Here is a 72089-nt window from a genome sequence, read left to right on the forward strand (position 1 = left end):
CTAATGAGTAGCTGGAGTCTCTGCGGGGCCGGGGGGGGGGGGGGGGGGGGGTGGGGATCCACCAATCCCGACACGTGATCCCATTTGCCCCTCCCATTTAACCGGCAGATGCCGCGCGTCTGTTCCCCGGGCCCCGCCTCCCGATGATGTAACAATCTCTCCCGCGCATGTTCACAGTCTCCCGGGTGGACGGTGTTATCCTCTCCGCTCAGAGCTGAAGTTGTTCGGCTGTGTGATCGGGAAAGATTTTCGTCTCTTCCGTCGGGATCCACTGTCTGCGGGCCGAAGATATCACTTTCCCATCGGTGAGTATTGAGACCGGTCCCGAGCGGGGAGATCCGATGTTGGTCGTGAGCACCGACTGAGGGCCAGTTAATCATTTATTTTCCAGTTATCTGGGCTCGTCAGAAATGTGTCGACTTCACTTAATCTGCATTGAACGATCCAAAACCAGGAGCCAAGGCTGTCTGTTTTCTGCAGAATTTAAATAGAAGTCCCGCCGACAGGTCACGTGAGGCTGTGTGTTGCAGATTCGCCCTGCCCTCCGCGTTGTGACACAAGATCACGTGGTGTGATTTTGGCCACTGAGTCCCATTAATTTCCCCGAACTCGTCTCGCTTCCAGAGGCTCCCTCGCTTTTGTCCTGGAGCTTTATGGCTGTTGTGTCTTCTCCCGGACTGGGGTGGGTGAGAAAGGAGAACGTCCCAGGTTGTGGAGAATCTTTTATTTCACTGCCTGCCTTTACCGAGGACTGATCTGGATCCAAAAGACTGTGCAGTTCCTCTCAGGTCACGTGGCGGACATTTACCATGCAAAGCGTGAAGTGTCCGGATGGGAAACTCTATAGTGTGTTTGATAAAAATTTGGTGAGGATCAAAGTAAATATGACAAAGTTCTTGTTGTTTCTTCTATCTTTGTCATTTTTGTATAATTTAATTCAGTAGCTGCGGTGTGTTCTGACGTCTCCGGACCGGCTTTTCCATGTTTACAACAGTAGAAATAGACCCGTGAGTCTGGTGTTCTCAAACTGTGTGAGGGGACCCCTCACTGTCACCAGTCTGTCACTCGGTGGAAATCAGGCAGAATCTCAAGTTGCACTAAAAACGAAATGTTTGAAGTCATTCTGACGAAAACGTCATTAACCTGAATTGTAAAGTTTGTTCCCCCTCCCCGCAGCTGTTCCTTACTGCTGAGTGTTTCTGGTAATTCCACTTTCTTTTTATTACATTTAACCTGGAAATGGAAATGACTCGATCTGTGTTAGTAGAACAGTAAAGAAAGCTCAGAACTTTTCCCTGTCAATTATCCTGGAACCAGTTTGTCTGTTATTGCTGGAAATGTGTTCAGTACAGTTGTTGCTAACGAGGTTCAGATGAATAATCTCAGGAGTGATAGAGATGGTTCTGGACCTGGAGTTCAGAGGGGACGGTGGGGGGTGGTGGAGGGATGTATGGTTAAGTAAACCTACCAAATGCTGAAAAGCCTGGATACAGTGGACATGGAGACGATGTTTCCATTAGACGGAGAGTCTGTGATCTGACAGCACAGTCTCAGAATAAAGAAGCTTCCAGTTAAAATTCAGTTGAGAATTTTTTTTTGCCATTAGGTGTCCGAAGTGTGGAATTTGTCTGCCAGAGAGGTTGGTTGAGGCTGCGATTTCGGTATATTTATGACAGAGATTAATATATTCATGATTGCTAAGTAGCTTCAGGGGTTACAGGATGAAGGCAGGAATATAGTGTGGGAATAAAAATCAGCCGTGTTTTGAGTGGTGGATCAGATCAGATGGATCAAATCACCTAATTCTGTTCCTTATGTCTTACCATAACTGAATGATGGCTCCTTCTTATCCCATATTCTTTTATGTCATGTGAGGGACAATAAAAGATTGTTCACTGAGATCATTATATCTGCCTTCAACGTTTAAATTTCAGTGAGTTTTGTTCCTGTTAACATTAAGCAGAAATGTTTGGTCTCCTCCTTTGTATTGTTAATGTGCTTCATTATCTTTCATGTTAAAGTTTGACCTGCAGTGAGAAGATTTATTGGACTGAAGACGAGGGAACAGCAACAAGTGAACCAGCCCGAGGACTGAGAGCATCAACTGGAGAGAAACCAATCTGGCTCGGAGATTCCGGTGATTCAGTCAGGAGAAAGTTTGGTGAGTCTCATTTACTCAAACACTGGTCCTTTAGACATTACATACCTGTACAAGGGAAGGTAGGAAACAGCTGGAGTGAGACTGAAGAACCAGTTATGCCTCTGTCAGACCCAGTTGCAATCACTCCAGGGTCTGGTACTGTTCTTCCAAGCAGGCCAGCCCTTTGAAACCAATCCCATTCTGTGGAAGTCAAATCTGGAGAGAGTCTCTCAGAGACTGTATTAGTACAAACTCTTTATTCCAAGTATCTGGGGCTTACTCAGTTAGTCACTCAAACAGGAACAGTCAATGACTGTACCCACACCAATCCACTAACTGACTAGCAATTCCCCTTCACCACAGATATATCCATCCAGATACTCCCCCACACTAGACAGGCTGGAACCAAATTTATTTACTACATGACAGGCTGGAGCCCTAAAGACAAATGACAAAATAGTCATAATGGCTTACACACACAGAACAGACTGAAACTGTCCTATCTCTTGCGCATGAACACACAAGGTGATGAGAGTCCTGAAACCCTAACTAGCTACCCTCAAGAAGAAATATGGCTCAGCATGGCTTAGTACATCTGTTTGATCATCAGCAGTTTCTTTCAGAAAAACAGGCTGCTATTTTTTAACGGTGTTAAACTGTACTTCATTATTCCCTCCTTTTTGATCATTACATGAGCAACAAAACAGTAATTTTTTACAGAGAAAGCAACCAAGTACAGCTTTGACTTCTCAGTGGGAAAAAACAGCATACATCAGTAATTATAACAATGATACGTACAACTATTAGGACATAATGCAATATCATGCTCAACATATTACAAACAGGCCTTCGAAGATCACTTTTTTCGACCCCTTCCGTGAACCCGTGTAAATCCTGCCCTACTCTCTGATGCTGTCAGTCTCCTAGGCAGTGTGCTCGGAGAGGGATGTAGTGTTATTAGACATATCAGGGATAAAGGTGCAGCATTCTGTATCAATAATAGCACAAGCTCCCCCTTCTCAGCTGGGATAAAATCTAAAGCCGTACGATTCTATACGACTGTTTGCCAGATTGCAATCATTTCAGTGGTGTTTCTGTTACTTGGAGCCTGTGTTTCTGTCAGGGCCCCCTGCAGTATTGTGGCCAGCTCCTCAAGTGCTGTAGCCAAATTAATTATCTCTTGTGAATTCCCGGCTACGCCATAGGAGAGAAAAAACTATCATCAAAGATCAGCTCAGTCCTCAGTTATTCCTCTCCGCTGCTGGGCACCTGCAGTTTATGGCCAGGAAGCATGTTTTCCCAGTGTAGGAAGTTCTGTTTGGTGGGGGCCTGAGATACATCTGTCAAAACACTGTGTCTGTCAGGGCCCCTAGTTCTACCCAATTTGGCATAAGTGTGACAGAGACAGGAAAATCTTAACTGGATGCTGGGGTGAGCCCCTCTCAAAGAACATAAACACAAACACCACTGTTACGCACCCGTAACGGTTTAAATGAACCAGCAGCTATAGACAACACCTGGATTCGAGTTTGATGTTAAAAGCGCTGTCTTTATTAGTATCTACTTGTTTAACAACTTAAGCAAAATAATCTAAAGTTAAAGGTGTTATGAGTACACATATGTGTAAATATAACTCCCAAACCACTGAGCTCAGGGAATACCAAGCTTAAAGTCTTGAGATGGTGAAGCATAAAAGTTCAGTTAAGCCATGGAGTAAATGACGAGAGAGATATTTTTAATCCAAGGTGAATGTCGAGAGAAGGCAACTACATTTGAATTCCACAAATTCCACGGTGGTAAAACAGGATAACAGTCGCGATAGGTCTTATCCATTGTTGTTCTAAATCCACATACGAAATATCACCAAAATTAGCTTATCACAGGGATAAGTCTTCAAAGGAGTATGACCACCCAAGCAAGGGTTAACGCACAGGTAGATTCCACAAGGTACTCCCAATCCAGATCCAACACACAAAGTATTACCGACAGTGATTTCCACAGAATATCCCTTCTCACAAGTGTTTACCACATAACACACCCGAATCCTGCTAAGGATTAAACAAAAGTGGAAGCAAGGAGATACTGCAAACAAATCCCCCATTTGGATTATACGAATTATCACCAACAGTGATTGATCACAGGGGTACTCTCTTCAAGTGAATTACCACAACCAGGCAAGGGCTAGCACAAAGGGGTCCTCACAGGATACTCCCAAACCAACAGATCCACTCCAATGGATCAAACAAAGTGACAATCCCACATTCGGTATACAATGGATGAATAATCCTTGCTTCAATGAAACAAACTGGGAAGTGTAAACACGCTGTGTGGTCAAATAGTTCCAGCGTGCGTTCGTGTTCTCTCTCTCCCCCCCCTCTCTCCCCCCCCTCTCTCCCCCCCCTCTCCCCCCCTCTCTCCCCCCCTCTCTCCCCCCCTCTCTCCCCCCCCTCTCTCCCCCCCTCTCTCCCCCCCTCCTCTTCCCCCCTCTCTCCCCCCTCTCTCCCCCCCTCTCTCCCCCCTCTCTCCCCCCCTCTCTCCCCCCCCTCTCTCCCCCCCCTCTCCCCCCCTCTCTCCCCCCCCTCTACACCCCCCCTCTCACCCCCCCCTCTCACCCCCCCCTCTCACCCCCCCTCTCTCACTCCCCCCCTCTCTCTCCCCCCCCTCTCTCTCCCCCCCTCTCTCTCCCCCCCCTCTCTCTCCCCCCCTCTCTCACCCCCCCTCTCTCTCCCCCCCCTCTCTCTCCCCCCCTCTCTCTCCCCCCCTCTCCCCCCCTCTCCCCCCTCTCTCCCCCCTCTCTCCCCCCTCTCTCCCCCCCTCTCTCTCCCCCCTCTCTCCCCCCTCTCTCCCCCCTCTCTCTCCCCCCTCTCTCCCCCCCTCTCTCTCACCCTCTCTCTCCCCTCTCTCCCCCCCTCTCTCCCCCTCTCTCCCCCCCTCTCTCCCCCCCCTCTCTCCCCCCCCCTCTCTCCCCCCCTCTCTCCCCCCCTCTCTCTCTCCCCCTCTCTCTCCCCCCCCCCTCTCCCCCCCTCTCTCCCCCCCCCTCTCTCCCTCCCCCTCTCTCCCCCCTCCCTCTCCCCCTCTCTCTCCCCCCCTCTCTCTCCCCCCCTCTCTCCTCCCCCCCTCTCTCTCCCCCCCTCTCTCTCCCCCCCTCTCTCTCCCCCCCCTCTCTCTTCCCCCCCTCTCTCTCCCCCCCCCCTCTCTCCCCCCTCTCTCTCTCCCCCCCCCCTCTCTCCCCACCCCTCTCCTCTCCCCCCCCTCTCTCTCCCCCCCTCTCTCTCCCCCCCCCTCTCTCTCCCCCCCTCTCTCTCCCCCCCTCTCTCTCCCCCCCTCTCTCTCTCCCCCCCCAGAAAGCTGCCGGCTGACGTCACTCAGGCACTATCTCTTAAAATGACAATCCACGGCAAAAAACCTAGGTGACAACCCCGCTTTCCCCTATGGGGTAACCCTCGTGGAATAGGGCTAACGGTAGGCCCTTCAACCAAGTGAGTCCAGCCTTCGCCGTTAGTTTGGCCAATTTACTCTTCAGAGTGTCATTGGCTCTTTCCACTCTGCCAGCGGCCCGTGGGTGGTGTACACAGTGGAATTGTTGCTTGATAGCTAGTTCGTTACATACCCCTTCGTTTACTTTCACCACAAAGTGTGGGCCATTGGTAATTCAATAAAATCAAATTGTAGACAGAAAAACGTCCACCTGTCAAGGGACTCGTACCCGGTGTGCATGGTGCAGGCTACCAACCATTCCCTCCTTTCCCAGGGGTGGTAAATCATGTATATAATCAGCCAATATTGGTAATAACTGTGTAGGAACACAAACCTGTCCCGCTGGGGTAATCCAAAAAGCTAGGTCAGGGTCTTTCTGGCATCCCATCTGTGACCACAGTTTGCGCTCTTCCTCAGAGGCGTCCCCCTGAAAATTATTTACCTCCCACATGTCTGGCAAACCCGTTCTGCTTTAGTCATGGAGGGTTGCTTGACGGGGAACCCGAGGAAGCTACAACTACTGAGGATAGTGCCGCACTTTTCACTGTCTGATCTGCTAGAGCATTGTGTTTAGTGACACAGTCGGACAAGCGAGTGTGGGCTGCACATTTCGTAACAGCCAAAACTCGAGGTAGCTGTACAGCGGTGTGTAAGTTGTTTACAAAGGTGGCATTACTAATGGGGTGGCCAGAGGAAGTCAGGAATCCCCATGTTCCCAGAGAGCCCTGTAGTCATGTACAATCCCAAATGCGTAACGGGAATCTGTGTAAACGTTCCCACTTTAGTCTGTTGCCCCAGCAACAGAGCACGAGTCAGAGCAAACAGCTCAGCCTTCTGGACGGAGTCAGATGCTTCAAAAGAAGCTTGCTGAACAATTTCACTGCCTGTCACTATTGCATAGCCAGAATATCGTTTCCCTGCTGGATCTACAAAAGAGTTTCCATCCTCATAAAATTGCTTCGGGCTAGAGGGGGTATTATGGAATGGATGGGAGAGTCTGTCCTTCTTTCACAGTGATCTGGACAGGGGGACAGTTGGTGCGACCGACTTCATGGCCTGAATTTGCTCAGAGATGGGGTACAGCATCTTGGGATCGGTCAATATTAAAATTGTGTCTTACCAGATGTCCCGCCTTCACCTCAGACTCCTTCCAGTATCGGAGTTGGACCACAGCCAAGTCTTGCCAGTCTCCCTCGGTGCTGGAGGCTTGTTTCAGCAAGGTGTAGGCAATGAACTCTGGGCTCTTTGGCTTGAATCCAGGGCAAACATTAACAGTGCTATGGGGAACCACCAGTTCTGTCTGTCGCCAAAGGAAATCTGGAAATTCGGCCAGTAATGCACTGCCCACTTTTCCTTTAACCTCTCCAATCACCATGACCGGGAACTTCTGTCCCTCGAGGGGTGCATAACATTGGCTTTCCTCAGCTGAGCACCCCGTAGGGTCAAAGCACAGAGTCACGTAGGGGTCGGCCTCTGGCAGAAGGGGTTCAAATGCAGTGGAGTCCAGATTAGGTGCCCACAACAAGGGGGGTCGGAAATTGGGGAAGCTGTCAGTTGTTCACCTGTCACAGGGTGACACCATTGCCTGTGCAGAGAATCTCAGCTTCCAACAGACAGAGCAAGTCTCACCCTGCTGGATTACACCCCCGACTGCGGGGTGCTGACTGTAAATGAAACCTCACAATGGTTCCCGTGGAATTCCACCTCCAGTGGCTGGTTATGTGAATACATACATTCCCTGCCTTCAAACCCAGACAGAGTGAATGTTGCATCTGAGAACTGCAATCCCTTTTCCAATACTATTTCCCGATTGAGAGTGGTTGTAGCTGCCCCCATATCGATCATAAACGGAACTGGAATAGCAGCAAATGTCAATATTACATTGGGCTCTTCCTGAGGGGTGGTACTCACGGTAGGAAGCATCCTTGCTTGTCAATTTCTAAATGGTTTGTTGTCCCCACCTGTCCCGTGGTAGGTGGTTGTTCCCATTTCTGTTCCGCAGATATAGCCTGCTCACATCCTTCTTCCCACTGAACATATTCACCTTTAATATTCTTTTCATATCTTTTTATTATTATTATTATTATTATTATTATTATTATTATTATTATTATTATTATTATTCAAAAATAGCACAAGAGCATTGAAGTAACAACACTTACAATGCCTCATAAAAGAGAAAATTATCTTAAGGATTGAAAATTTTGTAAATTAAAAGAATGAAAAGTGAGGGGAAAAAAAAGAAACCCATTGGAGGTACAACCCCGGAGCCGTGCGTCATACAAAAAGCTTCTAAAAATAAACATCAAACCGCCAAAAAGAAAGAAAAGATATATCAAAAAAATTTACATTTAGATCGTGGAGGAAATCTATCAGTTAACTGAAATGATAATAATGAACAGGTGAGCCCCATCTGTTCTCAAAATCAAATAAAAGTACAAAGGTTCGACTTCTAATTTTCTCCAAGACACAGCATCACCTGAGAGAGCCATTGTGACAAAGTAGGAGCTGATATATCCTTCCATTTCAACAAGGTGGCCCTCCTAGCTGTCAATGTAAGAAACACCATGGATATTTTGAGGAATTATTCCAAAAAGCATAGTCAATTTATTAGGTTGTAAGTTGATTCTGAGTGCTTTAGAAATTGTCGAAAAGACTGACTTCCAAAACTGTTTTAATATAGAACTTCACCAGAACACATGTGTCAGTGTGGCTATCTCATTTTTACATCTATCCCAATACTCGTCAACATTGGGAAATATTTTCGGAAGTCTCTCCTTCGTCAAATGGTAATAATGTACAATTTTAAATTGAATCAGTGAATGACTAGCACAGATCGAAGAAGAGTTAACCAGCTTCAGAATCCATGTCCAATTCTGCCATATAAAAGAGAAATTGAGTTCCTTCTCCCAGTCCAGTTTAATCTGAAGTAAACGACGCTTATCCCTTTGTAATAATAAATTATAAATTCTTCCAACAGAACCGTTCAACGAGGGGTTCATATTCATAATAGTATCTAACAAATCGGCCTCCAATATGTAAGGAAAATTATTTAAATATTTTTGTAAAAAATGTCGAACTTGAAAATATTGTAAAAAATGTGAATATAAGAGAGAATACTTACCGACAAATTGTTCAAAAGACATCAATCTGCCTTCTTTAAATAAATCCAAAAACGAATTAATACCTTTATTTTTCCAAAGTAAAAAAAAAATTGCAACACTCCAAGAAGGTTTAAAAAAGTAATTATGATAAATTATACTACAAAGTTTAACCTTTTTAAGATTAAAAAAATTGCGGAACTGGATCCAAATTTGTAAAGAGTGCTTAACCACAGGATATAGGTTTAAATTAGCAACGTTAGCTAATTGTATAGGTAACTCCTAATAACGAAGTTAAATAAAACTGTTTCACAGCGTTAGCAACGTTAGCTAATTGTATAGGTAACTCCGAATCACGAAGTTAAATAAAACTGTTTCACAGCTCTCAGTTCCTGGTCTACCCAGATTGTCTGTTCATTCCTATCAACCCAATGTAATCAGAAGGACATACACCGCGTTAACAGCCCAATAATACATTCATAGATTAGGCAAAGTGAGACCACCATTCTTTTTCAACTTTTGCAAATGACATTTACCAATTCTTGGTCTTTTATTATCCCAAATAAAAGATAGAATAATAGAACAAATCCGATCAAAAAAACTTCTTAGTAAACAAAAACAGGAATATTCTGAAATAAATATAAAAATTTTGTTGGGCGGAAGCAGACATTTTGCTTGCTTCTTCTGGAATAATCCCAAAAATTGCTGTAAGTGGATTAGGTTGAACATCCACATCTATAACTTTAGATAATATTCCAAACACATCCCTCCAAAAATTGTTTAACCTTGCACCTGACCAAAACATATGAGTTAGAGTAGCTACTTCTTCAGTACATCTGTCACAAATAGGGCTTATATTAGAAAAAATATGCACCAATTTATCTTTGGACATATGGGCCCTGTGTACTATCTTAAACTGAATTTAGATATGGCATGTGGAGATAGGTGAATTATTGACTAAATAATAAATTTTACTCCACTGATTATCTGAAAGTGAATGTTGAAGTTGTACTTCCCAGGTGCGTTGAACCCTATCATTAGGCGACATGCGAGCATTCATTAACTGTTTATAAAGGATTACTATTAATTGTTTTTGACAAGGTTTAAACTGAAAAATAGCATAAGCCAAATTTAAAGAGCAGGCCAAGGGGTAAATTGGTTAAAAAATCACGTAAAAATTCCCAACCTGTAAATATCTGAAAAATGTGTATTAGAGATATCATATTTGTCCATTAACTGTGAAAAAGACATTAAACAGTCTTGTAAAAACAAATCTAAAAAAGTCCACTAAAGGAGGAAAATTGGCTTTATAAAGATCCTGATATTTTTTAGTAATTATAACCCCTAAATATCTAAAAGAATCCATAACTTTAAAAGGAATATTATCATATATAGAGACAGATTCATTTATAGGAAGTAATTCACTTCTACTAAAATTTATTTTGTATCCTGAAAGGTCTCCGATTTAGTCATATAATTTTAGCAAAGCAGGAATAGATTATTCAGGCTTGGATATATATACCAATAAATCATCAGTGTAAAGAGAGATCTTGTGCATGGTCTCATTCACAAAAATCCCATGAATATTTTCAGCTTCACAAAGAGCAATAGCAAGGGGCTTGATTCTTAATTTACATAACAAAGGACTTAATGGACAAGCTTGGCTTGTCCCCTGTGATAGCTGAAAAAATGAGACCTACAGTTATTAGTGATAACAACAGCAATAGGAGCTTTATATATCATTTTTATCCAATTATTAAAATTAATACCAAAATCAATTTTTTCTAAAGTATTAAATAAATATTTCCATTCGATTCAATCAAATACTTTTTCAGCATCCAAAGATATAAGGCATTGTGGAGTTTTAGAAGAAGGTGAATGTATAATGTTAAATAATCTCCGAATATTTGAGAAAGAATAATGACCCTTTATAAAGCCTGTTTGATCTTTAAAAATGATTTTACCCAAAATACTCTCCAACAGATTGGCCATTATCTTTAAGTGAATATTAGTATCAACATTCAATAATGAAATAGGTCTGTATGAGGCACAATCAGAAGGATCTTTATTCTTTTTGAGAATTAAAGAAATAGAAGCTTCATAAAAAGTAGAGGGTAAATCACTTTTCACAAAAGATTCTTTAAACATCTCCAACATATACGGAGAAAGCAATTTTCCAAATTTTTTATAAAATTCTACAGGATAACCGGCAAGTCCCGGGGCCTTACCAAATTGCCTTGAGAAAATAGCTTTATGAATTCTGGATTCAGTAATTTAGGCATCCAGAGTTTTTTGATCCTCAATAGAAATTTTAGGGAAAGCAATCATTTGTAAAAAAAACACAACATTCATTTCAGAAGAGTCCACTGGACATTGAGATTTATAAAGTTCAGTATAAAAGTCTTGAAAAATCTTATTAATTTCTTCATAATCCCGAGCCAGGGTACCATCTTTTCTACGAATTTTCAAAATTTGCCTCTTGGCTCCAGCTGATTTTAATTGAGATGCAAGTAGTTTATTATTTTTATCTCCAAACATATAAAATTGGGTCTTTATCTTAAGTAGATCAACTTCAATTGAATGCGTTAATAATAGGTTATATTATGATTGAAGTTCCACCCTTTTTTTAAATGTCAATATTAGGGTGTCACATAGATATTATCTAAATCTTTAATTTGTTTTGAAATTTTATCTAATTTTGCTTTAGTCTGTTTTTTTAAGTTTAGTTGAATAAGAAATAATCTGACCACATAAAAATGCTTTGAATGTATCCAATATAATTAATTTAGACATACCACTTATATCATTAAAAAGTAAAACATTCTTTAATCTGGCTTTTGATAAAACTGATAATGTCAGAGCTTTGCAATAAAGTCTGACACATGTGCCATGGTGGACGGCCAAAAATGTCATCATCAAATTCAAAGGACAAACTCAAAGGCGCATGATCAGGTATAGCAATAGTGTCATATTCACAGTTTTTACCATTAGGCAAAAGACAGGGATCAACTATAATATAATGAATCCTTTAATATATTTTATAAACATGGAAAGAAAAACAATATTCTCTGTTATCAGGGTGTAAATGCCTCCATAATTCGATCAACACAAAATTGGTCAAAAAAGAGTTAATAACTGACGCAAAATGATTTGGAAGTCATTGATTAGTTGAGCTCTTATCAGTCATAGGATTTAAGCAACAGTTAAAATCCCCACCCACTAACAACATATACTCATTTAAATCTGGCAGTAAAGCAGATATTTTTTTTAAAAAGCAGGATCATCTAAATTAGGACCATACAAATTAACCAAAACAACCTTTCTATTACAAATCACTCCTTTAACAATTAAAAATCTACCATTAGAATCTGACCTAATGAGGACCATTATCCTCTTGAGTAAATATATTAGATTTAATAAAGATAGACGCACCCTTACTTTTGCTCTGAGAAGTTGCATGGAGTTGTTTTCCATTCCACCAGCGAAAAAATCTATTTTGATCTCCTGCTTTGTTATGCGTCTCCTGAGCAAAATTTATATCAGTTTGGAACCGATTAATAATTTTAAGTCTTTTTTGTTTAATAGGATAATTCCAACCACGTATATTCCAAATGATTACATGAATCCATTTAACTGCCATACTATAATTTTATTCTAATTTACTTTATACATGCGCAGAACACATACCAATACGGGATTATCAAAGATGGCAGTGATGAAGAATAAAGCCAGATAGAAAACACGCATGCTCTGGAACCACCCAATGGGGAAAAAAAAACTCCTATCTTTAAACCCACCCACCCTCCCAAAAGCCTGAAAAAAAGGCAAGTGAACTAAGATAGATGCAAAGACATGGGCCACTCTGTTGTTCTCATCTCTGCCTCCCCCCAGCCAGTACATAAAATAAATAAAATGACCTTGCAAGAAAGACAGTAAAGTCTCAACAAAGGAGAGTGTTTACATTCTATCATGTGTTAAACAGAAAAAGAACCAAAATAATATAATCTCTTATAGAGAAAAGCCAGCCCCATCTTAAGTTTAGCTTTAAATCCCTAAGAAAACTTTAAATTCAGTTATAGGGCGCTATAATAAAACAGATTAAAAAAAGTTAATAGTATACTTAACTGATCTAAATTGATGGAAATATTAATTAGTAAAATCATAGTAACTTAACCCTCCCAGATAAATATATAAAAAGAAACCCTGTTGGTAGAAAAAAAACTACCAGTTAGTAATTTAAGAAATAACAAAAAAAATCAAACCAAATATTAGATAAAAGGAACAAATCCTATTATCCTCTTTTCTCAGTCAAATATGTAATTAACCATTTAAACAGTCATACTTGATCCGTAAATGTTCTTTCCAAACAAAAATCCAATAGGATGTAATGATGAGCAGGTTTTCTTTTCTTCTTTTATTAATCTGTCAATGAAATATCCAAATAGCCTTCATATATCTTCTTTTCGTAGTGTGAGTAATATACAGATAATCAAACAGCTTTTCAGATAGTTCATTCAGTAGTAACGTCAGTGGTGGTGACAGGTATAGCCTGGACAAAATCCAGCTCGACTTTTGGGTCAAAGAAAGTACATGGGGAAGAATTAGGAGGAAAAACTTTCATTCTTGTTGGGTAACTCAAAGAGGGGAATCGTTTCTTATCATATGCTTGTTTCATTACCAAAGCAAATCTTGCTCTTTGTTCCATTACTTCTTTTGGATAATCTTCGTAACAACAGAGCTCAGACTCATTGAATCTGAAAACTCTGTTTTCTTGCCTGTCGCATTATTTGACCTTTTATTTTAAAGTGATGAAAACAAGCCAAAACAGATCTTGATCTGGTTGAGTCTTTAAATTTCGAAGTGGACAGCCTGTGTGCTCTTTCAATAGCAAGTAGCTGTGATGAAATAGTCAGAAATAGATCATGAAGGAGCTTACCAAAGTAAACCATTACGTCTCCATTTTCAGCTCCTTACTGCAATCCAATGATTCGTATGTTGTTTCTGCGAGTCTTAGTTTGCAAATCAATAATCTTATTAACGATATTTTTCCAAACAGGTTGTAGTTTCAGACAGTTTTTGCTGAGTTAACTTCAATTCCTCTTCATGATTAGTAACTTGAGTTTCCATATCTTTAAGTTTTCCCAGAAATAAGTTCATTTCATTATATTCTTTTCCAGTTGATCTTTAATTGCCTTATTCTGATCTTGAATTGATTTCAGTGTCCGAACAATATCTTCAGCCCATGATGGCATTTCAACAGATCTTTCCTTCGGTGTCTTTCCTTTTTCATTACCTTTGTCAGTTAGGTTTATACAGATTCTTCCCACTTCTCATAGGCATATGCATATCACTCCCCGTCAAGAATCAGCAATTAAAAATTTGTAATTCAAAATTTAAGCTGTGGGCGGGAGAGAAAACTAAGAGCAGCACAGAATTAGTGCTACTCCATCGACAGACAGAGGCAATCTCCATTCACCTGTAATATTAGTTCCCTTTGGGGTTGATTGGCATTCGAAAGGCCTGTCCAATGATATGTTAAAGCTCGTTGTATTCGATTTTGGTCATTGTCAGGCCAATCCATATTATTTGTTAATGATGTTGGCTAACTTAGTTGGTAAGCATTGGAGCAGTAAGGCATTAAATTGGGGGGACAGATTCCCATCATTAAAGGCTTGCTCTCCTAAGAAAGTGCTTTAGCAGGCCACAAAACTCATACAGTGTCGATATGCCAGACATGGGTTCGGGATTCCATGTTTCCCTATCAGTTGTAACTTTAGACTGACATTCCTGCCCTTCTCTCCTATGTAGACCGGCCTTGGTTTGCTTACGTTGTTTTTCCTGCTGTCGTTTTCGGCGCCCATCCATCCATCCATGCTCTGTTTGTAACGTCTCCCAAACTTTGGTGTTCCTTCTGCAGTACTTACCTCTATCCTAGTGGTCGCCAACCTGTTGATTGTGATCGACTAGTCTACTTTTGAGACTTTCCCAGTAGATCCTGGGAAAAAGGAAGAAAGAAAGAAACTGTTGAGAGATTGTTCCCAGGTTGTGGGGTTTTAGTTCCATTTTTTCTACATGCGTGTAACTGCCCCGCACTACACAGTGTACTTCAGTGGTCCCCAACCACTGGGCCGTGAGGAAACAACATGAGTCAGCTGCACCTTTCCTCATTCCCTGTCAGCCCACTGTTGAACTTGAGTGCACGCGAGGTCATCAGTCGCCTAACCGCAGTGACACCCTCATGCCAGAGATCACCAGTTGGCCTCGGGCGGCCGGTGGGAAGTGCCGTCACTACTGGCCTGGAGTGCTGCCTCTAAACCTGTTTAGCACACTGAATGTTCGTGGGGAATCTGGTGCTAAAATATTCGCCGTCGATCTAATTTGGGCTCAGCGTTTCATAGGTATCAGAGCAGCTACCGTGCTGTGATCTACTGAAACAAACTTTTGTCGGCTGATAGGTCCTACAAGGGGGGGCGGGCCCGTGCCCTGTCACACTCCTTGCTCGGTCGGTCACTCTCTCCAGACTGTGTCTACCACGGCCCCAGCACAGGGACCTCCGGCCCTGACATTGTCCTCTCACCCGACCCACGACCAACCAAACCAAGCCAAGGCATCTGGCGGAGGGCGGGCAGGAGGCTGTCCAATGAGGCAATGAAGCCCTCAAATCTGCTTCGGTACCCCGAGTCCAAGCACCCTGCACTTAAATGCAAACGCGTTGAGTTTTTTCAGCGGAGAAAACGTGAGCAGCGCGGGACAGAAGCTAAGTGCCGAGAGCTGCGAAAACTAAATTACAGAATAGACCGGACATAAGGAACCTGCTTCGAGTATCGCTGTATTCCTATCGTGGTTCACACCCCCACCCACCCCATCCCCCGTCAGCCGGTCCGCAAGAATATTGTCAATATTAAACTGGTCTGCAGTGCAAAAAAAGGTGGGTGCCCCAGTGTTTATACATTATTTCTACTTCCAGGTTGTGGGGTTTTACTTTTGGTCTTTTCTGCCCTCCTACGCATGCGTGTAACTAATTGATCTGGGTCGATCTTGCATTTTAGTAAGGCCAAGGTAGGGGATCTTGGGCTTAAAATGGTTGGTGACCACTACTCTGTCCCTTTATCACATGCATTATTCCTCCAACTTGCTGATAATATACTGTTCCACTTTAAAGGTATGTCACATATGGAATTTATTCCAGTTAGCCAAGGATTTCCTTCTACGCCACTGTGTGGTGTTAGGAAATCATGTACAAGGCAAGTTACAGCAGTAGTTTGCCATTGCCTTCTGCTGGGTGAGTTGTTTTGTTCACCAGCTCTAACCCAGCACAGATGAAACAGTGTAAGGGAGTCGGCTGGATTCAATCTCGGGACCTCTTGCCTCTAAGTCCAACGCTGAAGCCACTATGCCACCAGTGGCATAGCCAGCAAAGTTCTGCTTTACAACTGCCTTTTCCTTCCATTCCCTTTTCAACAATTTCCACTTCTTTCCTCAGTTCTTTATCCAAATCAAATTTACTGCTTGTTCTCATGAGGTAATAACCCAGGCTCCTGCACCCTCCCCCATCCGTGGCCACATTTTGTTCCCCAATTTCTTATTCAGCACTGCACTCAACATTCACAAATTTTTTTCCTTGTCTGAAGAACTCTCACACAAATTGTGTCGGGCTGCTGCTGGCCCACTTGTATCAATCGACTGCAATTGACCAGTGGTCTCCAAGTAATTTATTGGGCACAAAGCCTCCTGCTCAATAAACAATGAGATAAATGTACCCGGCTGGCACCTCCTGCTTAATGGATGAATTTACCTGGCATGTCTGCCTCCTGGCCACTTAGTAAAATTTTGCCTACCTTATACAAATCTCCCAACAAATTCTTTCCTGATCCTGTCAAGGTATGTGATCAGCCTTGAGTGAGGCACCGTACGTCCAAAGGAACTAACGGTGAGTGACAAATACCCATTGGGCTCCCTTTCGGTCTCCGCAGTCCCCAGAGTGGTCCAGCTGCTTACTCAGCCCGTCTGCTTGGCACTACCTATATTGGGATGCTGTTCATGATGCCAAATGTTAAAGTTGAATCTGAATAAAACTCAGGAGACCAGCTTCTTATCGACACTATGGTTTATTGTGCATTCAGATGCCTGCAGGAGTTTTGAGACCCAGTTGTCAAAGGGGAGCACTGCCACCTTCTGACAAGTCGAATGACTTGGGTTACAGCCATATATTTATAAATAGTACATCCCATACATTAATATTGCAAGATGTTATTTGAACTGGCACACACACTAAGTGTGTTGATGCAAAACTTAATTACTTAGATAACAGAGTTTGGTTTTAATTATAGATGGGTGGACTGTCCAGTCCTTATCAGTTATTCCCTTTGCAAGGCCCTGACTTAATTACAAACAGATGTTCATTCCTGTCCCTATCAGTGAGTCCTCCTCCAAGGATACTCACAACAAGAATACAATGTATAATCTTATCAGCTCTCAATGTGTTTCTCTGCAAGCCACAGAGAACGGGTAATGAGTCTGTCTTAGCTAAACGCTGAAGACAGAGTTCACCAGTTCAAAATTCCTATTCACTCCCAATTATTCTTTTAGCCAGAGGTTACACAGGTTCAAAATGAATTTTTTATATACCCTTAATTCGTCAGGAGGGTTCAGGGGAAATCTTTATGCCCAATATAGAAACTGGTGTTACCTGTGTGTATTGTGGCAATGCAAGAGGTGCTGGAGAATTTGTAAGTGGGAAGAAGTGGAGTAATATTTGCAAATCTGACTTTTTAAAGCATAATTTAGCAAGCAAACCACATATGGGCAATATACAAAAGCTTTGGTGAGAAAATCCTTCATTACCCGTTACAGGCCTACTACATAGGTTGTGTGAGAGTGCAGATGAACTCGATCAAACCCAGGGGAGATCAAAGTACTTATCAACAGTGATTTGCTAGCTGTGAAAACAATTACCTCTCTGTATAAAATTTACTGTGCACATGTCACCGAGTTAAAAATAGTGCACAGTACAGGATTTGAGTGCACAGTGGTCATTACAAATTAGAGGGGACATTGGTGGGAAGGTGGTGAGACCTCCAGTGTCCCTGATGTCCTCACCTACAAGATGTGCACCCTGTACGTTAAGGAGATGGAACCTGAAATGGATAAATTCCGGATCATCTGGGAGTTGGAGAGGGTGATAGATATGACATGAAGAGAGGTGAGTTACACCCAAGGAGCAGGACACAGGAAACTGGGAGAGAGTCAGGAAGGGGAATGAGGTTAAATAGCCATTGCGGAGAACTCTTGTGCCCATCAAACACAACAAAAGGTAGACCACTTTAGAAACTGGTGGTGAAGGGGATTACCTGACAGTCAAAGGGGTGATAGGGGATTCATTAGTTAGGGGAACAGAACAAGAGGGGACTGATATCCAAGTGGTAAGGCATGCTAGTGCTAGTGAGGGTGAAGCGGGTGATGTGGTTAAAATAAGCTGTAAGGGGAATGGGAGCCAGAATGACCAAACAGATAATGGAGAGGGTGAATTGAATTGAATTGACTTTATTAGATACATACTTCATAAACATGAGGAGTAGAAATCTTTATGTTATGTCTCCATCTAAATGTGCAATGTGCAATTTATGGTAATTTATGATAGATCGTTTGTACACAGGACAGTCAATATAACATCGAAATGCAATTGTATCAGCATGAATTAATCAGTCTGATGACCTGGTGGAGCCTGTTGCTCCTTTTGCTGTGGTACCATTTCCTGGATGGTGGCAGCAGGAACAGATTGTGGTTTTGGTGAATTTGGTCCCTGATTTCCTTTGGGCCCTTTTTATACACCTGTCTGTGTAAATGTACTGAAAAGTGGAAAGTTCACCACTACGGATGTGCTGGGCTGTCCGCAACACTCTCTGAGGTTTCCTGCAATTAAGGGAAGTACAGTTCCCATACCAGGCAGAGATGCAGCCAGTCAGGGTGCTCTCAATTGTTTCCCTGTAGAAAGTCCCCATCTTGGTCCCCATCTCCAACTTTTTCATCTATCTGTGGTGACAGAGGTACCGCTGTGCTCTTTTCACAACACAGCCGGTATGCACAGACAATGTAAGGTGCTTTGTGATGTTTATACCGAGGAACCTAAAGCTGTTCACCTTCTTAACCCCAGATCCATTGATGTCAACAGGGGTTATCCTGTCTCCATTCTTCCTGTCGTCCACAATCAGCTCCTTTGTTTTTGTGACAATGATGGAGGGTTTGTTTCCTTGACACCAGTCAGATGTTCAGATCATAGATAGATTCAGCAGTTAGATGGTTGAGCCTGGTGCAATAAATGTGCTGAGCTGTGTATATCACAATGCAAGAAGCATCGTAGGAAAGCCAGATGAGCTCAGGTAGGGAATTATGATATTGTAACCAATATTGGGACTTGGTTGCAGCCAACAGTCTCAGGGATTTAGAGGAACAAATTTGTAGAGAGATTGCAGACCATGCCAATAAACAAAAAGGTTGATTCAGTAAGTGATTTTAACTTTCCACATATTGACTGGGACTCCTAAACTGTAAAGGACTAGATGAGGTAGAGTTTGTCATATGTGCCCTTAATCAATACGTAGAATTCCTGATGTAGAAGTGTGCAATAAGCTGTTAGGAAATGATCAGGGCTGGTGACAGAAATTAGTGATCATAATGCCATGAGATTCAAAGTAAATATGGAAAAAGAGAGGTCTGGACCACGGGATGAGATTCTAAAATGGAGAAAGGTCAATTTTGATGGTATCAGAAAGGATCAGACAAGTGTGGTTTGGGACAGGTTGTCTCCCGGCAAAGGAGTACCTGTAAGTGGGAGGTCTTCAGATGTGAATTTTTGAGGATGCAGAGTTTGTATGTGCCTGCCAAAATGAAAGTTGAAAGGTAACTGGTCCAGGGAACCTTGGTTTTGAAGAGAAATTGAAGCCTCGTATATATTATTCCACTAAATGCCTCAGACTGTTGGGTGCTACCGAGACCCATTAATGACTACAAGTCATGATTCCACGCACTGAGCTCATCTGAATTTTTTTGTTGTCTTTTGGTTTCTCAAAGCTTCTGAATATTTGTTCTTTTGTTTGCCCTCTCTTTGACATTTATGTTGCTTTGGCTTCTCATTTTAGCCACAGTTCTGTCCTCCTGTCTTTCTGATGCTTCCACTTCTGTGGAATCACTCAGGTCCCAAATTGCTCCAGAAACTCCAGCCACTGCTGCTCAATTGTCACTCCTACCCTTTCCCTTCCAAACAAGTCTGGCCAGCTTCTCTGCCATATAAACATGGAGAAGTTCAGTGAAGAAACAGGCTGTTTGTCCCATCTAGTCAATGCCAAAAAAGCATTTAAACTTGCAGTGCGATCTGGACCAGCTGGCAAAATGGTTTGAGAAATGGAAAAAGGAATTTAATGCAGACAAGTGTGAGTTGTTGCACTTTGGTCTGACCTACCGAGGGAGGTCTTTCACAGTGACTGGTCGGGCACGGAGGAGTGTTGTAGAAGAAAGGGACCTGTTGTAGAAGAAAGTCCTTAATTCACTGAAAGTGGTATCACAGTTAGATAGAGATGGAAGGGAAGATTTTAGCCCAATGGCCTTCATGAACAAAAGTACTGACAACAATAGATGAATGTTATGTTGACTTGTAGAAAACATTGGTGAGGCCTAATTTGGAGTACTGAGTACAGTTTTGGTCACCAACCTACAGGAAAGATGTAAGGACTTTGAAAGAGTTCAGAGAAAATTCACAAGGATGTTGCCAGGTCTGGAGTACTTGGGTTATAAGGAAAGATTGAACAGGTCAGGACTTTATTCCTTGGACTGTAGGAGATTGAGGGGAGATTTGATTGTGATAGAGGGGCATAGATAGTGTAAATGCAAGCTGGCTTTTACCACTGAGATGGGGTGGGAGTACAACCAGAGGCCATGGGTTAAGGGTGAAAGGTGAAATGTTAAGGGGAATATGAGGGGAAACTTCTTCACACAGACAGTCATACGGGTGTGGAATGAGCAGCCAGCTCAAGTGGTGCATGCGAGCTCGATTTCAACATTTCAGAGGTTCATGTAGGTACCTGTATCATAGGGGTATGGGAGTGGGCAGATTAAATAGTTTAGCACAGACTAGATGGCCCAAAGGGCCTGTTTCTGTGTTGTAATTTTCTACAAGAATGTGAAATATTACAAAAATTCACTCTGTCTTTTTAACAGTTGTGCGGACCAACCACTCACCTCAACAGGAATTTTTAATATGGCATTAAAACTGTGGCACTTTACGTTAATAATACATAAAAGAAAATCCTAGATGCACATCAAGAAAGACTAATTGCATGAGACTGGTTTTGTTACTGTGGGGCCAGGCACCCATGCAGCTCAGCAGGAACAGGGAATAATACCAATGGAGAGAGTCTAACTCCACCAAGGTACAAATTGGAGATGACAGAAATGCCCCATTCTTATAGAAACAGGAAGTGCATCAAAGAATTGATGGTCATTCCAGATACCAGCACTCTGCCCAGTCAGGAGATGATTTCTCTGTCCAACTTGGGTAGAACCTCACTGAAACAGTGTGATACCAGGTCAAACCTTGGTAACTCAAGTAATCTCATCTGAAATGTTGTCCTACACCCATTGATGGATTTTGTAAATCTTTTTACAGGTTAAAATCAAGAAGGAATTTGTCTCCAGGAAGTTCAAACACGGCACACCAGTTTTGTTGTCTCTGTCTAGATATTTAAGGAGCAAGGGATTCAATCGACCATCCTTCCTGCTCAACTGTGGGGAGGGATTTATTCGGTCATTTGACCAACTGGCAACCCGTCATTTTACACAGGAGAAAGGCTGTTCACCCGTTCAGACAGTGGGAATGGATTCAGTCGGTTATCACAATTGAAGGTACATCAGTAATTTCACACTGGGCAAGGCCATTCACCTGTTCTGTGTGTGAGAAGGCTTTCAGTCGGTCATCCCACCTGTGGACACACCAGTCAGTTCACACTGGGCAGAGGCTGGTCATCTGCTGAACATCTGGGAAAGGATTCACTCATCTGATCTAATGGCACACCAGCGTGTTCACATTGGGGAGAAGCCATTCACCTGCTCAGTCTGTGGGAAGGGATTCACTCAGCCATCCACCCTACAGAGTCACCAGCGAGTTCACACTGGAGAGAGGCCTTTCACCTGCGCAGAATGTGGGAAGGGATTCACTAAGTCATCCACCTTACTGGTACATCAGCGAGTTCACACTGGGGAGAAGCCATTCAGCTGCTCAGTCTGTGGGAAGAGATTCACTCAGTCATCCCACCTACAGAGTCATCAGCGAGTTTACACCGGGGAGGGGCCGTTCACCTGCTCAGAATGTGGGAAGAGATTCACTTATTCATCCACCCTACAGAGTCATCAGCGAGTTCACACTGGGGAGAAGCTGTTCACCTGCTCAGAATGTGGGAAGAGATTCACTTATTCATCCACCCTACAGAGTCATCAGCGAGTTCACACTGGGGAAAAGCCGTTCACCTGCTCAGTCTGTGGGAAGGGATTCACTCAGTCAACCCACTTACAGAGACACCAGCGAGTTCACACTGGGGAGAAGCCGTTTACCTGCTCAGAATGTGGGAAAAGATTCACTGATTCATCCGCACTACAGAAGCATCAGCGATTTCACACTGGGGAGAAACCGTTCACCTGCTCAGAATGTGGGAAGAGATTCACTGATTCATCCACCCTACGGAAGCATCAGCGAGTTCACACTGGGGAGAAGCCGTTTACCTGCTTAGAATGTGGGAAGAGATTCACTCAGTTATTCAATCTACAGAGACATCATCGAGTTCACACTGGGGAGAAGCCTTTCACATGCTCAGTCTGTGGGAAGAGATTCACTGATCTATCCACCCTACTGAGGCATCAGCGAGTTCACACTGGAGAGAGGCCGTTCACCTGCTCAGAGTGTGGGAAGGGATTCACTCGGTCATCCCACCTACTGGCACACCAGCAAGTTCACATTGGGAAGAAGCCATTCACCTGCTCAGTCTGTGGGAAGGGATTCACTCAGTCATCCAATCTACAGAGACATCATCGAGTTCATACTGGGGAGAAGCCATTCATCTGCACAGTCTGTGGGAAGCGATTCACTGATCCATCCACCCTACTGAGTCATCAGCGAGTTCACACTGGGGAGAAGCCGTTCATCTGCTCAGAATGTGGGAAGAGATTCACTGATTCATCCACCCTACGGAATCATCAGCGAGTTCACACTGGGGAGAAGCCATTCACCTGCTCAGTCTGTGGGAAGGGATTCACTCAGTCATCCCACCTACAGAGACACCAGCGAGTTCACACTGGGGAGAAGCCGTTCACCTGCTCAGAATGTGGGAAGAGATTCACTGATTCATCCGCCCTACTTTGTCATCAGCGAGTTCACACTGGGGAGAAGCCGTTCACCTGCTCAGAATGTGGGAAGAGATTCACTGATACATCCACCCTACGGAAGCATCAGCGAATTCACACTGGGGAGAAGCCGTTTAACTGTTCAGAATGTGGGAAGAGATTCACTCAGTTATCCAATCTACAGAGACATCATCGAGTTCACACTGGGGAGAAGCCGTTCACGTGCTCAGTCTGTGGGAAGAGATTCACTGATCTATCCACCCTACTGAGTTATCAGCGAGTTCACACTGGAGAGAGGCCGTTCACCTGCTCAGAGTGTGGGAAGGGATTCACTCAGTCATCCCAACTACTGGAACACGTCAATTCATAGTGGGGAGTGGCCGTTGTTATGAATCCCTAGGTTTCGTTTGCTGTGGACTGTCATTTTAAGAGAGAGAAATAAAAAGTCTGACTTGCAGCTTGTTTACATTGCTCGCAGCTTGTTTCGTTTTAACCGAGGACACAGACACTCAGAGTCAGACGGAGACGGATGAAAAATGAAAGGATTGAAACCAGGGAAATAGTGGCCAAAGGTCACTGTTTAGAACATTCCTATGCCCACAAGGGTGGGTTAATTATCCATTCGCCATACATCGAATGTGTGGTTGTCACCTCATTTAACCCATAGGAGTGGATCTGATTTGGGATATCCTGTTTAGACCACTTAGTGTTAACCCTTGCCTGTGTGTGATGTGGTCATTCATTTGAAGATGATACCCCTCATGACAAGTCACATTCACTGATAATTCGTATGTAGATTTGTAAAGATGATGGATAAAATCTACAGCAACTGTTCTCTCATTTTAACACTGTGGAACCTGCAGAACAGACAGACAGACTGACGTACTTTATTGATCCTGAGGAAAATTGAGTTTCGTTACAGCCGCACCATCCAAGATAGTGTAGAAATATAGCAATATGAAACCATCAATAATTAAATAATAATAAGTTAATCTTTGCAAGTGGAAATAAGTCCAGGACCAGCATATTGGCTCAGGGTGTCTGACACTCCGAGGGAAGATTTGAAAAGTTTGATGGCCACAGGCAGGAATGCCTTCCTGCGATGCTCAGTGTTACATCTCGGTGGAATGAGTCTCTGGCTGAATGTATTCCTGTGCCTAACCAGTACTTTATGGAGCGGATGGGAGTCATTGTCTAAGATGGCATGCAACTTGGACAGCATTCTCTTTTCTGACATCACTGTCAGAGTGTCCAGTTCCACCCCCACAACATCACTGCCCTTACGAATGAGTTTGTTGATTCTGTTGGTGTCTGCTACCCTCAACCTTCTTTCCCAGCACACAACAGCAAACATGATAGCACTGGTCACCACAGCCTCGTAGAACATCCTCACCATCGTCTGGCAGATGTCAAAGGACCTCAGTCTCCTCAGGAAATAGAGTCGGCTCTGACCCTTCTTGTTAACAGCCTGAGTGTTCTCTGAGCAGTCCAGTTTATTGTCAATTCGTATCCGCAGATATTTTTAATCCTCCACCATGTCCACACTGATGCCTTGGATGGAAACAGGGGTCACCGGTGCCTTAGCCCTCCTCAGGTCCACCACCAGCTCCTTAGTCTTTTTCACATTAAGCTGCAGATGATTCTGCTCGTACCATCTGACAAAGATTTCCACCATAGCTCTGCACGCAGCCTCATCTCCCTTGCTGTTCGACATAACTGCCTTCTCTTGACATTTACCCTAATTTACAAATATCTCTCCCATCACCTATTTTGTGGATAAACTGAACTTTCATACCTTACCATCTGAAGACTCCAAGCCTTGTTTCCCCTGAGCTCAATAGTTTGGGAGTTAAATTTACACACATATATACACATAACACTGTTAATTTTCGTTTAACTTGCTTAAGTTACTATATTATAAGTGGATACTAATAAGCATTGTGGTTTTCACATCAAAAACAGATTCCAGTAGTAGTCTGTTGCTGCTGGTTCGTTTCTGAAGCGTTACGGTTCGCCTGCATCTGGGATATGATCAAATTTGAGGATTGATTAATTATCAATTTCATTGGGGAAAACTCTTTTGATTTATTTCTGTTTGGGAAATTTGCAGCAATGGATGTTGATCGATGTCAGGAAGCGCCAACCTCTGAGGCATTAGAGGACGCCAGAAGGGTTGAGTTGTTGAGTATTGCTGAAAGGTTAAAACTTGTTAAGGTGAAATTGACAATGAGGAGGGCACAGATGCAGAGGGTGATAGCTGAACATTATGTATCTGAGGGTGTGTTTAAAGTGGAGGAGTTGGAGGTGTTTCCTGAAAGTAAACCTCGTGAGCTTGAGCTCCAGTACAAGTGAGAAAAATTAAAGATTGAGGCTGCGGAAAGGCAGAGGCAGTTTGAGGCTAGAGAGGCAGAAAAACAGACAGAAAATTGTCTCATAAAGTGTGATAAAGGGAAAGGCTTAGCATGCCTATACTGCTTTGCCAGTTGATGAAGCAGCTGATTTTTTATACTGCACCAATCATCGCCACTGGGCTATAAACGTGCAGGAGCAGTGTGTGGTTCAGTGCTTTGCTCAAAAACACTCACACTGCCTCGGCTGAGGCTCGAAAACATGACCTTCAGATCACTAGTTCAACACCCTAACCAGCTGGCCACGCACCACACATTATGACATAGTGAAACAGGCTGTGCTCAAAGCTTATGAGTTGGTCCCAGAAGCATAAAGGCAAAAGTTTAGAAATTTGAAGAAACCTGTGAACCAGACTTATATGAAATTTGCTTATGAGTAATTTGAGTGTATTGCCCGCTGGTGCACATATAAAAATGTAAATGATGATTTTAACAGCTTGAACGAGTTGGTTTTAACTGAAGAATTCAATAAGTGTGTCCCTGATGACATAAAGACATATTTAGATGGAAATGATGCTGCCACTATGCAGGAGTCTGCTAGATTAGCAGATCAGTTTGCTTCAACTCATAAGCGTATGGTTACCCTGAATAAGAGTTTCGAAAAGAGTAGCAGGGATGACCAGGGTAAACCAGAAATTAATGCTGGGATTTGTCACACTTGTCAAGTTTTGGCTAAACCTCATCAGGTCACCCCAGTGGCCCCACTGTGGTCTATACCTGCATTCTGTGAACCCTTTTCTAAAGTTATAGAGAATTATGTTGGCCCATTGCCAAAGACTAAAGCTGGCCATCAGTATCTGCTAACTATTATGTGTACTGCGTCCAGATTCCCAGAGACAATACCGCTCAGAAATATTAAAGATAAAACTGTGTCGAAGGCTCTTACTGAGTTTTTTTTTACTTTATTTGATTTGCCTCAAGAAATCCAGTCTGATCAAGGAAGTAATTTTACAACTGGGTTATTCCAGCAGGTAGTTTATGAACTGGGAGCAAAACAAATTACATCGTCTACATACCATCCGGAATCACAAGGGGCTTTAGAAAGATTTCACTCTACCCGCAAAACAATGATTAAGACACACTGTGTTGAAAATGGAAACGACTAGGATGAAGGAATACATTTGCTTTTGTTCGCAGTAAGAGAGTCGGTTCGGGAATCATTGGGCTTTACTCCATTTGAACTCGTATTTGGACGCAGAGTGAGGTGACCTTTGACCTTGTAAAAGGAGCGGTGGATTGATGGGGATGTACATGTTAACTTGTTAGACTATGTTTTAAATTTCAAAAATAAACTTCACCAATTCTGTGGTCTAGCGAGACAAAACTTAAAGATTTCTCAAAAAAAATGAAGTGTTGGTTTGATAAGCAGGGTTGTGAAAGAAAATACCGGGTGGGGGATAAGGTGCTTGCCTTATGTTGGCGAATCCACTTCAGGTGAAATTCAATAGACCGTATGAAATAGTCTCTCAAATTAATGATGTGAATTATGTTATTACAACACACAACCTACGTAAACTAACACAACTGGCACACATAAATATGATAAAGCCTTGTTTTGACATCAGGCACCATCTGTGAGTGTTGTTGTCAAAACATATGAATCTGGCAACCCTGAGCTTGAAACAATTGACTCGTCTGAGACTTTTCACAAGCCAAACGTGGTCCCAGTTAGGCTAATGAACTCCGTTGTCCAGAAAACATTGATAACAAGTCGGCTCATCTGCAGCCAAAGCAACAACAACAGCTGAAGGAATTAATTCTGAAGTTTAAAGATTTCTTTCCTGATGTTCGCAAGCAAACCACGGTCTCATTACGTGATGCAGATATTGGTCAAGCCAAACCGATTAAACAACACCCATATCGCATGAACGTAGCGAATGTAAATTGGCTGAGCAATTGTTGTAAGCGTGGAAACAGATTCAGTAGGTCTCAGGGGCACAGATTAGGGGAAGGTAAATGAAGTAACAAAAACAGATGCCTATCCTATCGCTAGGATAGATGATTGCATCGATAAAGTTGGAATAGCTAATTTCTTACAAAGATTGATCTGTTGACAGGGTATTGGTGTGTTCCATTGACGGACAGACATAGAGAAATTTCTGCCTTTGCGACACCATCTCGGTTGTATGAATACAATGTTTTGCCTTTTGGAAAGAAAAATGCTCCAGGAACATCCCAGAGAAAGACTGATTTTGAAATTCGAGGGTTAGAACACACAGATGCCTATATTGATGACTTAGTCACAGGGAGTGACACTTGGGAAGAGCATATCTCTGATTGGTAAGAAGGCTCTTAGAAGGTTTCTGGGAATGGATGGATATTATCGTAAGTTCTGTAAGAACTTTCCTGCTCTCGCTCTTCCTCTGACTAATCTCCTGAAGATGGGTGAAAAGTATGTTTGGACCGAACCTTGTCAGGAGACATTTGATCGATTGAAAGATATTATTTGAGATTAGGCCAATCAATGTAGTATTCTCAGCAAATTTAATTAGCAGATTGGAGCTGTGGGTGGCAACACAAGTCATGGGTGCACAGAGAGTAAAGGAGAGGGCCAAAGTGACAACCCTGTGGGGTATGTGTGCTGAGGGTCAGAGAGACAGAGGAGATGGAGCCCACTCTTACCACCTGCTGGTGATCTGACAGGAAGTCCAGGATCCAGCTACACAAGGCAGGGTGAAGGCCGAGGTCTCTGAGCTCCTTGTCGATACTTAATGCCTTTGTATGGCTACTGCTCTGCCCATGACTGCAAGGAACTGCAGAGAACTTTGGAGAGCAGAGAACATCAGAGAAACAAGCCTCCACTCCATGGACTCTCCCTACACTTCCCCTCCCTCGGAAAAGCAGGCCATGTACACAAAGAACCTCATAACCTGGACATTCTTGCTGCAAACCCGCTCCCACATTGGCGGAGAGATACAAAAGCCTTAAAGTGCGTAACACCAGGCTGAAGGATGGCTTCCTGTCTGCAGTTATAAGCCAAATGAATGATAAAATGGACTCGGCCTCACAATGTAACTCGACGTGACCCTGCACCATATGTCTATCTGCACTGCACTTTCTCTGCAGCCATAATACTTTGTTACAGTTATTTTTTTGTTGTCTATGAGCTCAATGTACTGTTGTAATGTATCGATCTGTGTGGATGGTTCATCAGGCAAGATTTTCACTGTAGCTCAGTACGTGATGATAATAAACAAATACACCACTTTAATTGTGTGGAAATATTAGACAGACTGAGCTTCTGCTCCGGAACCACAGAAGGAAACTGACCAGTTGTCATTTCTGTGGAAAGCAAATATATGGAAAATGCTTCAATCTCACATTACGATCTGCGGTAACTGGGATCAGGTGACTGGCGGTGGGTCTCCCATATCAATATCAGAATCAAGTTTAATAGCACCAGCATATGCCATGAAATTCGTTGTCTCTGCGGTAGCAGTAGAACCTAATTAACAAAAGATCTTAACAATTGTGACTTAAAGTAAGTATATATATATAGTACAAAAATATTAAAAAAATGTAATAAGCTATTCTAATTGTGTAAATGTAATAATCTAATTTAATTGTGTGGAGCTATTTGATCCGGATCTCACTGCGTTCTCTGAAAGTGACAAAGGTGAAGCTACATGTACACGTAGAGCAGTGACCCGCAAATGCTGCAGATCTGCAGAAAAACGTGAACAGGAAACGGGATCAGGTGACGGGTGGAGGGTCTCCCTCCTGAACTGGTGACTCTGCTCCTCGGCCCTAACATGCTGCCCGACCCATCCGCCGCATTCTCCACATTATTCCATATTTACACCAGATACATGTCTACTTTTCCACACCATATCTACCCCGATCCCTTTCCCTCCACCCCCAGGTCACAGAGTCACGGGCTCGATTCCCATCCCCTTTTTCAGAGACTGGGATCACTGGTTCAACCGGTAATGATGTTCTGCATTTCAATGTGTTCACCTCTCAGTCCTCGATTCTCTAAATGACATTTAGAGTTACCACATTTGATCTTTCTTCAGGTTATGACCCCACCTCTCCAGGGATCAGTCAAGTGAATCTTCATTGCACTCTCTATAACAAATACTCTCTAACCTCATTGTTTATGGAATTAATTTCCATCTTCTGCAGCCCCGTGTTGCCCCAACCACTGAGCTCCCACCCCTGTCACTATTTTCACCTTCCACCTCCCCCCTAACCTGAATCCACCTCTCACTCCCCAGCTCATGCCCCATCCCTACCCCTCACCTCTTTTCTCTGACTATTTCCCCTCCACTCTCAGTCCAGAGGGAGGGTCTCGGCCCGAAATGTTTACGGTCCATCTCCCTCCACAGATGCTGCCCGACCCACTGAGTTCCTCCGGCAGTTTGCTCTTTGGTCTGTATAACCCGTGTTAATATGGGGAGCGGGATTTTACACCATATTGCAGGGTTAGGGTTAATGGACTTTTCGGTGAGACAACAACATTAATCACGGCTTTCATCACTGAATCCAGTGTTGTGGGATGTAAAGTCCCCTGTTATGTGTCCGGCTGTGCTATGTTGTTGGTGAAGTGGGCAGCGTGGCGTTTCTCTCGATTCGGGTCACAACACTAGAATTGCCAGCGGGATCCACACACAGTGTGTTAGTCAGCAGAAAACCTTTCGTCCCTGCAGTCTTTGTCTCCTGGTAAACTCGACACCCTGACAATGTGGACCATAGATACCCCTTCCTCTCAGAGTCAGGGGATCACTCAGACAGCTGATCGCTGAGAGGAATTATATTTATTGGTCATTAAAGTTCACCCAGATTCGTTTGGACGGATTTCATGTGGAGTTCGGGGTGTCACAGTGAAAGGGCCGGACGGCCGAACTCTCTCCATTGTCCAAACATCCTTCCAGGTGAGGCAACACTTCACCTGTGAATCTTCCGGGGTCGCCCGTTGTGTCCGCTGCTCCCGATGCGGACGCCTCCACACTGGTGATACCGGCTCCTCCGCAGTTTTCTTTGTGCTTTCTTCATGCTTTCTTTGTGTCGTGGTTCTCTAGAGAAAAAAAAAACTCATCGTTATTTACGGATACCTGCTTTGATAATAAATTAACCTTTGAACCATCCACTCCGAGCGGGACTTCCCGGTGTCCAAACATTTCAATTCCGATTCCCATTCCCGTTCCGACGTGTCATCCCATCCCTTGCCAAGATGAGGCCTCCCTCAGGGTGCGGGATCAGCAACTTGTATTCCGTCTGGGTGCCCCCACCCACCCTGATGGCATGAATATCGATTTCCCCTTCCGGTGAACAAATTTACCTCACACCCCTCCGTCCCACTCCCTCTCATCCCCTCTGTCTTTGTACGTCCTCTCACCTGCTTATCACTTCACTCTGGGTCCACTGCTCCATCCCTTTCTCAATATATTGAAGTGTACCTGTGAGTGTCGATACACAAAATATCCTCACACGTCAGGTGTTACATGGTTCGACCTTTATACATCCAGTTTAGTGTTTAAATATATAAAAAGTTAAAGAAGCTAGAATCTTTACATAAATTATTATCGCAACTAAACGAATAGAAAATATTGTATTTTGGAAGTGACAAATGTTAACGGGAGGAGAGCAACCATTTAGGTGGTTTGGAAATGCATTTCATCTAGTTCATTTCCTCACTAAATTACTCTTTTTTCCTATCAACACAAAGAGAAAAAGAGCCTCTTTTCAATCAACTACAGTTGGGGGAGCGAGGCCAAGGAGTTGATCAGCTACTAATGATATGAAATGACGTAAAACTAGCTTGTAGCCTAGAATTTTTTTTTCCATTTGGCTTCCAAAACAAAATTAAATTTATCCAGGTGTAGAAGGGGATTTTGGATGATTAGCTTGTGTATCTGATCAAAATCAGGCCGAAGATGAGCGAGAGTGAATTTTTCTTTCATTATTTTCGACTCTTAAACATGGGTTTCGATGTTCATTCCATGCTTAATATAGCTCCTTCCTGGAATCCAATGGTATCCATGGGAAAGAGCGGATAAATGCTTGCATTTGTGTCCAGCTATTTCCCAGCTTCCTCGGACAACGGGTTGAGCGAGAAGGAATGTCACAAATACCTAAATAAAAAACAGTCACAGCTCCAGGATTTCACCAAAAGCGATCAAATATCCTAATGTTATTAGTGGTATTTTTCCCCACCAGCCAACACCCCCTCTTCCCAACCCCCGCTTCCGTAAAATTCCCTCTATTTAATATCCAGGGTTGTTAAATTCCGTACTTGTTTATTTTGACTGTTTCTCAGAGGTGTCGGAGCGGCTCTCCGGCTCCGCTCTGGTAGCACTGCACCCCTGAATGTATGAGACAGTACACTGTTAAATGCAAAACCCTGAACAATGTCGATGATCAGAGGGATCTTAGACTCCAGGTTCATCGCTCCCTGAAAGAGACTGCACAGATTGATCGAGTGGTTAAGAAGGCAAATGGCATGGTTGTCTTTATTAGTTGAAGCACTGAGTTCAAAACTCATGAAGTTGTGTTGCAGATTTGTAAAACTTGTCAGCCCACATCTGGAGTGTTTCATACAGTTCTGGTCGCCCCCATTGTCGGAAGGATATCGGAGCCTTGGAGAGGGCGCAGAGGAGGTTTACCAGGACACTGCCTGGATTAGAGGGCATGAGCTATAACGAGAGGCTGGACAAACTTGTGTTGTTTTCTGCAGAGCGGCGCAGCTGGGGTGAGACTGGATGGACGTTTATCAGATTACGAGAGGAATAGATAGAGTGGACAGAGGGTATGTTTTTTCCTGGGGGTTTGAAATATCTGACACATTTAAGGTGAGAGGAGATGTGAGGGGCATCTGTTTATTTCAACAGAATGCTGGGAAGCTGGAGACTATGCCTGGGGTGTTAGAACCCACCGGTCACGTGATCCCATTTGTCCCTCCCATTTAACCATAGATGTAACGATCTCTTTGCGTATGTTCACAATCTCTAGATGGGTGGTCACGCATCCTCCATATTGTGTTGGGGAAATCTGATGTTGGCCACTGAGTCCCGTTAACTTATCCCGAACTCGTCTCGCTTCCAGAGGCTCCTCGCGTTTGTCCTGGAGCTTTATGGCTGTTGTGTCTTCTCTCGGACTGGGGTGGGTGAGAAAGGAGAACGTCCCAGATTGTGGGGATCCTTGATTTCACTGCCTGCTTTACCGAGGGACTGGGAAGTCTAGGGGGGAGAATGGTTTCTGTGATGTGCTAATCTGGATCCAAAGGTCTTACCAGTTCCTCATAGTCACGGGCAGAGTAATTACCATGCAAAGCGTGAAGTGTCTGGATGGGAAACTTTCTATGGTTGTGTTGATAAAAATCTGGTGAGGGTCAAAATACATCTGGCAAAGCTCTTGTTATTTTTGCTAATTCTGTCATTTTAGAATCTTTTGTACAATAGTATGTACTATTCATTCAGTACCTATGTGTTGCTGGAGGACCATCAGTGATCGTCCTTGATCCCTTCTCCCACCTGGTTCCATCTGCTCATCTTGTTCAAACTCTGTCCAGTCTCCTCACACTTCAGTGAAATTGGTCCTCTTGAAGATCAGAGTGGTCGGCTGTGTATGGAACCAAAAGAAATGGGGGAGATCTTAAATGTTTTTTTTCCGTTTTTTTTTACTGAACCCCGCTTCAGTGAAATACATCAACCATCTGGGTCATCCTCAGTCCGCCTTGTATCCCACCTCCTCAATGTTATACATCAGCAATCTTTCCTCCAAACCTTGCCTTCATTGTGAAGTGTTCTTTTGTACCTTTGGCCTCACTGAATCATTTCCAGAATCGGTTATTATTAGCTGGAATGCCGGAGGGTCATCAGGTCCCAGTTCTGTTGTGCATTGGTGTGGAGGTGCTAGTTTATGAACAGTGACGGGCAGACACACTACAGCAAAGAGTACTGGGAGAGTTGGTGTTTCGGCTCTAATCCTGTGATCGGCATTCCAGGCAAATGGAACTGTTGGTGTTTTGGCTTTGACTTTGGTTTGAGCTTCTGCAGATGGGGCTGGATGTTCGTCCTGCAATGAAGCAGAAATTTTGGGCAGCTGGACATTGGTTGTGGGGAAATCCCAGTGTGAGATGTGGGGACAATGTGTGAGACTCTCAGGGTCGGTGAGTGGCAGATTCAGCTGTGTGACTTTGAGAGGTTGGGTCCTGGGAGGTCACGGTTTTTGATCCAGGTAAAGTGGACCCCGGGATCGAGCTGTTTGGGCTTGTGAGGAGTTGAGTGAGTATTTCTGGTCTGGGATCAGATGTTTGTTTCTGGAGTTCCTTTGGAAGCAATGAATGCCAGTCTGAGGAGAGGATGAGTTCCCATTCCATCCTCACAGGGAGAGGCTGTGAGTAAAGGGGCTGTTCCATGTTTACAACAGTAGAAATAGACCCGTGAATTTGGTGTTCAAACTGTGTTTGGAAATCCCCCCCCCCCCTCACTGTCACACAGTGGAAATCAGGCAGCTGTGCTGGAGATCTCCACTAAAAACTGTAAATGTTTGAAGTCATTCTGATGAAATGATATTAATTGAATTGTATTGTAAGCTGTTCCTTACTTGCTGAGTGTTACTGGTAATTCCAGTTTCTTTTTATTTCTTGGTTTATATTTCATGAAATGGACCTGTCTTCACCTGTAAATGAAAATGGCTGTGATAGTTTGTAGGCCTCTGTTAGACTCTGCAAGTCTCCCCTCTCCACGCCACCGATGTTGTCCAAGGGAAGGCCATTAGGACCCATACAGCTTGGGACCGGTGTCGTCGCTCAAGGACGCACGGGCAGCCTCAGCCCAGGCTCGAACTAGCAACCTTCAGATCACTAGACCAACGCCTTAACCACTTGGCCACGCGCCAACACATGTGATAGTAGAACAGTAAAGAAAGCACAACTTTTCCCTGTCAATTATCCTGGAACCGATTTGTCTGTTATTCCTGGAAATGTGTTCAGTACAGTTGTTGCTAATGAGGTTCACATGAATAATCTCAGGAGTGATCGGCTTTCTGTGGGAGGAGCATTTGATGGTTCTGGACCTGTGCTCGATGGAGTTCAGAGGGACGGTGGGGGTGGTGGAGGGGTGTATGGTTAAGTAAACCTACCGAATGCTGAAACGCCTGGATACAGTGGACATGGAGAGGATGTTTCCATTAGATATGGAGAGTCTGTGATCTGACAGCACAGTCTCAGAATAAAGATGCTTCCCTTTAAAACTCAGATGAGAAAAATTTTTTGGCCAAAAGTTGTCTGATCTGTGGAATTTGTTACCGCAGAGGTTGGCTGAGGCTGCCATTTGGGTATATTTATGACAAAGATTAATATATTCAGGATTGCTAATTAGCTTCAGGGTTACAGGAGAAACAGGAATATGGTGTTGAAATAAAAATCAGCCATGGTTGAATGGTGTGGCAGACCAGATAGATCGAATCATCTAATTCTGTTCCTGTGTCGTATGTCTTACCATCACTGAATGATGGCTCCTTCTTATCCCATATCGCTTTGTGACATTTGAAGGACAATAAAAGATTGTTCACTGTGATCATTATATTTGCTTTCAACGTTTAAATTTCAGTGAGTTTTGTTCCTAGTAACATTAAGCAGAAATGTTTGGTCCTCCTTTTCATTGTGAACGTGCTTCATTATCTTTCACGTTAAAGTTAGACTTGCGGTGAGAGATTTATTGGAAGAAAAACCACGACTGAAGACGAGGGAACAGCAACAAGTGAACCAGCCCGAAGATTGAGAGCATCAACTGGAGAGAACCCATCTGACTCGGAGATTCCAGTGATTCAGTCAGGAGAAATTTTGGTGAGTCTCATTTACAAACACTGGTCCTTTAGACATTACGTACCTGCACAAAGGAAGGTAGGAAATAGCTGGGAGTGAGACAAAATGTGCCCAGAAGAACCAGTTATGCCTCTGTCAGACTCAGTTGTGAAGCAGCCCTTCCCCCAATGTTCCCTTTAAACTTTTCGCCCTTCACCCTTAACCCATGTCCTCTGTTTTTTTTTCTCCCAGTGGATAGAGCCTGCTTGCATTCACTCCATCTGTACCCATCATAATTTTATATACCTCTATCAAGTCTACACTCATCTTCTACACTCCTAGGAATGAAGTCCTAAATTATTCAACCGTTCTCTGTATCGCAGTTTCTCAAGTCCCGGCAACATCCTCATAAACTTTCTCTGCACACTTTCAGCCTTATTAATATCCTTCCTGTAATTCGGTGACCAGGGCTGCATACAATACTCTAAATTCGGCCTCACCAATGCCTTATACAACCTCACCATAACATTCCAATTCTTATACTCAGCACTTTGATTCATAAAGGCCAATGTATCAAAAGCTCTCTTTACTACCCTATCTACACGTGACGCCACGTTTAGGGAGTTTTGTATCAGTATTCCTAGATCCCTCTGTTCTACTGCACTCCTCAGTGCCCCACCATCTACCTTATATGTTCTACATTATTTTTTCCTTCCGAAGTGCAACACCTCACACTTGTCTGTATTAAACTCCATCTGCCAATTTTCAGCACATTTTTGTAGCTGGTCCAGATCCCTTTGCAAGGTTTGAAAACCTTCCTCACTGTCCACTACACCTCCAATCTTTGTATCATCAGCAAATTTGCTGATCCAATTTACCAAATTATCATCCAGATCATTGATATAGTTGTCAAGTAACAATGGACCCAGCACTGATCCCTGTGGCACACTACTAGTCAAAGGCCTCCACTCAGAGAAACAATCCTCCACTACCACTCTCTGGCTTCTCCCATTGAGCCAATGTCTAATCCAATTTACTACCTCACCATGTATACCTAGCGACTGAATCTTCCTAACTAACCTCCCATGCAGACCTTGTCAAAGGCCTTACTGAAGTCCATGTAGACAACATCCACTGCCTTCCCTTCATCCACTTTCCTTGTAACCTCCTCGAAACACTCTAATAGATTTGTTAAACATGACCTACCACACACAAAGCCGTGTTGACTCTCCCTAATAAGACCCTGTCTATCTAAATAATTGTCAATCCTATCTCATAATACTCCTCCAATGATTTACCCACTACTGACATCAAACTTACCTGCCAATAATTTCGAGAATTACTTCTAGAACCTTTTTTAAACAACGGAACAATATGAGCTATCCTCCAATCCTCCGGCACCGTAGGTAACAACATTTTAAATATATCTGCCAGGGCCCCTGCAATTTCAACAATAGTCTCCTTCAAGGTCCGAGAGAATACCCTGTCAGGTCCTGAGGATTTATCTACTCACCTCAAGATAGCAAGCACCTCCTCCTCTTCTATCTGTATAGGTTCCATGACCTCAATACAGAGTTCCCTGTTTGCCTTATTGGTCCCAGGGACAAATAAGTCCTTGTTTGCCTTCTTTCCATTGACTCCATGCCAGTTTACTTAGTAAATACAGTCGGAAAAAAAACATTTAAGATCTCCCCCATTTCTTTTGGTTCCATACACAGCCTACCACTCTGATCTTCAAGAGGACCAATTTTATCCCTTACTATCCTTTTGCTCTTAACATACCTGGAGAAGCTCTTTGGATTATCCTTCACCCTGACAGCCAAAGCAAACACATGTCGTCTTTTAGCCCTCCTGATTTCTCTCTTGAATAATTTCTTACACTTTTTATACTCCTCTAGTACCTTATTTGCTCCCTGTTTCTTATACATGTCATACATCTCTCTCTTCTTTATCAGAGTTCCAATATCCCTCAAGAACCAAGTTTCCTTATTCTTATTCACTTTGCCTTTAATCCTGAGACTTTGTTCCCAGGGTGTCCTCATGGGCTGTCCAGAAATGATTTCAGCTGGTGACAACCCTGTTTTCCCCTGTGGGGTAGCCCTCATATGGAATCGGGCTAATGGTCGGACCTTCAACCAAGTGAGTCCAGTCTCCACTGTTAGTCTGGCTAGTTTACTCTTCAGAGTGCCATTGGCTCTTTCCACTCTGCCAGCGGCCCGTGGGTGGTGTACACAGTGGAATTGTTGCTTGATAGCTAGTTTGTTACACATCCCTTCATTTATTTTCACCACAAAGTGTGGGCCATTGTCAGAGCTCAGCATCTTTGGCAGGCTGTACCTGGGAATTATTTCCCGTAATAATACCTTCACAACAGTCATAACTGTATTAATGGTAGTTGGAATAGCTTCAATCCATCTACTAAACACATCTATAATAACTAAGCAGTATCTATAGCATTGTACTTTAGGCAATTCAATAAAAGCAACTTGTAGACACCAGAAAGATCCACCTGTCAAAGGAGTCGTACACGGTGTGCAGGGTACAGGTTACCAACCATTCCCTCCTTTCCCAGGGGTGTCAAATCATGTATATGATCGACCAATATTGGTAAAAATTGTGTAGGAACACAAACTTGTCCCACTAGGTGATCAGAAACCTTAGGCCGGGAACTTTCTGGCACCCCATCTGGGACCACAGTTTTCACTCCTCCTCAGAGGCAGCCCCCTCAGAAGAACAAAACTCGAGGTAGCTGTAGAACGGTGAGTAAGTTGTTTGCAAAGGTGGCATTACTAATGTGGTGGCCAGAGGAAGTCAGGAATCCCCATGTTCCCAGAGAGCCCCGTAGTCATGTACCATTCCAAACGCATAACGGGAGTCTGTGTAAACGTTCCCACTTTAGTCTGTTGCTGGTATACAGGCACGAGTCAAAGCAAACAGCTCAGCCTTCTGCGCGGAGACAGCTGCTTCAAAAGAGGCATGTTCAATTATGTCACTGTCCGTCAATATCGCATAGCCAGAACATCGTTTTCCTGCTGGATCCACAAAAGACATTCCATCCTCATAAAACGTTGCCTCAGGCTACAGGGGGTATTGCAGAATGGATGGGAGAGTCTGTCCTTCTTTCACAGTGATCCAGATGGGCTAGAGGGGGTATTGCAGAATGGATGGGAGAGTCTGTCCTTCTCTCACTGTGATCCGGACGGGCTAGAGGGGGTATTGCAGAATGGATGGGAGAGTCTGTCCTTCTTTCACTGTGATCCGGACGGGCGAGAGGGGGTATTGCAGAATGGATGGGAGAGTCTGTCCTTCTTTCACTGTGATCCGGACGGGCGAGAGGGGGTATTGCAGAATGGATGGGAGAGTCTGTCCTTCTTTCACTGTGATCCAGATGGGCTATTGTGGGTATTGCAGAATGGATGGGAGAGTCTGTCCTTCTTTCACAGTGATCCAGATGGGCTAGAGGGGGTATTGCAGAATGGATGGGAGAGCCTGACCTTCCTTCACAGTGATCCGGACGGGCTAGAGGGGGTATTGCAGAATGGATGGGAGAGTCTGTCTTTCTTTCACTGTGATCCAGACGGGCTAGAGGTGGTATTGCAGAATGGCTGGGAGAGTCTGTCCTTCTTTCCCAGTGATCCGGATGGGCTAGAGGGGGTATTGCAGAATGGATGGGAGAGTCTGTCCTTTCACAGTGATCCGGATGGGCTAGTGGGGATATTGCAGAATGGATGGGAGAGTCTGTCCTTTCACAGTGATCCAGACGGGCCAGAGGGGGTATTGTAGAATGGATGTGAGAGTCTGTCCTTTCACAGTGATCCGGATGGGCTAGAGGGGGTATTGCAGAATGGATGGGAGAGTCTGTCCTTCTTTCACTGTGATCCAGACAGGAGGTCTGACTTCATGGACTGAAATTGCCCAGAGATGGGGTACAACGTCTTGGGTTCAGTCACTATTAAAAGAATGTCTTACCAGATGTCCCGTCTTCACCACAGACTCCTTCCAGTACCGGAGTTGGCCCGCGGCCAAGTCTTGCCAGTCTCCCTCGGTGCTGGAGGCTTGTTTCGTCAGGGTGTAGGCAAGGAGCCCTCGGCTCTTTGGCTTGAACCCAGGGCAAACCCTAACGGTGGTATTGGGAACCACCAGTCCTGTCTGTCGCCAAAAGAAATCTGGAACTTCGGCCAGAAATGCAGTGCCGTCTCTTCCTTTATCCTCTCCAATCACCATGACTGGGAACTTCTGTCCCTCGAGGGGTTTCCTCAGGTGAGCACGACGTAGGGTCATAGCACAGAGTCACATGAGAGCTGGCCACCGGCAGAAGGGGTTTAAAGGTACTGGAGTCCAGATAAAGTGCCCACCACTGGGTGGTCAGAGGAAGCTATCAGTTGTTTGCAGTTCCGGCATAATATCCTTGTCCGTGTATAGAATCTCGACTTCCAACGGACAGAGCAAGTCTCTCCCTACGAGATTTCACCCCCCGTCTGGTGATGACTGTAAATGAAACCTCACACTGGTTCCCCTGGAATTCCCCCTGCAGTGGCTGGGTACGTGAATACGTACGTTCCGTGCCTTCGAACCCAGACAGAGTGATTGTAGCGTCTGATAGCTGGAATCCCTTTTGATAGTATTTCCTGATCGAGAGTGGTTTTGGTTGCCCCATATCAATCATAAACGGAATTGAAATTCCAGCAACTGTCAATATTACACTGGGCTCTTCCTGAGGGATGAATCTCACAGTAGGAAACATCTTTGCTTGTCAATTTCTAAACGGGTTGTTGTCCCCACCTGTCCCTAGGTAGGTTTTTGATCCCATTTCTGATCCCAAAATATAACCTGCTCGCATCCTTCTTCCCGCTGAACATGTTCACTTTAAATATTAGTTCCTTTCGGGGTTGATCAGGAATCGAAAATCAAGTTCCAATAATATGTCAAAGCTCGTCGCATTCGATTTCGGTCATTGTCAGGCCAATCCATATTATCTGTTTTAATCATGTTGGCTTAGTTGGTAAGTTTTGGAGCAGTAGGACATTAAACTGGGGATACAGATTCCCATTATTAAAAGGCTTGGTCTCCTGTGAAAGTGCCATAGCAGGCCACAAATCACTCCCAATAGTCTGGTCCTGATTCCCCAGGGTTAGTCTTGCATTCAGGTACTTTAGTCATGTTTACAGGTTGCTGGAGAGCCCTTTCCATGGGGTTAGCCTGTCTCCATTCCTCCTGTAGTTCAGAATCAGCTCCTTTGTTTTTGTGACAACGAGGGAGAGTTTGGTTTCTTGACACCAGTCAGATGTTGTTCAGACCACACATATCGATCACTCAGCTCCTGAATTGCTCCCAGAAACTCCAGCCATTGCTGCTCTGTTGTCACTCCTATCTTTCCCTTTCAAACAAGTTTGGCCTGCTTCTCTGTCACAGAAACATGGGGGATTTCAGTACGGAAACAGGCTATTTGGCCCAGCTAGTCAATGCTAAAAAAACATTTAAGGTATCTATTGCAACTACCTGACTGGGACCATCGCCTTCCATACCCCTACCATCCAGGCTCCCATCCAAACTTCTTTCAAATGGTGAAACTGAGCTCACATGCACCCCTTGTGCTGACATCTCATGCCACGCTCTCACGACCGATTCAGTGAAGAGCTTTTCCACGTGCTCCCTTTAAATGTTCACCTTCCCCGCTTACCCATGCCCTCTAGTTGTCATCCCACACCACCTCAGTGGAAAAAGCTGCTTGCATTTACCCTATCTATACCCTCATAATTCTGTATACTTCCAACAAATCTTCAAAGCAATGTTTAATCACCTTGTTTATGTTTAGTGCATTTTTTAGGTGTATAAGAATATGAGGGGCATTGATCGTGTAGATAGCCAGAGGTTTTATTCCCAGGACTGAAATGGCTAACACGAGGGGGCATAGATTTAAGGTGCTTGGAAATAAATACTGAGGGGATGCCAGGGGTAAGTTTTTTACACAGGTAGTGGTGGGTTCGTGCAATACACTGCCGGCTATTTGTGTGAGAGTGTTTCAGTTACTGTGGGGCCAGGAACCCATCAGCTCAGTGGGAACAGGGAATAATAACAATGGAGAGAGAGTCAAACTGAGGCAGGTCACAGATTGGAGGTGGCAGAAATGCCCCATTCTTTTAAAGACAGGTAGAGCATCAGAGTGTTTGATGGTCATTCCAGCACTGTGCCCAGTTAGAAGATGATTTCTCTCTCCAACTTGGGTTGAACTTCACTGTAACTATGTGATTCCAGATCACATCTTGCCAACTCATGTAATTTCATCTGAAATGTTCTACACCCTTTGATGGATTTTGTAAATCTTTTTACAGGTTAGAAAATGACAAGGAATTTGTCTACAGGAATCTCAAACAGAACATACCAGTTTTGCTGTCTCTATCCAGATATTTAAGAAGTGGAGCAAGGGATTCAATCGATCATCCTTCCTGCTCAGACTGTGGGGAGGGATTCACTCGGTCATCCTTCCTGCTCAGACTGTCGGGAGGGATTCACTCAATCATCTGACCAACTGGCATGCCCGTCATTTTGCACAGGGTAGATGCCATTCATCTGCTCAGACAGTGGGAATGGATTCATGCGGACATTTCAACTGAAGGTGCATCAGCAAGTTCACACTAGGACAAGGCCATTCACCTATTCTGTGTGTGAGAAGGGATTTAGTCAGTGTACCCACCTGTGGACACACCAGTCAGTTCACACTGGGCAGAAGTTGCTCATCTGTTGAATTTGTGGGGAAAGATTCACTCGATCATCTGACATAATGGCTCAAAAGCAAGTGGACACCGGGGAGCAGCCGTTCACCTGCTCAGCCTGTGGGAAGGGATTCACGTTGTCAGCTCATCTGCAGGCACACCAGTCATTACACACTGGGGAGAGGCCATTCACCTGCTCGGACTGTGGGAAAAGATTCACTTCATCATCTCAACTTAAGATACATCAGCGAGTTCACACTGGAGAGAGGCCGTTCACTTGCTCAGTCTGTGGGAAGAGATTCACTCAGTCATCCCACCTACAGAGTCATCAGCGAGTTCACACTGGGGAGAAGCCATTCACCTGCTTGGACTGTGGGAAGAGATTTACTCAGTCATCCAACCTACAAGCACATCAGCAAGTTCACACTGGGGAGAGGCCTTTCACCTGCTTGGACTGTGCGAAAGGATTCACTCAGTCATCAGCACTGAAGGTACACCAGCGAGTTCACAGTGGGGAGCGGCCGTTCACCTGCTCAAACTGCGGGAAGGGATTCAGTTGCTCATTTAAACTGAAGGTACACTAGCGAGTTCACACTGGGGAGTGGCCGTTCACCTGCTTGGACTGTGGGAAGGGATTCACTTGCTCATCTAAACTGAAGGTACATCAGCGTGTTCACACTGGAGAGAGGCCATTCACGTGCTCAGACTGTGGGAAAGCATTCACTCAGTCATCCGACGTAATGTCTCACCTGCGAGTTCACACTGGGGAGAGGCCGTTTACCTGCTCAGACTGTGGGGAATTATTCACTTGGTCATCTGAGTTAAAGGGACATCAGCAAGTTCACACTAGGGAGAGGCCGTTCACCTGCTCAGTCTGTGGGAAGGGATTCACTCGGTCATCTCAACTGAAGATACACCAGAGAGTTCACACTGGAGAAAGGCCATTCACCTGCTCAGACTGTGGGAAAGGATTCACTCGGTCATCTAAACTGAAGGTACATCAGAGAGTTCACACTGGAGAGAGGCCGTTCACCTGCTCAGACTGTGGGAAAGGATTCACACAGTCATCCTCCCTAATTGCACACCAGCGAGTTCACACTGGAGAGCGGCCGTTCACCTGCTTGGAATGTGGGAAGGGATTCACTCGGTCATTTCAACTGAAGATACATCAGCGAGTTCACACTGGGAAGAGGCCGTTCACCTGCTTGGAATGTGGGAAGGGATTCACTCGGTCATTTCAACTGAAGATACATCAGCGAGTTCACACTGGAGAGAGGCCATTCACCTGTTCAGACTGTGGGAAGGGATTCACTCAATCATCCACCCTAATGTCACACCAGGCAGTTCACACTGGGGAGTGGCCGTACAACTGCTCCATCTGTGGGAAAGGATTCACTCTGTCATCTAAACTGAAGGTACATCAGAGCGTTCACACTGGAGAAAGGTCACTCACCTGTTCAGAATGCGGGAACGGATTCACTCAATCATCCACCCTAATGGCACACCAGGCAGTTCACACTAGGGAGTGGCCATACAACTGCTCCATCTTTGGGAAAGGATTCACTCGGTCATCTCAACTGAAGATACATCAGCGAGTTCACACTGGAGAGAGGCAATTCACCTGCTCAGACTGTGGGAAGGGATTCACTCGGTCATCTCAACTGAAGATACATCAGCGAGTTCACACTCAGGAGAGGCCGTTCACCTGCTCAGACTGTGGGAAGGGTTTCACTCGGTCATCTCAACTACGGAGACACCAGCGAGTTCACACTGGGTAGAGTCTGTTCACCTGCTCGGACTTTGGGAAGAGATTCTCTCAGCCAGATCAACCAAATGCGCATCATTGAGTTCACACTGGGGAGAGGCTGTTCACTTGCTGTTAATGTGGGAAGCGATTCACTCAGCCAGCTAACCTTATGGTAACTCATTTTGGCTGGCAGCTTAACTTTGGAGTTGATAGACCCCAGCCCGGTCAAACTTAAGAAATCTCGTTTGGGTGGATGCTGTGTGATGTGTCCCCTGTTACAAATCAGTACCCTGAAATTACAAACAGTACACAATATGTGATTAACCAATTGAGCTTTATAATTCTTACTTTGACGATAGGGTTAGTAAAGTAAACAAACAAGCAAAAAGGAAAAGGGCCCACTCTCTCCATTCACGTCTTCTCATCTCTCCCCAGCAAAAGACTACAAAATCTCTCTTCCAGACTCACAAGAAAGAAGGTTTCTCTCATTGGATAGCCCTGCACTACAAAACCCTGTTTTCTCTGGTCTTAACCAAGCATTGCTGCTACAGAGAAACCATTACATCAGCAGTGAAACCTTACAGCATATTATACTTGTCACACACTGCCTTGTTCATACTGGGGAGAAAGCTTCAATAAGCTGCATGCTGGATATTTGTTGCTGAATATCACTGTTGCTGAATGCAATTTCGAGAGTTACTGTTGGAGCTGAATTACTATTGCTCACCACATCCAGTTCTGCACACTGGTCTCTGGGCATGGGAGGAGTTTCTTCTGCTGCACTTTCACCTTTAACGGGACTGGAGTTTAATATTCTGGATCTGAGACAAATAAATCAGTTTATTTTAAACTCTGTCTTTGGTACTTAAGTGAATTTGTAACACAGCTAGTGTACAGTAGAGAGTCAACACTGGCTAGCCGGACCCTGCCAGTGATTCTGTTCCATTAGATTATGAGGACACTCAGTCCTCATTTATTGTCATTTATAAATGCATGCGGGCATTATGAAATAATACAATGTTCCTCCAGAGTGATATCACACAAAAAACAGGACAAACCAAAGAGTCACACTGACAAAAAAAAAACACATAATTATAACATATCGTTACAGCAGTGCAAAGCAATACCATAATTTGATAAAAGTAGACCATGGGCACGGTTTAAGAGAAAGTCTCAAGTCCCGATTGACTCTAATAGTCCCGATATCAGGCAGCAAAAGGGAGAAACTCTCCCTGCCATAAACTCCCAGGCACCGACAAACTGATGCCTTGGAAGCATTCGACCACAGCAGACTCTGAGTCCTTCCGAAAACTTTGAGCCTGCGATACAGTCTCCCGAGTGCCATCCTCTGCCGAGCGCCTTCGTCCTGGCCACCGAAACAAGCAAAGCCGAGGTCTCAGAGGCCTTCTCCTCCGAAGATTCCGGACCGCAGCGGCAGCGAAACGGGCATTTCAGAAGTTTCTCCTGATGTTCCTGCAAGCTCTCACGTCTGTCTCCATCAAATCAGGGTACTTATTACACAACAATATTATACTTAATGTACAGATACAAATCTGTACTTAACAAGTAACAGATATCATTCTCCAGAGAGGCCGTGTGCGCTGCGTTGTGCCGCCATCTTATTCCCCACCATGACAGTTCTTTTGAATCCTCCCCTGTACGGCCAAAGTCGGCATGGTTTTCCTCAGTAGAAATCTTCCCAGACAAATCTGTTGGAATCCTTTGGTGAAATAAGAAAGGCGGTGGGTGTTGTTTGTTTGGATTTTCAGATGGTCTTGAACCAGGTACTGCAGCTGAAGCTGCTTAACAAGACCACAGCTCATGGTATTTGATGTCTCTGTGCCTGTTCCCGCTGGAGTTTAGAATTATGGGGGGGGGGGGTGTGTTGGTGTCGCGGGGTGGGCTTCCCGAATACTGAAAAGCCGAGGTATGGAGGTTATGGAGAGGATGTTTCCCATAATGCGGAGCCCAGGACCAGGGGTAAACCCTCAAGACTACAGGGAAATCAATTCAGAAGAGAGATGAGGAGGAACTTATGATATTATGTTTATTCAACACGGCCTTGTCTGATCTATGCTTCTGTTCCCATCCCCGTCTACCTCCACCTCAAATGTACCCACCCACCCGCCTGCACTCAGATATATAGATAGGTAGATAGACACTTTGCTGATCCTGAAGGAATTTACTTGGAAGATTTAGAATTTTAGAAATTTCTATATGTCTCCATTTAAAATGAGTGGCCCTTTTCGATCCCTGTCCGTTTCTCTCTCACTGATCAACAGAGATATCAAAGAGCCCAGCACTTTCCCTCGTATATCTCCCCCATCTCAATCCCTGGTTTCTTTCCCAGTTTGACTCCCCATCTCTCTTCCCTCCCCATTCCCTCCAATCTTTCTCCACTGTCGTTCTCTCCCACGCCTCTTTATGCCCCCTCACTCGCTCCCCGTTTATTTCTCACCCACGTCCATCTCATTTTCCGCCATCCCTCACTGATTGTCGCCACCCGTCTCTCCCCTCTGTTTCTTGCCTCCGCCACTTCCCTCAGTCTGTCTCGGTAACACTCCAGCAGCCTCTTGTTGCTCTCTCTAACTCAGTGTGTCTCTCTCAATACCACTAAGCCTGTTCTCTCTCTGTCTCTCTCTCCCACCCCCTCTGTCTCCCACTTCCCTTCTCTCCTTCTCCCTCTTCCTCTATGTTTCTGTCTCTTTCCCTCCTCTGCTTCCTCCAACTCCAAATGCCAGCAAGTTCCGATGTGCAAACAACACCAAGGCTACTTATCTTGTCGATGTCACCGTCGCACATTGAAACGGACGGGATGCTATCCTGGAGTGAACACGGGCTGAGATTCAGTGTCGGGGTGGGGGTGTGGTTTGTAGACAGAAAGGGGAGAAGAGAGGTGAGAGTGAGACAAAGTTGGGTTGAGCAGAATAAGAGAGGGAGGCGAGGAAGTGGGAGAGGGCGTATTAGGATAAGAGGGGAGAGGAGGAAAGGGAGAGTGAGAAGATGGAGGAAAGAGAAGCAGTGTTTTGAGGAGTGAGGAGGGTGAAGGGTGGGGAGAAAGGGAGTGACAGATCTTGTGAGCGCACTGTGGAGAGAGGAGGGAGCAAGATTTTGAGGGAGCTGCACACACTCAGTGTTGGGGGACTTCCATTACCTGGGTCCCACTCACAGAAACTCTTCTAAGGATTTACTTTATACTTTATTTTACTTTTTTAAAATATTATTTTTTACGTTGCTGTATTTGCATCAACGAAAACCGGATTCAACACGCTGCGAGCATGTGCTATTTTGAACTGAAATGAAAGCCTAACCCAGAAAGATGAAGAAAATATCGCAATGGAACAGAGATGCCCTCTGGGGGCAGTGACGTTTCCTCAGATGGCTTTAGAAACAACAACACTCGCCGGGGGTGGGGGGGGGGGCGTTCAGTATTCTTGGTGGGGCGGTAAGCTGCCTCTAACCAAAGAAGGACGTGGCACTGGGACGCGTTAAGAAGCCAAGCACTGCAGCCTTGAACATTCGTCATCACAACGCGTCTGACACTCGGCAATCTTACTAACCTAACAGACGTTGTTGGGGATGCATAAATTAGCAACCAGGGTGTTCGATATTTCCACTTGTTTCGCGGCACGAAAAGGTCTAGAATAGGTTGGGTAACACTGCTGTAGAAGAAAGAGTTAACCTGGATGAGCATAATTGTCCAGGGATGAGATCCCCACCACCTGAGCAGACCAGGTGTCAACTAGAAGCGTCTGACGCCAGGCTAAAAGTTGGAGATCTCTTCCCAGAAACGGAGTTGTTCCTTGTGGCGATACAGGACCAGGTAGCTGAAAAAAAGGTAACAGAAATGCTCATTAAAAGATCTGACAAATTCAAGACAAAGTGTATTTTCCTGTGTTGTGCCTCTCTCGGGCTGTAAAGCAGAATACAGTATGCTGTTTCAAACTATCCAACGCATTACATGATGCAAGAACGATTTACTTCAATCTGTTTCCTTACACAGTGGGAAGCATCATTCACCAGAATCTCGCTTGAAGATGCAGATTTTGGCAAGATCCTATAGATTAGTATAAGTATGCGCGTAATGCCGTTTTAAGGCGGAGTCTGACGATTATATTATGATCGATCCATTGTTTGGCAAGCAGTAAGTACATGATACCCCGTCAGGATATAATATCACAGGATAAGCATGCAAAGATAATTTACTTGGTTGGTATAGTCATTCCGACACATACAACACACAAACATCAGTGTGAATAACATATGAAATATGCCGACTTGAAAAGGAAAATGAAAGTCTGCGATATTGTCCCAATTGTAATATATACAACAGGTATAATCCCAAAGTCAGTACACTGAAACATTAGACAATTAGAGCTGCAGGACAATAATAAACACCGCTAGAACAGGCCGAAAATCCGTCGCAATTGAGAAATTAGATTTTTGTCTATGTCCAGACCTCACGTTTTACCCGTTTTAACTGAGAGAAAGGGAGGCAAAATAGACGTTTGGTTACTCCATGGAAATTCGCACAATTATGGACCAAATCCAGGAGCTCTGTAGCGTTAATCATTTCTCCATGACAGGTTTATCTAAAATTAAGGACAAGTGCAAGGTTTACTGTGAGTTCGTGCAGACTGTTGACTCGCTTTCTCATTTCATTCTGATGCAAAAGGCTAACGTAACAAATGAGATGCAATTTTGCCGATTAGGACTTGAATGCCCCCGGATCCTCTCCCGCTCCATCATTACCGAAAGGGTTGTGGCGGTGACAGGAGCCGGAATATGGTGGGGAATAAACATAAAAGATAGGGTGAGTTCAGTAATTGACAGGAGGTGGACGTCGCGGGCTGAAGGTGTGAATGTGTATTTTCCAGTGTTGTGCCTCTCTCGGCACTAAACCAGTTTTATTCTCCCCGCTGCCATGTTCTCCGATGTTAGTTCTGCAGTGTTAAGATGAAATCACCATAACCCCCTCTGAGAAGAGCTTAGATGCTTTGTTTATTGATTAGATGAATAATTGACGAGAGTGGATATTTCGCTGCGCTGATGAACTGCTCTCTGAACTTGGACTGAGTTACCCCATAAATAAACGTGTTTGTGCAGCAACTTAATAACATCAGCATGTATCCGGTATGTTGAAAAATGTATTCCGACTCATTGTAATTATCCAATCCAGAAAGGGATTCAGAAACTTTTACCGACCACAGGGTGATGAAGCTTCCGGAGATGGTGAGAAGTAAGATCACAGACCTCCTCCTGCTTTCCATCTCCGGGTCACTGCGGATCTCCGTCTTGCTCTGACCCCTCAGCCCCTTACGGACGCGACTGGTCACGACAATGTGTCTGACTGTCAGAGCGTTGAGCAGGAGTATTAACACGAACGGGAGTAATGGCGATAGAGCAGTAGTAAAACAGTCATATCCCAACCACCCGGCATCCGTAAAGTAGCTCAGCTTTGGAATGCAGTCCCAGGGTATATTGTCAATCACTTTCACAGGTTGCAATATGAAGAAGTAGGGCACATTATTCAAACACAACACAACACCGGTTGTTGTCAGAACCACAGACGCAGTTTTCCCGGTGCAATACTTCGCTCTCCATTTCTGACAACAGATGGCGACAAACCGATCAAACGTAAAGCTGACGGTGAACCAGACAGAACAGTCTGTGGCTGCCTCTCCCAGGACAGAGATCGTACTGCACACGGGGGTGATGTCCAGGAAAGTCCCGGGGAAGTAATAATAACTGACCCGCCACAATATCACCGCAAACACAATGGTCAGTAGATCCGCCGTTGCCATGGCCACCAGGTAGCGAGTGGTGCAGGTGGATAGGCCGCACTTTCCCCGGGACAGAATCACCATCGCCACTAAATTCACTGGGGGGGGGGGGGGAGGTGGGGGAGAAGGAAAGCAGAAAGATTGAATGAATTACTCTCTCTGGGTCTTTGTGCCGAGATAAGCTGAAAAGAGAGAAAAATCAAACTTTGCGGCTGCTCATTACCGGGGTTTAAATGTTGTAAATCAGATTTTGCAGACGCCTCAAGCAGGGAGAAAGGTCACGGCACTCGGTACCGAAAGAGAAGCAGGATTTGGGAAGGAGGCATTGCCAACTAATCGCAAAGGGCTCTTTTCGGCCGATATGTAAAGTTTGAATACCTTGGCAACTTTCACGGCCATTGTGATTCCCGCGACCCCATCATCTATCTTTTGTCTGGCTTGGCATATCACCCAGCCCCGCTGCCTGACTTTGTCCATTTACAATGTTCAAAGTTTGAAGCATATTTACTTCCTCTGTTCGCAGGCATTCATCTCCTCCTCGACTTCCCGTTTGTCACTCGTCCGCACGGGCCCAGCCTGGCTCGCTGTTGTTAAATTCCGCAGCTACCATTGGCCGCAGTTCCTTCACACTCTCTGATGGGATCGGATCTGGAAGTTCCCATTTTCATTTTTTGTTTTGCATATTCTTCCTGACCTGCTCCAAATTACAGAAACATTATTCCAAATGGATCAATGTCCATTGTTCCAGAGCGGAGTATCCCATGTATCACACCGTCAGGCATCTAACGGACTCCTCTGGGTTGGCTAACCCCCACTTCACTGATAATATGGCGTGGAGACAAACCCTTGTAAATTGAAACGCACACCGACACTATTTCAATTTTCGAAACTCACGATGTTCCGAGATCGAACACACAAGTGAATCTCACCTGGGTTTCGCTTACCGCGTTCCCTTCAAACTCGCAGTATTTTTTTTCAAACAAATCCCTTAAATTTTAAATTAAAGCATCTTGAACTATTAATGCTGAAAAAAATCAAGTAGTCCTTAAAGGTGCCGAGCGCGCTGAATTATCGGAGTTTACTTCGAAAGCGTGTTTCTATTGATAAATCAAAACAGCTTGCCATGGACCCACGATATATATCCATCGCCCCGATCTTACACTCTGCATCTGTTTCAATCTTTTCTTTTGTTGTTTTTTTTCCCGCGCGCATTGAACAGCAAATGTTCGTTCGCGTCTGTTCTTACCAGGGACACCAATAACGGCAACAATCAAGTAATATATCTTCCTCACGCGGTAAATAATTTCAAGCATGTTGTGTGAGACTCAGCCTGTATTCCAGCTGCCCGCGATCACGCTTCAGATACTCTGAGCTAATGAATCTCCACGGCCATTCATTTATACCCGCTCCAGAACGCTAAATATACTAGGCTGACGTGTCTTCCAACAGCTGGGGTAAAAATAAGCATGATTTCATTCAAATAAAATCCCAAATGTGATGAGGTATGGAGAGCTTCACAGGAAATTGCAAAATCACACAGATGAAGAAATGACGATTGGAGAAGTCAGTGAATGTTGTTGTGAGACACTCTCAAGCTCGCCTCTCTGTTTCAAGATTCTCCTTGTTGATCTTGTCCATTCCCAGACTCGATAGACTTTGTCATCGCAGACCAATTCGATACTGACACTGGGTTGCTCTGTTCCACTCTGGAAATTGTCTCCGTTATAGATCTTTCAAAGGAAATATACAAAAGAATATGTTGTCTGTGCGTTCCTGTAATATAGTGAACAGCCATAAGCTGATATCGCATCCAGGCTTACAAGGCAGGGAACGCACGCGAACTGTTAATCACAATAATCACAACACGTACAAAAAGCTGGAAGAACTCAACAGATAAGGCAGCATCTACGGAGAAGAATAAAGGGTCGACTTTTCATGCCGCGACGCCTTCTTCAAATTAATTAACTCTTCGTCGAGGACCTCAGCTCCAACAACAAAAAGCCCAATTTCCCAGTGGCCAACCATTTCAATTCTAATCCCCATCCCCAGTCCGAAATGTCGGCCCATGCCACACGAGCCCACCCTCAGGTTGGAGGAGTAACCTGCAAATATATTCTCTCTGTGGAACCTGCAAATATATTCTCTCTGTGGAACCTCCAATCTGATGACATGAACACAGATATCTGAAACTTCCTGTGTTTACCCTCTCCCCCGTCCCTCTTCATTTCACTACTCTGGCCTGCTGCTCTTCTCCTCACCTGCCAGTCACCTCTCTCCGGACCCCGCTACTTCCCTTTCTCCCGTGATCCACTCTGTCCTATCAGATTCCTTCTTCTCCAGCTCTTTGTTTTTTCCCATTATCAGCCCAAGCCACATTTCGCTCCCTATCCAACTTATCTGGCTTCACCTATTAGCTTCTAGCTTGTTTTCTTTCCAGCTACTCCCAACGTTCTTATTTTGGCATCTTCCCCCTTTTTACTCCATCCCGAAACTGGGTCGCAGCCCGAAAAGTCAACTGTTTATTCATTTTGATGCATGCTGCCTGACCTGGTGAATTCCTCCAATATTTTGTGTCAGCATAACATTGATTGCAGACCATCACGTGGTAAACCAGGAACAGGCAATGTTTGTACCGATATGAAGCAAATAATTCAATCACCCTCAAATTGGTGTAACTGCTTAAATTGACAGAGTTTCTGCATTCATTACATTTGTCCCAACAATGACAATTGTTTTGCAGATGCACTGAATTGGTAGCGCTGTTAACAGTGAGGTAGAAAGTCGTAAGAGCACAAGATTATAGGGGCAGTAGTAGGCCATTCAACTTCGAGTCTGCTCCACCTTTCAATCATCGGCTGATCCAGTTCTTCCTGTCATCGTCACTCCCCTGCCTTCTCCCCATACCCACTGATGCTCTGCCTAATCAAGAACCTATCATCTCTGCCCTAAATACACCCAATGACTGGGACTCCACAGCCGCTCCTGGCAACAAATTCCACAGATTTACCAGCCGCTGACTAAAGTGATTTTTCCGCATCTCTGTTCTAAATGGACGCCCTTCCATCCTGAAGTTGTTCCCATTTCTCCTAGACTCCCCTACCAAGGGAAATAATTTCGCCACGTCTAATCTGTTCAGACCTTATTAAGATATGGAATGTTTCTATGAGATCCCCCTCATTCTCCTGAAATCCAGGGAATAAAGCGGGAGAGACTTTATATGCCAGACTTCCCTCATATATTGCATTCGCCTTCTTCACAACCGACTCAACCTGGAGGTTAACCTTTAGAGTAGCTTGCACAAGGACTTCCATGTCCCTTTGCATCTCTACATTTTGAATTATTTCCCAATCTAAATAATAGTCTGCCCATGTATATCTTCCAGCAAAGTGCTTGACCAGGCATTTTTCAAAATTGTATTTCATTTGTCACTTCTTTGCCCATTCCCCTAAACTGTTTAAGTCTCTATGCAGTCTCTCTGTTTCCTCAACTCTGCACGCACCTCCACCTATCTTTGTATCATCCACAAATTTAGCCAAAAATCCGTTAATCCCATGGTCTAAATCATTGACATACATAACGGTCCCAACACCGACCCCTGTGGAACTCCACTGGTAACGGTCTGCCAGCCAGAATAGAATCCCTTTATTTCCTCTCTCTGTTTTCTGCAAACCAGCCAATGCTCCACCCATGCTGGTAACTTCCCTGCAATTCCATGAGCCCTTAACTTGCTAAGCAGCCTCATGTGTGGCACCTTGTCAAAAGGATTTCTGAAAATCCAAGTACACCATATCTACTGCATGCCCTTTGTCTACCCTGCTTGTAATTTCCTCAAAAAAGTGTAATAGATTAGTCCAGTAGGATTTTCCATTCAGGAATCCATGCTGGCTTTGGCTTGTCTTGTCATGTGCCCACAGGTATTCTGTAATCTAATCCCTAACAATCGATTCTAACAACTTCCCAAACACTGACGTCAGGCTAACAGGTCTATAGTTTCCTTTCAGCTGCCTCCCACCCTTCGTAAATAGCGGAGTAACATTTGCAATTTTCCAGAAATCCGATTTTTGAAAGATGATTGTTAATGCGTCCACAATCTCTCCACTTATTTCCTTCAGAACCAGACGGTGAATTCTATCAGGTCCAGGAGATTTGTCCAGCGTCAGAACATTATGCTCCCTGAGCACCTTCTCTGTCGTAATTTCCACTGCACATACTTCACTTCCCTGATACTATTCAATGTCCGGTGTACTGCATACATCTTCCATTGTGAAGACTGATACAAAATTCGCATTCAGTTCCTTTGCCATCTCTGCGTCTCTCCGTCTCTCGTCACAATACCTCCAGCGTCATGTTCTATTAGTCCTCTATCTACCCTCAATTCACTTTTCCTCTTTATATAGTTAAAAACGTTTTGGTCTCTTCATTGATATTAGTCACCAGCTTCCTTTCATAATTCATCTTTTCCTTCCTAACGACATTTTTGGTTTCCTTCTACAAGTTTTAAAGTTTCCCAATTGACTATCTTCCACTGGATTTGGCTTCCTTGTATGCCCTCTCTTTTGCTTTTGTTTTATCTCTGAATTTACTTGTCAGCCACGGTAGTGTCCTTCTTCCATTGGAAAATTTCTTATTTCGAATATATCTGACTTACACTTTCCTCATTTTTCGCGGAATCTCCACTGCTGTCCTTCCTGCTAGTGTCCCTTTCCAGTCCATCTCGGCCAGTTCCCCTCTCATGCCATTGAAATTTCATTTATTCCTCTGAAGTACCGACACGTTAGCATTTAGTTCCTGCTTCTCAAATTTCACAGTGAACTCGATCTTACCGTGATCAATTTTCCCTAATGGTTCCTTAACCTTAAGCTCTTTTATCACCTCCCCATCATTGCACAACACCCAATCCAGCACAGCCGAGCCTGTTTTGGGTCCAACAACAAGCTGTTCTGAAGAGCCATCTCTTAGACATTCTTTAGTTTCTGTTTCCTGTGGTCCAGTGATGGCCTGGTTTTTCCAAATCACTTTCATGTTAAAATCCCCAACGATTATCATGACATTGCCCTTCTGACTCGCCTTTTCCATGTCCTGCTGTAATTTGTATTCCACATCCCGGCTGCTGTTTGGAGGCCTGTATGGAACTGCCATTAGGGTACTTTTACCATTGCCATTTCATAACTCAACCCATAAAGATTCTAAACCTTCTGATCATGTGCCATTCCTTTCGAATACACAGAGCCACACCAAACATTCTGCCTACTAACCTATCTTTCCGATATCGTATATCCTGGGACTTTCTTCTCCCAATGGCAGCCATCTTTTTTCCAAGTTTCAGAGATGGCCACAACGATGTACTTGCCAATATGTAGTTGAATTTAAATATCATCCGTTTTATTTCTTATTCTGCGTGTATTCAACTGCAACACTTTCAGTCTATTATTTGTTGCTTTCTGTTTCAACTGCACCACGACTCCATCGCCCTATAACTCAACCCACTGGTTGTGATTATGCCTCATCTGCTGTCTTTCCTTTCTATGATATCTGTTGCAATCTATCTGTGATTTATTTCTGTTTTCCCCTTCCTAATGCAGATCACTCCTGTTACCATCTACCTGCCAATCAGTTTAAACCCTCCCTTATGTCTCTATTAAGTGTGCCCGCTAGGCTATTGGACCCCTTTGGGTTCAGGTGTAATTCGTACTTTTCGTACAGGTTGTACCTCCCCTGGAAGATGTCCTAATGATCCAGGAACTCGAAGACCTGCCCCCTACACCAGTTTCAGATACTCATCAATATGCCCGATCGTGCTATTCTTGCCCTCGTTAGCACGAGGAACAGGCAGCAGTCTCGAGGTTACTACCCTGAAGGTCCCGCTTTTCAACTTCCTACCCAATTCCTTGAATTCTTTCGTCAGGACCTCCTCCCTGTTTCTACCTAGAGTATGTCATTAGTACCAGCGTGTACCAAGAATTCTGGCTGTTCACTCTCTCCCTTCAGAATACTCTGCACCCGATCCGAGACATCCCGTACCCTGGCACCTGGGAGGCAGCACACTATGCGGGTCTCTCTAATCAGGCTGACAGAACCTCCTGTCTGTTCCCCTCACTACAGATCCGCTATGAATGCCGCATTCCTCATTTTCCTCTTTTCCTTCTGCTCCACGGAACCAGACTCAGTGCCAGAGACCGGATCGCCGTCCTTTGTTAGGTTATCCCCCTCAACTGCATCCAAAACGAGATAACGGAGGGGGATGATCACAAGGGAGCTCTCGACTATGTGAGCTCTTTCCCTCTGTCCCCTAACCATCACCCACTTATCTAACTCCTGCGGCCTCGGGGTGACTAATTCCCTGTAGCTATTCTCCATCTCCTGTTTCCTCTTTTAAGTAAACTGTAGTCATCATCCCCAACAGGGTCTCTCAGGAGCTGCATCTCGGTGCACCTGGCGGAGATATAGCCATAGGGGCCACTGGAAGATTCCCAGGATTCCCACCTGGAGCAAAAGTAATACCCTACCAGCATGCTCGCTATCCCTCAAAACGATCATGTCTGGGTAAGTCTGTACCCTCTTCACGCTACGACTCTGATACTCCTTCTATGACGTCTGTTCCACGCACATCCTGCGGTTCTCCACACTAAGCATTCCCAGAGTCCTTTGCTGTCGCCAGTTTCAATGGATCACTATTACAGACACGTCTGCCACCCTGCCGTCGGATCCGAGATGGAAATTAAACCCATGAAACTATCTCATTTTAAAAATATACATTATTTCTATTTTTGCACTTTTTTATCTATTCAATACCCATATACTGTAAGTGATTTATTTATTGAATTTTATTTCACTTTTTCTTCTATATTATCTATTGCATTGAACTGCTGCTTCTAAGTTATCAAATTTCATGACACATGCCGGTGTTAATAAACCGGATTCTGATTCTGATATTTAATGGAATTTATGTTCGGCGGTGTTTGTATTTGACGTACCACAGACCACTTTTCCCTCACCACTTACGAAATTGCCTAATCATCAGTGATTTTAATCAGAGTTATTCACTGCTAGCTAATTCGCAGATGAAAACCGGACACAAGCTGTTGTCCCGGGTATCGTTGTGACTATATTAAGGATTCCAGAAGCAGCTAGAAATCTCAGTATGAACGAGTTGCAAATTCGATGTTCGTGCTGTGGATATGAGAATGCCAATCCAGAATATAAGTTGCAGTTGCTTTAGGATTTTTTTTTTGCCTCAACTTGGCCTGAAGTGAACTCCAAGGGCAGGATGTCTCGGGATTTGCATGTGACGGAGTGTCTCACACGGACGGCTATTTGAAGGCCCTGCTGATGGTTAAGGGAAGAGGTGTTTTCACAGCTGTTTCACTTTTATTTGTCTTTTCCAGCTATATTTCCCCCGGCCTCACCCTCGTGCCTTGTATATGCTGAATTTCAAGCGTGGACGTTATCAGGTTTTATCCAATGCGTAGTCAGTTAATAACAGCCGAATCTTGTCCGTTATTGGTTAAAACAAGATAAATAAATAACAATAACAAAGTGTAACATTAACAGAGCAGGTAATTAGCATGTAAACAAGTCGGTGCAAGTCCATAAGGAGGGAGATTGTGTGGCGAAGATTTAATCTGATTGGACTATGGAACAACTTAGTTCTCTTAACAGAAGTGACAGAATTTTTTACTGAACCTGGTGCCGGGGCATTCATGGTTCTGTGGACAGTGACAGTGGTCAGCTGGTTAAGAAACTGTTACTGGTATTTTCTTTTCTGAAAAGTATTGTACAATGATATTTACTCCATTTCTTTGTTTGCCTTCTGTATATTATTTGTCCTTATCTTTCGCGATTCCAATGAACTTATTTAATTGCATCTTCACCCCTGTAATCCCATTCCTGTTGGTTCTCCTGACGAATGGATTAACCGCCGGACACGTTTTAGTCACCAGCAGAGGGCGGAGGAGACTCCGGTGTGCTGACAAGGGGCAGGGTGTCAGGGGCTCGGAGATGGAGAATCCCTCGTGCAACGAGATGCATAATCAACGTAAGAAATGCAAGATTACTCTTACGACAGAAAGCTGAAGAGTCAAAAGAAGGCACACGATGATGCCGTAGCAGACAATCTGAAGAAGATTCCTCGGCTGCTGCTGATATGTTAAGAGCTACGGGATTGCAAGAGACTGACTTGGTCCTCTGGGAGGACAGAATGGTAAACCGTGTGTGCGGCCAGAGAGATGCATTCAACGTGCATCTGTATTTACTTGGGAGACGGAGAGAGAGTCTACAGAGGTAAGGCAAAACGGCATCAAGTCCATGGACTATGAAAATTACAGAGGAGTGTTTGCTGCCTTGATTACGGGGATAAACTAGAGACCGTCCTCTGCTGTTTTCATCGATATTAGCGATCTGAATGATTATGTGGTTAAACGCGTCAGGACATTTTCGGATGACGTCAAACGTAGAAGTGCGTTCGGCGGCGGGAATACGACAGCGGCTTGCAGCGGAACGTGGGCCAGCTGGCAAAATGACGTCACAGATCAGAAGCAAGCTGCCGGCACACAGGCCAAAGTGCCGAGTACACGGGACGGGATGGTAAGCTGAGGTTGTACAGGACTCTGTCGGTGTCTAATCTGAGGGGTTGAGCGCAGCTTTGGCCAGCTCCCCGCAAGGAAAACGTAAGTCAGGTTGAAAGAGGGCAGAGGAAGCTTACAAGGATTTGGCCGGGTCTGGAAAACGTGAGTAATAAGGAAAGATTGAATAGACTAAAACTGGTTCTTTAGAACATAGAAGGTTGAGAGGAGATTTCATAGTGGTATACAACGTTATGAAAGATATAGATAAGGTAAATGCAAGCAGGCTTCTCCACCAATGTTGGTAGGACCACAACCGGTGCTTCCCAGAACCGGTGAAGGGTGAAAGGTGAAGAAATTAAGAGGGACATGAGGTAAAACCTCTTCACTCAGCAGGTTTGAGAGCGTGGAACGAGCTACCAGCACCAGTGGCGCATGCGAACTGGATTTCAACGTTTTAGAGATAGTTTAGAAGGTAGGGCTATGGTAGATACCGCCCCTGTGCAGGTTGGTGGGAGAAGGCAGTTTACATAGGCCTGTTCCTGTGCAGTACTTCTCCCTGACACGTTAACTCTGTGACTCTGTGGCTCCTTGGTGGCTGATTCACAACAGACCACGGGTTGATTACACAAAGATCGGAAGTAAATATCAGAAGTTGTATTATTCACTCCTAAATTCACCAAGTATATTCGCCGATATTCGTGGATATTTTTTCAGGTAGTTAAAACTGCTCCGCCCACGACACCAAACGCTCCCTCTCGCCAGTCTGGGAGGAGGCCGGGTTACTGATTGATTCGGAAGGTTCGGGTTGTTGTTCTAACAGACTCGGGGCTCAGGTCTGTGTGACAGCAGCGGCCTGTCCGCCCACGTTCCTTAGGATAAGGAGCGGCCTTTCTGCTGAAATTAGATCCTACCGGTTCGACGATTCACTCTCACTGAGGTGTGAACAAAGTCACTTTAATATTGTATTTAACCATTTCTGCTGCAGGGAAGAGTGATAGGATCTTTAACATGATTCAAAGAAAACTATCTGGGGTCTTCAACTCGCAACTTTACCAGTCACTCTACCCCGTTCGCAGCGAGTGTCCAACACTTTATTTTTACTCCAAACTCGAGTCACCTGCATTATTTTAAAATATTTTTAAATATAATAAAAAGCAAATTTTAGAAAAATGAGTTTGTAAGGAAAGATCAAGTAGGTTCGAACTTTATACCTTTGAACGAAGAGGATCGAGAGGAGGTATAACAGAGGTAGAGAAAATCATGATGGGGATTGAGAGGGTAAACACAATCAGTCGATTTCCACTGAGGTTGGGTGGAGCTGCAACCAGAGGTCATGGGTGAAGGGTTGAAGATGAAAAGTTTCAGGGGATCATGAGGGGACTCATCTTCACTCAGAAGGGCCAGAGAGTGCGGAACGTGCTGCTGGCTACACATGTTACAAACGAGTTCGATTTCAACCATTAAGAGACAGTTTGGATGGGAGAGGTGTGAAGGGCTTTGGCCCCGGTACAGCACGAAGGGATTAGGCAGTTTAAATGGCTCAGCCGAAAGGCCTGTTTTTGTGCTGTAAGTTTCTATGTCACCTTGATCTCTGATTCATAACAGAGACAACGGGTTAACTAACCAGAGATCAGAAATAATTATCAGAACTTTACTTTTTCACAGCTTAATTCCCTAAGGATATTCTAACAAGGAGGATATGTTCTGAAGACTTTTCAAGCTGCCTCTTCTCTCTGCCCCACGCGCTGATCTTTCGTAACCATGGTAACACACAAAATGCTGGAGGAACCCAGCAGGACCGGTAACTTCTTTGGAATGGAGAAATAAGTCGAGCTTTCGGGCCAAGACCCTTCAGTGGAACTGGAAAGGAAGGGTAAAGAGGGCAGACCATGGATGCGGGTGGTTGTTCTGTGAAACTCGGAGCTCAGGGTCTCTGGAAAAGCATCGGCTGGAGCCCACATTCCTCGGAACAGGGAACGGCCTTTCTGCTGGAATCAAATCCGACCGGTTCGACAATTCACTGTCATTCAGGTGTGAAATCATTCACTTTTATAATGTATTTGACCATTTCTGCTGCGGGGAAGACTGATAGAACCATTAATGTGTATTTAAGAAATTTACCTAGGGTCTCGAACCCGCAACAATACCCGTTACAGGGCTGCGAGTTTCCAGCATTTTATATTCCCCTCGGACTCGCATCAGCTGCAATTACTGTACAAGTATTTTCAGGATTCCTTCAAAGAATCAGTCCGTGGCATTCCGAACCGCAACATTAACTTGGCTATGTTCCCCGGTTACGGCTGCCAGTAATTTTTAAATGTTTCCTGTAACCGCGAGGGTGAGGGGGAGGGAGAGGCTGATGGAAAGGAGGAGAGTGCGGGTTGAAAGGGTGAACAGGCGGAGGAGGGGCAGGATAAGTGTGTGAAAGTTGGAGAGGGGGAAGATGAAGTTGTATCAGGAGCAGGAAGAGTGGGAGAGAGTTAAAGAGATAGGAGACATGGAGAGGGCGAGAGAGAGGGGGACGACAGAGAAAGGGGACTGGAACCGCTGGAGGAAAAGGGGAGAGAACGGAAGGGATAGATAGAGGGCGGAGGTAGAGGGAGAGTTTGAGAGAAAGGGTGTGAGGCAACGGGAGAGGGTAAGTGAGAGGGGTAGCAAACGCGGCTGGGGGAGAAGAGAGTTTGAGAGAGGGTGAGTTACATGTAAGGAAGGGGGAATAGGATAGGAGAGAAAGGTGGGGAAAAGGGGAGAAGGGGAGAGTGGTGAGGGTTCAGCAGAATGGGAGAGACGATGATGGAGAGGGGTGCGCGGAGGGTTGATTGAGAGAGAGGAAGTGGTGTGCACGAGGAGGCGAGTGGGAGGGGTGAGAGAAAAGTATAGTGAGTAAGACGGACGAGAGACCGGGAAGCACAGGAGAGAGGAATGAGTGAGGTGGGCGGAAAGGACAGAGGGGTGTGGAGGGTTAATCTTTGCATCTCATGATCACAATACCACCAGACTCAAAGGAAATATGAAAAGGGGTATCTGCATGGGTTGAGATTAAAATTTGGAAAGGACAATTTTGATAGTATCAGAAATGAACTGGCCACTATGGAATGGGACTGGCTGTTTTCTGGCAAAGGCGTTCTAATAATCGGGAGACCTTCAAAGGTGAAATTTTGAGAGTATGAAGTCAGTATGTGCCTGTCAGAATAAAAGGCAAGGATAACTGGTTTAGTGATCCTTGTTTTGTTGAGAAATGTTGAGGCTCTGGTTACGAGATAAAAGGAGTTCCATTGTAGGTAAAGGCAAGTCGGTAATCATTGAATATACGAAGTGCAAGGTAACACTTAGAAATAAATCAAGTGTGCTAAATTAATGCTTTGGGTGAAGGCCGGTACTAACGGGTTATATAGATTAGAACAAAAGCATTGCAAGGAATAACATTGGTCCTCTGAAAGATCAGAACAGCAAACCATATATGGAGCCAAAGGAGATGGGGAGATGACGGGATGGAGGAGATGGATATTCTGCTCCTGAACTTACTGAGGAGATGGATACAGAGTCTCTATAAGTACTGAGGTCCTGGATCCTCTGTGGATTAGAGAGGATACTCTGTTTCAGAAAGGGTCAACAAGTCTGTGAGAATGTTTTAGGCAGGTGAGTCTGATATCAACAGTGGGAAAGATATTGGGAGCTATTCTAAGGGATACGATATATAAATTATCTGACAGACATTGACTGATTATGGATAATCAACATGGAGTCGTACGTGGTTGGTCTTGTCTCAGCAACCTTATAGATATTTTTGATGGTGTTACCACGAAAGTTGATGACGACAAAGCAGTGGATATAGTCTTCATGGTCTTCAGAAGGGAATTGCCAAGGTCTGGCATGGGAGGATAGTCAGGAAGGTTCAGACACTCGGCTTTCAATAAACTGGATAAGACATTGTCCTAGTGGGTGAAACCAGAAACCAGAAAGTAGATTGTTATCTCTGACTGGAGGCCTGTGACTAGTGAAAAGCTGCAGAGATCAGTGCTGGCTCGGTTGTTCTTTGTCATCGAAAACAACAATCTACATGATAATGCCGTTAACTGGATCAGCAAATTTGTAGAAAACGCCAAGATTAGGGGTGTAGTGGATAGCGAGGAAGTTTATCATGACTCTCAGCGGGAATTGGACCAGCTGCAAAAGTGGGCTAAAAAACGTCAAAGGTAATTTAACGCGGACAAGTGCGAGGTGTTACACTTCGGTAGGAACAGCCAGGGTACGACTTTAGCAGTGAACGATAGGGTACTGTGGAGTGTGGAAGAACGAGGGGATCTGGGGTGACAGGTCCATAATTCATTGAAAGTAACGTGACAGTTAGATAGGGTCGTAAAGAAAACATTATCAAACATTCGCCTTCATAAATCTATGTATTGAGTACAGGAGATGGGATGTTATGTTGAACTTGTATAAGACTTTGGAGTACAGTGGGAAGGATTGGTCACCGACCTGCAGTAAAGATGTGAATAAGGTTGTAGGATACTGAAAAATTGTAGAAGGGTGTTGCCGGGTCTGGATGACTTGAGTTATAAGGACAGGTTTATGAGGTTGGAAGACTGAGAGGGGATTTGATCGAGGTATACAAAATTATGAGGCATATAGGTAGGGTAAGTGCAAGCAAGCTTTTTTTCACCCAGGGTGAGTGGGACTGCAACCAGAGGGCATGGGGGAAGGGTGAAAGATGAAAAGTTTAAGAGGAAGATGAGCGGAAATTTCTTCACTCAGAGAGTCGTGGAATGAGTGGCCAGAAAAAGCAGTGCATGCGCACATGGCCTCACTGTTTAACTGATCGCTTATGGTATGGGGTATGGTGGACTATGTCCCCGGCGCGGGTCGATGAGATTAATCATTTGGATGGTAGGGGTATGGTGGGATATGGCCCCGGCGCAGGTCGATGAAATTAATCATTTGGATGGTAGGTGTGTGGTGGGCTATGTCCCCAGCGCAGGCCGATGAGATTAATCATTTGGATGGTAGGGGTATGGTGGACTATGTCCCCAGCGCGGGTCGATGAGATTAATCATTTGGATGGTAGGGGTATGGTGGACTATGGCCCCGGCGCGGGTCGATGAGATTAATCATTTGGATGGTAGGGGTATGGTGGACTATGTCCCCGGGGCGGGTCGATGAGATTAATCATTTGGATGGTAGGGGTATGGTGGACTATGTCCCCAGCGCGGGTCGATGAGATTAATCATTTGGATGGTAGGGGTATGGTGGACTATGTCTCCGGCGCGGGTCAATGAGATTAATCATTTGGATGGTAGGGGTATGGTGGACTATGGACCCGGCGCGGGTCAATGAGATTAATCATTTGGATGGTAGGGGTATGGTGGACAATGGCCCCGGCGCGGGTCAATGAGATTAATCATTTGGATGGTAGGGGTATGGTGGACAATGGCCCCGAAACGGGTCGATGAGATTAATCATTTGGATGGTAGGGGTATGGTGGACTATGGCCCCGGCGCGGGTCGATGAGATTAATCATTTGGATGGTAGGGGTATGGTGGACTATGTCCCCGGGGCGGGTCGATGAGATTAATCATTTGGATGGTAGGGGTATGGTGGACTATGTCCCCAGCGCGGGTCGATGAGATTAATCATTTGGATGGTAGGGGTATGGTGGACTATGTCTCCGGCGCGGGTCAATGAGATTAATCATTTGGATGGTAGGGGTATGGTGGACTATGGACCCGGCGCGGGTCAATGAGATTAATCATTTGGATGGTAGGGGTATGGTGGACAATGGCCCCGGCGCGGGTCAATGAGATTAATCATTTGGATGGTAGGGGTATGGTGGACAATGGCCCCGAAACGGGTCGATGAGATTAATCATTTGGATGGTAGGGGTATGGTGGACTATGTCCCCGGCGGGGGTCAATGAGATTAATCATTTGGATGGTGGGGGTATGGTGGACAATGGCCCCGGCGCGGGTCAATGAGATTAATCATTTGGATGGTGGGGGTAAGGTGGACAATGGACCCGGCGCGGGTCGATGGGATGAATCATTTGGATGGTGGGGGTATGGTGGACTATGGCCCCGGCGCGGGTCAATGAGATTAATTATTTGGATGGTAGGGGTATGGTGGGCTATGGCCCCGGCGCAGGCCGATGAGATTAATCATTTGGATGGTAGGGGTATAGTGGACTATGACCCCGGCGCAGGCCGAAGAAGATAATCATTTGGATGGTAGGGGAGTTGTGGACTATGGCCTCGGCCCAGTTCGATGGGATTAATCATTTGGATGGTAGGGGTATGGTGGACAATGGCCCCGGCGCGGGTCAATGAGATTAATCATTTGGATGGTAGGGGTATGGTGGACAATGGCCCCGAAACGGGTCGATGTGATTAATCATTTGGATGGTAGGGGTATGGTGGACTATGTCCCCTGCGCGGGTCAATGAGATTAATCATTTGGATGGTGGGGGTATGGTGGACAATGGCCCCGGCGCGGGTCAATGAGATTAATCATTTGGATGGTAGGGGTATGGTGGACAATGGCCCCGGCGCGGGTCGATGAGATTAATCATTTGGATGGTGGGGGTATGGTGGACAATGGCCCCGGCGCGGGTTAATGAGATTAATCATTTGGATGGTGGGGGTATGGTGGACTATGGACCCGGCGCGGGTCAATGAGATTAATCATTTGGATGGTAGGGGTATGGTGGACTATGGCCCCGGCGCGGGTCGATGAGATTAATCATTTGGATGGTAGGGGTATGGTGGACTATGGCCCCGGCGCGGGTCGATGAGATTAATCATTTGGATGGTAGGGGTATGGTGGACTATGGACCCGGCGCTGGTCGATGAGATTAATCATTTGGATGGTGGGGTTATGGTGGACAATGGACCCGGCGCGGGTCGATGGGATTAATCATTTGGATGGTAGAGGTATGGTGGGCACTGTCCCTGGCGCAGGCCGATGAGATTAATCATTTGGATGGTCCGGGTTTGGTGGACTATGGCCTCGGCCCAGTTCGATGGGATTAATAATTTGGATGGTATGGGTATGGTGGACTATGTCCCCGGGCGGGTCAATGAGATTAATCATTTGGATGGGAGGGGTATGGTGGACTATGGACCCGGCACCGGTCGATGAGATTAATCATTTGGATGGTAGGGGTCTGGTGGTCTATGGCCCCGGCGCGGGTCAATGAGATTAATCAGTTGGATGGTAGGGGTATGGTGGACTATGGACCCGGCACGGGTCGATGAGATTAATCATTTGGATGGTAGGGGTATGGTGGACTATGGACCCGGGGCGGGTCGATGAGATTAATCATTTGGATGGTAGGGGTATAGTGGACTATGGACCCGGCGCGGGTCGATGAGATTAATCATTTGGATGGTGGGGGTAAGGTGGACAATGGCCCCGGCGCGGGTCAATGAGATTAATCATTTGGATGGTGGGGGTATGGTGGACTATGGCCCCGAAACGGGTCGATGTGATTAATCATTTGGATGGTGGGGGTATGGTGGACAATGGCCCCGGCGCGGGTCAATGAGATTAATCATTTGGATGGTAGGGGTATGGTGGACAATGGCCCCGGCGCGGGTCGATGAGATTAATCATTTGGATGGTGGGGGTATGGTGGACAATGGCCCCGGCGCGGGTTAATGAGATTAATCATTTGGATGGTGGGGGTATGGTGGACTATGGACCCGGCGCGGGTCAATGAGATTAATCATTTGGATGGTAGGGGTATGGTGGACTATGGCCCCGGCGCGGGTCGATGAGATTAATCATTTGGATGGTAGTGGTATGGTGGACTATGGCCCGGGCGCGGGTCGATGAGATTAATCATTTGGATGGTAGGGGTATGGTGGACTATGGACCCGGCGCTGGTCGATGAGATTAATCATTTGGATGGTGGGGTTATGGTGGACAATGGACCCGGCGCGGGTCGATGGGATTAATCATTTGGATGGTAGAGGTATGGTGGGCACTGTCCCTGGCGCAGGCCGATGAGATTAATCATTTGGATGGTCCGGGTTTGGTGGACTATGGCCTCGGCCCAGTTCGATGGGATTAATAATTTGGATGGTATGGGTATGGTGGACTATGTCCCCGGGCGGGTCAATGAGATTAATCATTTGGATGGGAGGGGTATGGTGGACTATGGACCCGGCACGGGTCGATGAGATTAATCATTTGGATGGTAGGGGTCTGGTGGTCTATGGCCCCGGCGCGGGTCAATGAGATTAATCAGTTGGATGGTAGGGGTATGGTGGACTATGGACCCGGCACGGGTCGATGAGATTAATCATTTGGATGGTAGGGGTATGGTGGACTATGGACCCGGGGCGGGTCGATGAGATTAATCATTTGGATGGTAGGGTTATGGTGGACTATGGACCCGGCGCGGGTCGATGAGATTAATCATTTGGATGGTAGGGGTATGGTGGACTATGGACCCGGCACGGGTCGATGAGATTAATCATTTGGATGGTAGGGGTCTGGTGGACTATGGCCCCGGCGCGGGTCAATGAGATTAATCATTTGGATGGTGGGGGTATGGTGGACAATGGCCCCGGCGCGGGTTAATGAGATTAATCATTTGGATGGTGGGGGTATGGTGGACTATGGACCCTGCGCGGGTCGATGAGATTAATCATTTGGATGGTCCGAGTATGGTGGACTATGGACCCGGCGCGGGTCAATGAGATTAATCATTTGGATGGTAGGGATATGGTGGACTATGGACCCGGCGCGGGTCAATGAGATTAATCATTTGGATGGTAGGGGTATGGTGGACTATGGCCCCGGCGCGGGTCGATGAGATTAATCATTTGGATGGTAGGGGTATGGTGGACTATGGCCCCGGCCCAGTTCGATGGGATTAATCATTTGGATGGTAGGGGTATGGTGGACTATGGCCTCGGTCAGTTCGATGGGATTAATCATTTGGATGGTAGGGGTATGGTGGACTATGGCCCCGGCGCTGGTCGGTGGGATTAATCATTTGGATGATAGCGGTATGGTGGGCTCTGTCCCCGGCGGAGGCCGATGAGATTAGGCAGTTTAAATTCCTCTGCCTAAGGGTCTATTTCTGTGCTGTAATTATCTATGACTCTATTACTTCTTGATCTCCGATCCACAATCCAGACAACGGGCTGATTAAATGATGGTCCAAAATAAATATCAGATGTTGAATTATTCACACCTAATCTCGCCCCCCCCCAAATAAAATCGAAAAGCATGGATGTGTTTTGATGTAGTTTCACACTGCCTTGTCCACTGTCCCACACGTTCCCACTCGCCAATCTTTCGTAACCATGGTAACACTGAAGATGCTGCAGGAACTCAGCAGGTCTGGCAGCATCTGTGGAACTGAATCATTAATCTATGTTTCGCACCAAGACCCCTCAGTGGAATTGGAAAGGAATGAGGAAGAGGCCAGATCATTGATTTGGAAGATGCGGGTTGTTGTTCTGTTTGACTTTGAGCTCAGGGTCTGTGTAAAAGCAGCTTCCTGCCCGGGCGCATTCTTCAGAACAGGGAGCGTCCTTTCTGCTGAAATCAAATCGGACCAGTTTGACAATTCGCCCTCATGCGGGTGTGAAAAAAGTCGCTTCAATATTGTATTTAACAATCTCTGCTGCAGAATAATACGATTAAAAACTGCAACGTGATTTATAGTAAATTGCCTAAGGTCGTGAACCCGCCACGTTACCAGTTATAGTTGCTGCCTTGTTTTCTGCGGGTTTACAGCATTTTATGTTCACCTGAGACTCACATAATCTGGTGCTGTTTTAAAAACTATTTTTCATGATGCCTTTAAATAAATCAACCCTTGGCATTCCCAACCTCGTCATTCCACAATATAAAGAACATTATCAAGTATCTGGAACCTGGTTCAGTCCCAGTCAGAGTTACCAGTAAACTTTTAAATGGGTTTGGTGTACAGCTGAGGGAAAGGAGAAGGGACACGGTGATGTGGATGGTCAGGGGGTGAACAGGGCAGGGGAATGGCAGGGTGTGGGTCTGGAAGTTGGAGAGGAGAATGCTGAAAATGTGCTTCACTGTTTGGGGCAGGTAGAGGAAGAGAGAAGGAGGAGCGAGAGAGAGAGCTAGGGAAAGAGAAGGACAGAGGAGAGAGGAATAGGTGAGGAGAGAGAGAGCGGAGGACAGGGAGGGGAGTGAGGGTGAGTTAGAGGAGGAGATTGTCAGAGAAAGGGTCTGAAGGATGGTGAGAGGGTGAGTGAGAGAGGTAGAGAGCGTGTGTGTGGGATAAGAGAGAGAGAGGCGGAATAATAGGGGGAGAGGGGAGGGAGTAGGGAGTGGGGAAAGAGTAAGGAATCAAAAGTTTAAGTACGATATGAAAATGTCCCGATGGTGATAAGACTAATAATTCAGTGTAATAATTATTGAAGGACAGGCAGATCAGCTACTGTAGCCATTAGACTTGTTTACAGGACGGCAGGCCTGGCAGCTCAGAATTTCAGGGTTCAGGTGTTTTAGATGCAAGAATCTGGGAGGGATGAAAGGGGGGTTGCGGCGTTACTAGTCAGGGAAAAGATCACATCATTGCTCAGACAGGACAGACTGGAGAACTCTTCCACAGAGAACACAGAACAGCTCAGCACAGGAACAGACCACGTGGCCCACAATGTTGTGCCAAAGCACCTCAGAGGCAAATCAAAGCACACAGACACTAATCCCTCCTACCTGCACCATGTCCATATCCCCAGTCTTCGTTACATCAATGTGCCTATCCAAACGTCTCTTAAAAACCTCTAATGTCTCTGCCTCTCCCTCCACACCAGGCAGCACATTCTCTGAACACGGCTCTGAATAAAGAAGCTTAACTCTCACATCCACCTTGAAGCCACCCCCTCCTGCCTTCAATGCATGTCCTCTGGTATCAGACATTGCAACCCCGGGAAACAGATAACCCCTGTCCACTCCATCTAATCCTCTCATAATATTTTCAATCTCTATCAGATCTCTGCTCAGCTTTGTTGCTCCAGTGAGCAACAAATTTATTCAGCTTCTCATGATAATGCATACCCTTTGTACAGGGTAGCATCCTTGTAAGCCTCCACTGCATCCTCTCCAAAGCCTCGACATCCTTTCTCCAGTGGAGTGACCAGAAATGTACCAGTTCTCCAGATGTGGCCTTATTAGAGTTTTATAAATTTGCAATATAATCTCAAACTTTTGATCTCAATGCCTCGACTGATATTGGCAAGCGTTCCATAAGCCTCCTTAACCACCTTAGAACATAGAACATAGGACATTAGAGCACAGTACAGGCCCTTCGGCCACAATGTTGAACCGACCCTCAAACCCTGCCTCCCATATAACACTCTACCTTAAATTCCTCCATATACCTGTCTCTTGAACTTCACTAGTATATCTGCCTCCACCACTGACTCAGGCAGTGCCTTCCACGCACCAACCACTCTCTGAGTGAAAAACCTTTCTCTAATATCCCCCTTGAACTTCCCTCCCCTTACCTTAAAGCCATGTCCTCTTGTACTAAGCAGTGGTGCCCTGGGGAAGAGGTGCTGGCTGTCCACTCTGTCTATTCCTCTTAATATCTTGTACACCTCTATCATGTCTCCTCTCATCCACCTTCTCTCCAAAGAGTAAAGCCCTAGCTCCCTTAATCTCTGATCATAAGCCATACTCTCTAAACCAGTCAGCATCCTGCTAAATCTCCTCTGTACCCTTTCCAATGCTTTCACATCCTTCCTATACTGAGGCAACCAGAACTGGACACAGTACTCCAAGTGTGGCCTAACTCGAGTTTTATAGAGCTGCAACATTACTTCGCGTCTCTTAAACTCTATCCCCCGATTTATGAAAGCTAACACGCCATAAGCTTTCTTAACTACCCTAGCTACCTGTGAGGCAACTTTCAGGGATCTGTGGACATGTACCCCCAGATCCCTGTGCTCCTCCACACTACCAAGTATTCTGCCATTTACTTTATTGTCTTGGAGTTTGTCCTTCCAAAGTGTACCACTTCACACTTCTCCAGGTTGAACTCCATCTGCCACTTCTCAGCCCACTTCTCCATCCGATCAATGTCTCTCTGCAATCTTCGACACTCCTCTACACTATCTTTCTGAATACGCCTGCCGTGTGGAACCTTGTCAAATGCCTTACTAAAATCCATGTAGATCACATCCACTGCACTACCCTCATCTAAATGCCTGGTCACCTCCTCAAAGAACTCTATCAGGCTTGTTAGGCACGATCTGCCTTTCACAAAACCATGCTGACTGTCCCTGATCAGACCATTATTCTCTAAATACCCGTAGATCCTATCTCTAAGAATCTTTTCAAACAGCTTTCCCACTACAGACGTAAGGCTCACTGCTCTATAATTACCTGGACTATCCCTATTACCTTTTTTGAACCTTATCGACCTGTGTAGCCACTTCCATTGAGTTATGACTTTGGATCACGGATCTCTCTGCTCAGCAAAACTGTTAAGGATCTTGTTCCTGACAGTATACTGTCTCCTTGCATTTTGCCCTATCGAAGAGCTGCACCTCAGATTTATCTGGGTTAAACTCCATCTGCTATTTCTCAGCCACATCTGTGACTGTTCTACGTCACGCTGTATTTATTGGCAGTCGACAATTCCACCGGTCTTGGTATGATACTTAGATGTACTAACCGACTCTTCTGCATTTTCTGCGGATCATTTATACACAGCACCGACAGCAGAGGTCCCGATGCAGATGCCTGCGGAGTTCCACTAATTCCAGACCACCGCCTCGAGTTAGTCTCTTCAGCCGCTACAACCTGTCGTCCATGCACAAACCAGTTCTGAATTCAAACAGCGAATTCGCTGCGAATCCCGTGCATCCTCCTCTTCTGGATTAGCCTCCCATAAGGGACGGTCAAATGGTTTACTAAAATCCATGTAGACAACATCCAGTGCCCCACCGCCATCAATCTCTCTCATCATCTTGTCGAAACGCTCAATCAATTTGGTACGACACGACCTAACAAACACATAGCCAAGCTGGCTCTCCCAAATTAGGCCATGGTTTCCTAATGCTCAAAAGCCCTAACCGAATAATTTCCTTCCGCAACTTCATTCCACCTGACGTGAGACCCATCGGTCTACAGTTCCCAGGATTTTCTCCTTAATCCTTTCATAAAGAGAGTTGCAAAATTATCGGCTTGCCTGTTCTCCGGGGCCTCGCCGGTGGCTTGAGAGGACAGAAAGGTACTGGGCAAGGACCCAGCAATCTCATCTCTTGCCTCGTAAAATAAAATGGAGTAAATCCCAAAAAGCTCTGGGGACCCATCCACCTATCAAATGTTATGGGTAGTACACCAGGGAGTAGGGTTGAGGAGGGGTAAAAAAGGATCAGACATGAGTAAATGGCAGAGCAGATTTGAAGGGCCGAAAGGCCTAATTCTACTCCTATGTCTTACGGTCTTTAGCCTTAATACTCATTAGGAGGCCCAACACCCCCTCGTGTGTTTCTCTTTGATCAAAACTTCTGGAGTTTAACTTTTCCTTCCTGACTATTTTTGATCAGATTTATTCCAGTTGAGTTTGAATACATATAGCCGAACGAGTTTGATTTAATTTCAGAAGAAAGTCAGTTCCCTGTACCTGAACAGGTAAGGGACGCTGGAACTGAAACTATATCTATTCCGGTCAGTCCAGTTTACACATGGGGCGGAGCTCAGATCCTCCCAGAACCCGGACTAGATCAAATCCGCAGCCTGGGATTGGCTGAGTTAAACAGAGAAACTGCGCCCCACAGGTTGCGATTAAAGAAAAAGGAGAGATCCACACGGAAATCCGGACAGAAAGTTAACGCAGCCTGTTTGTTTTCCTCTTCGGGGTTGCTACATTGATCCCACTCCCGCCTCCTCCCGCTGTCAGACCCGTCCTGAGCCGGTGAGTGTTAGTGTGACCCGGACTGCGGCAGTCCCGCTCTACCCCGGCTCACCCGGCCCTGTCCATCTGTAATGAGTGACCACTCCCGCCTCCTCCCGCTGTCAGACCCGT

The 72089-nt window shown here is 45.1% G+C and overlaps 2 protein-coding genes across 2 annotated transcripts; both read left to right on the forward strand.

Moving 5' to 3' along the window:
- The first annotated feature begins 202 nt into the window (after nt 1-202).
- LOC132386686 (gastrula zinc finger protein XlCGF26.1-like) lies at nt 203-26820 on the forward strand. Its single transcript, XM_059959031.1, has 3 exons — nt 203-305; nt 2022-2161; nt 21380-26820. The coding sequence occupies exon 3, from the start codon at nt 21776-21778 to the stop codon at nt 23474-23476; it is 1701 nt and encodes a 566-aa protein (XP_059815014.1). The 5' UTR covers nt 203-305; nt 2022-2161; nt 21380-21775; the 3' UTR covers nt 23477-26820.
- Nucleotides 26821-35287: 8467 nt separating this feature from the next.
- On the forward strand, nt 35288-42589 carry LOC132386687 (zinc finger protein 239-like). The gene is made up of 2 exons (XM_059959032.1): nt 35288-35304; nt 41595-42589. Exon 2 carries the CDS (start codon nt 42044-42046, stop codon nt 42557-42559), a length of 516 nt encoding a protein of 171 aa, XP_059815015.1. The 5' UTR covers nt 35288-35304; nt 41595-42043; the 3' UTR covers nt 42560-42589.
- The last annotated feature ends 29500 nt before the right edge of the window (nt 42590-72089 follow it).

The sequence above is a fragment of the Hypanus sabinus genome, unplaced genomic scaffold, assembly GCF_030144855.1.
Source record: "Hypanus sabinus isolate sHypSab1 unplaced genomic scaffold, sHypSab1.hap1 scaffold_1258, whole genome shotgun sequence".
Taxonomy (NCBI): Eukaryota; Metazoa; Chordata; class Chondrichthyes; order Myliobatiformes; family Dasyatidae; genus Hypanus; species Hypanus sabinus.

What these genes read in the sequence shown, in the direction of transcription:
- LOC132386687 (XM_059959032.1), top strand. Translation starts at nt 42,044, where the DNA reads ATGGCTCAAAAGCAAGTGGACACCGGGGAGCAGCCGTTCACCTGCTCA.
- LOC132386686 (XM_059959031.1), top strand. Translation starts at nt 21,776, where the DNA reads ATGGCACACCAGCGTGTTCACATTGGGGAGAAGCCATTCACCTGCTCA.